Below are 72,089 nucleotides of genomic sequence, written 5' to 3' on the forward strand. Positions count from 1 at the left end.
GGATTGTGGTCTTACATTGTGCCACTGAGCACCACCGATAAGAAGCCATCTTTAGTATTATAGGACAAAGCAGTGCCAGACTGCCTCTCTTTATCAGGTTACGTTTCTACTAGGTTAGGCTATGGCTCCAAGTATGACTTAAACAATAAATACTCAGTGATATTGAGTGACTGGATTGGGGTCATTGTCCTTCCTTTCTTTTTTATGACTACCGCCACATATAGAAGTTTTATGGCAACCTTTAATCTCGTGCTGATCATTTCCATCTTTGGCTGGTGGCGGGCTGAAGAACACCCTCCTTTTATGGCCAAGAGTGCTGTCCTTTATGTTGGTTTTTTCCCTTACTGTAAACAGGGCAAATGGGGGGGAGAGGCTCCTGCTGCAGGTAGTTGTCTAACAGCTACACACAAGGCAATGAGAGGACATTGCTGAGCTTTGGAGACAAATAGAAGATTTTTTATATTAAATTGTTACATGAGACAAAATGAAATAATAAAAAAGGAGATTAAAAAGGTAAATAGCACTGGGAAAGTTTTTATTTTTGTGCATTTTCTGTCACAGGTCAGATATGTCCAATAGATGCAGGTTCCCACCGCTGAGCAATTTTGGAAATAGAAAAACTTAAAAACTTGAATTCAACAACACAAACCAATGTATCACTCTTCAGGAAACCGTCGGACCATGTAAGGTACTACAGTGCCGATTCCCCCCACACTTCCTAAATCATACGGGGGTCTTACTCCCAGAGCAGTAAATGAGACATAACACAGGCGCCCCCTCATTACTGGCACGGCGGGAACGGCTCATACAGGTTCTCCGGCTCCTCGGTATATCCAACTCCATCGTTCGCCCAATACTGGAGAATACGGCGGTGTCCACACAGGAATAACCAGGCCCCAATGATGGGGGAGGGGATTCAGCGATGCACACTCCTTTTGGCGATTTCCTCTTGAATCCGTCTTTTCAGAGCCTCCTTCATTCTGGTCTCCAGTTGGTTCTCTACTGAGATTTTTGTCGCAATCTGCTCAGCGTCATCATCCTGCATCAGATGGAACGTAAAAAAAAATGGAAGGCATGTAAATGCATGGTCGTCGGTGTCGGTGTGCAATAATGTAGCAGTGCTCAGCTCTAGAAGGCAATATATAGAATATTCTATGTGTTTAGAGCAGGAACCGGCAGAGATTACTACATTATCTGGTCTGCAGTTTGACATTATGGTTTGGCTTTTATCCTAGACTCGTTGAAGGGTCGATACTGACTTTTAGGATAGCTACTTACAATAGGTGGCGCTAGAGTTCAAGTCCTCCTCATCTCTGAAGAGGAAATTTACATATTCTTCACACACATGACAAGGTATATTGTAAGGTCAAAACCCAAGACAGAAACAAAATGAAAATATACCCTGCTGTAAGTAAAGCAATGGTGCATAGAAATAACATAGGAAACTTACTAAATACTGGTTTTGATTAAAACAAAAGCTTAAAGGCCATCCCACCAGCGACAAGGTGACCCCAGCTGGGATGGTCCTAACCTCTAGGACTTAGTGCAGGTAAGGATGTGACCTTCCTTTCTTTGAGCACGGCATTACGTTTATATAGCTTCCCATTGGTGGGTGTCTGTAGTAGTGTACCGATCCTGCTCCGCCCTTATTCACATTAACCCCTTAACGACCAGGGGTATTTGCGTTTAGGTTTTTTTGCTCCCCTTCTTCCCAAAGCCATAACTTTTTTATTTCTTTGGTCAAAATGGCCATGTGAGGGCTTGTTTTTTGTGGGGCGAGTTGTACTTTTGAACGACACCATTGGTTTTAACATATCGTGTACTGGAAAACGGGAAAAAAAAAAAATCAAATTGCGGTGAAATTGCAAAAAAAGTGCAATCCCACAGTTGTTTTTTGCTTGGCTTTTTTACTACGTTCACTAAATGCTAAAACTGACCTGCCATTATGATTCTCCAGGTCATTACAAGTTCATAGACACCAAACATGTCTAGGTTATTTTTTTATCTACCATATATACTTGAGTATAAACCGACGCGAGTATAAGCCGACCCCCCTAATTTTGCCACAAAAAACTGGGAAAACTTAATGACTCGAGTATAAGCCTAGAGCGGGAAATGCAGCAGCTACCGGTAAATGTCAAAAGTAAAAATAGATACCAATAAAAGTAAAATTAATTGAGACATCAGTAGGTTAAGTGTTTTTGAATATCCATATTGAATCAGGAGCCCCATACAATCCTGCATAAAGGTTAATAATGGCCCCATAAGATGCTCCATAGACACATTTGCCCAATATAGTGCTGCACAAATGTTGATTATGGCCCCATAAGATGCTCCATACAGACACTTGCCCCATTTTCTGTTGCTGCGATAAAAAAAAAACAAAAAAACAAAAAAAAACACATACTCACCTCTCGTCGCTCAGGTCCCCTGACTTCGTTCCGGCGCCGCTCCATCTTCAGTGTCTTCTCCACTGATGTTCAGGCAGAGGGAGCGCACTAACCACGTCATCGCGCCCTCTGACCTCAGCGTCACTGCAGAAGACGCTGAAGACGGAGCGGCGCCGGAACGTGGAGCAGGTGAATATCGCGCAGCGCTCCCCTGCCGACCCCTGGGTATGACTCGAGTATGAGCCGAGAGGGGGACTTTCAGCCCAAAAAGGGCTGAAAATCTCGGCTTATACTCGAGTATATACGGTAAGTGGTGAAAAAAAATCCAAACTTTAAAAAAAAAAAAAAAACAATTGCGCCATTTTCCGATGCCTGTAGCGTCTCCATTTTTCGAGATGTCGGGTTAGGTGAGGGCTTATGTTTTGCGTGCCAAGCTGAATTTTTAATGATACCATTTTGGTGCAGATACGTTCTTTTGATCGCCTGTTATTGCATTTTAATGCAATATCTTACGGCGACCAAAAAAACATAATTCTAGGGTTTTGACATTTTTTCTCGCTACATTGTTTAGCGATCAGGTTAATTCATTTTTTATTGATAGATCGGGCAATTCTGAATGCGGCGATACCAAATATGTGTATGTTTAATTTTCTTTTTTTTTTTTTGGTTTTATTTTGAATGGGGCAAAAGGTGGTGATTTAAACTTTTTTATATTTTTAAAAACTTTTTAAATTTTTTTACTTTTTGCGTGCTTAAATAGTCTCGAAGCGGCCATAACCTGATAGGCTCTGCTGCATACAGGCGATGATCAGTTCGCTATGAGCGCCGGCCACCGGGCAGCGCTCATAGAAATCCGGCAGTGACAACCATAGAGGTCTGCAGGAGACCTGTAGGTGTCATGCCAACTCAACACGTGACGGGGTCACCAATGGGTGGATTTCCAGAGTGCTTGCCGGAAGCGCATGTTAAATGCCTCTGTCCAAGTTTGACAGTGGCATTTAAAGGATTAACAGCCGCGGGAGGATCGCGATTCCTCCCGCGGCTGTTAGGGGCACATGTCAGCTGTTCAAAACAGCTGACTTGTGCCGGAAAAGATGTGGGCTCAGCGCCGGAACCCACATCAAATGGAGGGTGTCCAACATTGGCGTACTATTACGCCCGATGTCAGAAAGGGGTTAAGGTCATTTTTGCAACATGGTGAGGTTTGAATACGAGAGATTAGGACCATCCTGATTGGAACACCTTGTTGCTGGTGGGATGGCTTTTACATTTTTTTTTTTTTTTTTAAATCAAGAACATTGTTTACAAAGTTCCCTATGTTATATATATGCACTATTACACTTTACTTACAGCAGGGTATGTGCTCATTTTGTTTGTCTTGGGTTTTGTCTGTTTGATGGCCACAGTGTGAACGTGCTCCTACACGTTGCATGTAAACCAACTTACACTCCAGTCCTTTTTTTCGGTTCTGTATATTGGAACGTCACTTAAACTGCTGCTATACCTGATCAGACTGGGGCTCATTTACCAAAGCAATCAAAACCTTTAGACAATGTAAACGTAGAATAGATCATCTTAATCCCTCAAGGGCGCAACCAATTTCACTTTTTTCCTCCTCTTCTTCTAAGAGCCATACATATTTTATTTTTTTTTTCCCCACCAACAACCGTTTGAGGGCTTATTTTTTATTAATTTTTCATTGTAGGTCATGTTCACTTTACTACATAATGTACTGAAAAATGGGGAGAAAAATTCCAAGTGGGGTGAAAAAAGAGCGCAATTCCATCATTGATTTTTTTTTTTAATTTTTATGGAGTTCAATGTGCGTTAAAAAATACCTTTAATAAAAAAATGTAAAAAATAAATCTAATGCAGGGCACTAAAACAAAAAAAAAAAAATTATTTTCCCTCCAGTTAAGGGGGCAGTCTGCCTTTCCCGGCTTCGCTGTGCAGCCCCAGAATGCTGCTGTATGGAGAAAAAAAGAATGAGAAAGGAAATGGAGGGTCTTCTCCACAATGGGGATGATTACCCCTTAGATTTCAGCAATATGATAGTTGATCCTAGAGCTCATGAAGTCGGCCAACAAATTCCTGCTGTCCTTATCTTTTATGGAGGGCAGCATATGGACACACACGGCAATAATATGTATATAGGTCTATAGCAATCCGCACATAATAATCAGTACAGGATAATGCCAGTGGGGAAACTCAAAGTTCATAGGCCCCAACGCAAAATCTCCACCAACATGGATCCTTATTAGTACTGGGTCTTCTCATATGGGCCAGAAGGACCTTGTGGGCCCTCCTCGGCTCTATGGCCCCTGCACCCGCTGTGGTCCCACCCATGGATACTTCATACGACACCCACCTCATATACCACAACAGATGTGACTTCGCCTCCGTCTGCCTCAAACTCCAAGCAGAAGAGTTGATTTGCCGGGTTCTCGGGGTCGGTACTGGAGTCGCTGTCGGTCAGGTCATCATCCGCCCGATCGGTAGTGCGGCCCGGCCTCTCTGAGGGAAGGGATGATACACATTACTGCTAAATTATCAGCTGGTCGCTTCCCAAAACTGTCTGCAGTGATTGGCACCAGAACATAGGGGGCAGTATAGGTTCAAGAAAAATGTCCGAATTTACTAAGAAATGCCCCAAACCTCTGGTCTACTGTAATCGGCACCAAACACGGTCTCATAATGCCAATGTGATAAAACTGGGGCTTTTAAGACAGGCTAGTCTACGTTTGCATCATCTTTATTAATTCAGCCCAAATCTGAGGTGTAAAGTCCAGAAAGAGCGGCCATGTGCGCTCACGAAGAACATTCTAGGACTTGTGTCCCTCATTATTAAGAGGTTTCCCCCTCTTTAGTCACCAACAGCCGCAGCCTTTCTCCCTCCAGCTTATTCCCCCTTCACCACTCCACAGACTTCTATACTCAGTAATCTGATCCCTCACCGCAGACAGATTTGTAGACAGATTTGAGTAGTTTTTAAGAACAGGAAACAAGAAAAAAAAAGCGATTGATAATAAGAAAAAGAACCATACTGCTTAATAAGATATATATTACAAAGTTTTTTATATCTTTACTTGCAATATTGATTTATATATATGTAGATAAAGGGTTGTCCAGTCAGAAGATATTAATGACCTACACCTACGACAAGTCAAAAATATCAGATTGGCACCACTAACGGATCAGCCAGCCGGCAGATGTAACCACATGGGACGGAGCACTGTGTAGCGTCCGCTGCCGAGTGCTGCAGAGCGGCTCCTATAAGAATATAAGCTGCCCTGCGGTACTTGGCGGTGGCTTGTCAGCAAATGTTCATGCGTTAACATCCAGCTTCCATAGACGATTACAGGTGACTGGTGGGGCAGCCGGGTTTGGAACCCCCCACAGATCCAATATTGATGACCTGGTCCAGGGATAAGTCATCAATATCCTCTGACTGGACAATCCCTTTAATGTTTAAAGTAGCAGTTCTCCTGGCTTATCTTACCAATTTCAGTGCAACTCAAAAAAAATGGCTGGGTTATGAGACATGTATCAGATGGACTAGCCCTTTGGTTATGCTATTGCTCGAATTATTATATTATTCGAGCACGTGAAAACACTCGATGAGCCACTGAGCATGCTGAGATAACACCTTATTTGAGCACGATCGCTCGTGACTAGTAGTCACTTTTCAGACCCAGGGTGGAGGGTCACTTTAAATACTGATCACACAGCTTCAGGATGGGCCACTAGTTTGTGAACCCTAAGACCATCACTGATCGTCAGAATTTAGGGTTGGTGGTAACCGGTCCTGTACTGCACTAAAATTGGCCAGTGCTACAATACCTGGCACAGCCAATACCATTCACATGCATAATGCAGTGGGCCAGGCCCCGCTAATCAGGTTTTGATGGTTACCCATTAATGGCTTATACATGTACTGCTGATTAGTGGGGTCCAGGTCCTGGGACCCCCACTAATGGCTGAAAACACAGCTCTGAAGCACCCACCTCTACAAGCAGAAGAGCGCAGCTCCTGCATGAGCACAGGGCGGGTATGGGTCCGTCCATCGCTCCGTGCGTACTCCTGCACAAGCCGGTCTTGTTGCCTGCAGAAGTATTTGCTTCAGAGCAGCGTCCCACTAATCACAACACGGTCATGTATAACATGTCACAAATAATTCCAAATGACAGGTAGACGTTAATACTGAAGGCCCAGAAAACCTCGGAGCGCCCATCTACATACAGCTCTCACCTCGTGGACGGGGGTGGTAGACCTGCAGGTCTGGTTTCCGAGGTCGGGACGGTCCCGGGGTGTGCCTTTTCCTTTGCTTCTCTTTAGCTTGTTTCACCTCCTTATCGTAATCATCTCTCATAAAAGTAAAAAAAAGAAAAAACAACAATCTTATAAAAAATGTACAATAGTCTTGCATGGGTCGGGCAGGGCGAGTAATCAGACATCACATTAACAGAGGGCCAAATACATGGTGTAAGGGATCAGCTCTCTGGTAGGCGCTGGTGCACACACAAGGATTCGGTTCTTTGGTTCAAAACGAACGAGTGGTTTAATACATGTCCATAAACCGTCCAGGTTAACAAAACAAAACAGCATTTTCCAGCACAAAGGGATAACAGTAAATATTCCTTTTAGAGGTACGAGCTCACCCATTCAGACACACACAGCTTGTCAAGATCTGACCAATACCAACAGAGGTGTTTCCACTTCTACTCCAAGACACTGACTGAGGAAGCCCACTTATAGAGCCCACTCCAAATCCTGAAACTGGAGGTAAAGGAACGGCCAGGCCCACCCAACTCTTTGGCTGTTCCTAAAACCCGGACCCATTAAAAAGCACTATACATGTTGGAGCCTATTTCTCTGGGTCCTACATCACCGAATCTTGGCACCTCGTCGACACATACAGTCCTAGCCAAAAGTGTTGCATCCTTAAAAGTTTTCCAGAAAATTAAGTATTTCTCCCACCAAATGATTGCAATTACACATTTTGGTATAGATATGTTTATTTCCTTTGTGTGCATTGGAGCGCAAAAAAAAAAAAAAAAGAGAAAAAAGGCAAGGACATCATTTCACACAATGGGCAGGATAAAATTGTTGACACCCTTCAGAAATTGTGGGTAAACAACTTTGTTTCAAGCATGTGATGCTCATTCAAACTCACCTGTGGCAAGTAACAGGTGTGGGCAATATGAAAATCACATTGTAAACCAGATAAAAAGGGGAGGTTGACTAAAACTTTGCATTGTGTGTCTGTGTGCCACACTAAGCATGGAGAACAGAAATATGAGAACTGTGAGGACTTAAGAATCAAAATTGTTGAACAATATCAACAATCTCATGGTTACAAGTCCATCTGCAGAGATCTTGATATTCCTTTGTGCACGGTGCGCAATATAATTAAGAAGTTTACAACCCATGGCACTGTAGCTAATCTCCCTGGAAGTGGACGGCAAATAAACATTGATGAAAGGTTGCAATACAGGATAGTCTGGATGGTGGGTAAGCAGCCCCAATCAAGTTCTAGAGAAATTCAAGCTGTCCTACAAACTCAGGGGGCATCAGTGTCAGCGCAAACTATCCGTAAACTTTTCAAATAAACGCCATGGCAAGAGATCCAGGAGGTCCCCACTGCTGACACTGCGACATAAAAAAGCTAGTCTGCAGTTTGCCAAAATGCACGTGAGCAAGCCAAAATTATTTTGGGTAAGCGTCTTGTGGACAGATGAGACCAAGGCAGAGCTTTTTTGGTAAAGCACATCATCCTCCTGTTTACTTAAAACAGAATGAGAAAAGAACAATACCTACAGTCAAATATGGTGGAGGTTCAAAGATGTTTTGAAGTGTTTTGCTGCCTCTGTCACTCAGAGCCTTGACTGTGTGCAAGGCATCAAGAACTCTAAAGATTACCAACAGATTCGCAATGTAGTGACCAGTGTTATAAAGCTGGGTTTGCGTCCTAGGTCATGGGTCTTCCAGTAGGACAATGACTCCAAACATACTTCAAGAAGCTCTCAGAAATGGATGGAAACAAAGTGCTGGAGAGATCTGAAGTGACAGCAATGAGTCCAGATCTAAATCCCACTGATCGCCTGTGTTTTTGTTGTTGTTCCAATACACACAAAAATGAACCCCCACTTGCCACAGCCACAGGGCAAGTGGGAAGAGCTGGGCAAAGCGCAAATTTGCATGTAATAGGTGCATCTATTCTGGGGTGGCTGCAGGCTGCTAATTTTAGGCTTGGGGGGGGGGGGGGGGCAAATATCCATGGCCCCTTAGCAGCCTGAGAATACCAGCCCCCAGCTGTCTGCTTTAGCTTGGCTGGTTTTCAAAAATAAGGGGGACTCTATGCCATTTTTTAAAATGATTTATTTAAATAATTAAAAAAAACAGCATGTGGACCCCTCTATACTTGACAACCAGCCATGATAAATGTGACCCCACATTTTGCATTATTATTTATTAATTTATACTGCAGGCTGATGAATACTCCCATCAGCAGTGTCTGCTCTAGCTGTTATTAGCGGCAACAGGCATAGGCTGATAGGAGGAGTAGTCTCATTAGCCGACACCTCTGTGACTGAAGGTACACATCTTACTGCTGGTCACAGCTGCTTACTAGAACTCTCTGACCGGAGGTAATGATCTTTTCACCGATCAGAGCCGGCAGTGCCTACTGTCTCGTACAGGGCCCCCTATACTGCTCTCACACAGGGCCCCCATATACTGCTCTCGCACAGGGGCCCCTATACTGCTCTCGCACAGGGGCCCCTATACTGCTCTCGCACAGGGGCCCCTATACTGCTCTCGCACAGGGGCCCCTATACTGCTCTCGCACAGGGGCCCCTATACTGCTCTCGCACAGGGGCCCCTATACTGCTCTCGCACAGGGGCCCCTATACTGCTCTCGCACAGGGGCCCATATACTGCTCTCGTACAGGGGCCCCTATACTGCTCTCGTACAGGGGCCCCTATACTGCTCTCGTACAGGGGCCCCTATACTGCTCTCGTACAGGGGCCCCTATACTGCTCTTGTACAGGGCCCAAATACTGCTCTTGCACAGGGCCCCTATACTGCTCTCGCACAGGGGCCCCTATACTTCTCTCGCACAGGGGCCCCTATACTGCTCTCGCACAGGGCCCCATATACTGCTCTCGTACAGGGGCCCCTATACTGCTCTTGCACAGGGCCCCTATACTGCTCTCGTACAGGGGCCCCTATACTGCTCTTGTACAGGGCCCAAATACTGCTCTTGCACAGGGCCCCTATACTGCTCTCGCACAGGGCCCCCATATACTGCTCTTGCACAGGGCCCCAATACTGCTCTCGTACAGGGCCCCTATACTGCTCTCGCACAGGGGCCCCTATACTGCTCTCGCACAGGGCCCCTATACTGCTCTCGCACAGGGCCCCTATACTGCTCTCGCACAGGGCCCCCATATACTGCTCTTGCACAGGGCCCCTATACTGCTCTCGTACAGGGGCCCCTATACTGCTCTTGTACAGGGCCCCTATACTGCTCTTGCACAGGGGCCCCTATACTGCTCTTGCACAGGGGCCCCTATACTGCTCTCGCACAGGGCCCCTATACTGCTCTCGCACAGGGCCCCATATACTGCTCTTGTACAGGGCCCCTATACTGCTCTCGCACAGGGGCCCCTATACTGCTCTCGCACAGGGCCCCTATACTGCTCTCGCACAGGGCCCCCATATACTGCTCTTGTACAGGGCCCCTATACTGCTCTTGCACAGGGGCCCCTATACTGCTCTCGCACAGGGCCCCTATACTGCTCTCGCACAGGGCCCCCATATACTGCTCTTGTACAGGGCCCCTATACTGCTCTTGCACAGGGCCCCTATACTGCTCTTGCACAGGGCCCCTATACTGCTCTTGCACAGGGCCCCTATACTGCTCTTGCACAGGGGCCTCTATACTGCTCTCGCACAGGGCCCCCATATACTGCTCTTGTACAGGGCCCCTATACTGCTCTTGTACAGGGCCCCTATACTGCTCTTGCACAGGGCCCCTATACTGCTCTTGTACAGGGCCCCTATACTGCTCTCACACAGGGCCCCTATACTGCTCTTGTACAGGGCCCATATACTGCTCTTGCACAGGGGTCTTTTCTGTCTGATCCCCCCTACCCCAGAGATCAGCAGCGTCCTCACCAGACAGGCGTTGTCATGGTGACACAAGAAGTCATTGTCTTTGTATCTTTTCATTTTCCTTTATGTTTGCGCATGGGATATGGGGATCTGGGGAGCTTAAAAACTGCTAAATATTGCACCTCACTGGAACATCTGTACACTGTGTAGTGAGAGGACTACAACTCCCAGCATGCCCCTCCGCCAATAGCGTAAGCACAATGACACCGAGTCGCTCACCGAGCTTTCTGGTTCCGCCGGATGTGATGAACGAACCCATGATTCATGTCCAGCCGTCCGCCGGGCCCCGCTCTCACCCGCGACTCCGCTTCTTCCTCCATCCCCCTCCGATCACTGGCGGTCGCGGAATCTCCAAATCCCCTTTCTATGCGGTTTAATTCTCCTTCTTGCTGATTGGCTGGCAGAACTCAAAGATGATTGGTGTCCGGGTAAAAAGTTACACAGACGGAACCAATGAGAGACCAGAATTTGACTGCGTGTCAAGCCTCGCTCTAGTTCTGCATCGACCAATCAATGAGCTCTGTACTAAGGGGGCGGGGCGTTTTGTAGATTCGAGGCTCGGTACGCAACGGTGGCGGTGTGAGAAAAATGAACGTGGAGAAACGGCTTAAACGTGAAGCGGAGGAGAACGTGGAGGAAGGGGCTTCGGCGGCTGTAGGTGTGTACACTGGGATTATGATTCGGGCTGTAGATACGTGCTGTTCGCTGGCATCTAGCCGATCTAAATTACATCAACCAATAAGCTATCGGCTTTCATTTTCTATGCTGTTGTGCACATATGCAAGCCGACCTGTGATTGGTTGTTCTGGTCATGTGATAAACAACATGGCTGCTTACACTGCCCCACTCTTTACTGTGGGGGCAACCTGTGTTACTGGTGGGCACCTTACTGCAGACTGTAGGAGCTGAGTAATGAGGCCCCATAACTAAGAGTCTAGACATCATATCTGCTCACTATAAGAAGCTGTGGCGAGAATGGAATTCTTAAAGAAGCCGTCAACCTCCTCCTCCCGTCAAAGGCTGTATCCTCCTAATATATTGCCGTCCTCACATTATACAGCACTGTGCACTTACAATTGCTCATTTTGCCTTTCTACCCAGATAATTCTTCTCTTTTCTCTGCTCTATGTAGAAACAGGAAGTCTCTTGTCCCTGAATTTATCATTTCCCCTCTTCACCTCCCCATTCCAGGGACTTTTGCAGTGACTTATGACTCATGCAGGTAAAATTAACCTCCTGTTTCTACATGGAGCTAAGAAGGATTCAGCTAATCAGTTATTAATCAGGTGATGTCATGGACCTAATGGAAAAGAGAAGGAACTGGGTAGAAGGGAAAATGAGCAATTGTAAAAACACAGTGCTATATAATATGATGAGGGCAGCTTCTGTAAATGGCATCCATTCAGATCAATAAGTGACTATGTAATACTCAGTCATACCAAATACCCCAGAGCAGGACACGTGCTTTAGAGCAGATCCACCATTTTTTATAATAGAAGGGGAACCAGCAGCATGATGGTAAAGATGGAAACAGCTTGTCCTGATGGGACAATTCCTACTCTAGGGAAAAAATTGTGATTAATCCCCCCCTGATCAGTGGTGCTCAGCTATCAAAGCAACCTGGGCTTCCATAACCCCTCAGCAGTGCCACAGGCTGATCGCCTCCATGCCACGCCGCATTGGTGCAGTAATTGATGCAAAAGGAGCCCCGACCAAATATTGAGTGCATTTACTGAACATACATTTCAGTAGGCCAACATTTCTGATTTTAAAATCATTTTTCAAGCTGATGTTATAAAGTATTCTAATTTACTGAGATAATGACTTTTGGGTTTTCATTGGCTGTAAGCCATAATCATCAACATGTGGGTCATTCCATGTCAAGTGAACCAATGATTTTTACCACTATATTTTTAATTCTTTTGAGATTTTGTTATTTGGTAATAGTTTGTCAGAGAATGCAAAATGTGAAGAAGAAAAAAATTCTAGATTTTTTTTTTTTTTTTTTATTGATTTTCAAAGTTCGGAAAAAGTGCGAATTTCGGTGTTGCCTGCCTTTACATTTCTCCCCATAACTCAGGCTAGAAAAGAGATAGAGAAACAAAATAAACACCATTCTACTCAGAACTGTACAGGCTTTCACCAGATATGTCACAATAGTATCTTTGATAATATTTTACCTATGCGAACGCAAGCGCAAAACTTTAAAACGCATTTCCGAAAAAAAACGTTTAATTTAAAAATTTCAAAAACTGCACATGTGCCTGCTATGCTCCTATTCACATCTGTACCAAAATACAAGCTGGGATCGTGATGGGATCATATTTTAAAAAATAAAACTATTACAGAGTCAGTTCAAAAATCTTGATTTCAGATCTGCTCAGCTTGTGGTCTAACAGTGTGAGGTCTGTATTTAGCAAATAATCCATGATTGCTAGATATTACGGTATTATTTATTATGTTACAGAGTATTAGAAGCAGGAGAGGACAGAGGAGAAGCTTTGTTAGGGCTGAGGATGACCAGGGGTAGACGGTGACTACAGAGCAGATGACAGGCCGGCAGCTCGGGCCGTATTCACACCAAATCTTATCACCCAGGCAACTCCTCAAATGGAGGGAGAAAAATATTCTTAACATCCAGTTCATGTGTTGTACAAACCAGGACTACAAAGAGGAGGAGGAGAGTTTGTTATATCGGTTACAGGAAGCAGAACCCATCACAGGGACTCAGCAATACCGGACTGTCATCCCATGTAGTGGAAATAAAGACCGTGACGTCCATGACGTGGTAGAAGGCGGCACAAGATTAGCAATGGATGACACAACTGGCTATGTGACCTGTGAATATGATCGGCGCTGGTGGCCGCTACTGGACTCTCCAAAGATTGTGAAAATGAAGACGTAGAAGTGACTTTTCTGCACCTTCTGGTCCAGCGCCGTCGTTTGTGTATCCAAGAAAATCAGACATTGTAAAAGTGAACAAAAAACAGATATAACTCAGGTGGAGCCGAGCACCATGACAGGCGCACATACTCACACAGAAGGAAACGGCCATTGCTAGTGAGCGCTTATGGACAAGATGACATTTCACCCACTAGAAGGGACACATTGATGATAACAGGCCAGTGTAAAAACCTATTAATTGTTTGATTAGTCTATATTTTATAGAACGAGGATTTAACTACTGGACTATTCTTCTTAAACACTTCAGAAATGACATGTTTAGTGATATAGTAGAAAAAAAATTGTTCCATGTATAAATAGGTGGTAGAAATATTGGTTCTTTTAATCTTGTTTTTAACATATAATTAGGATCAGACTGTATTTAGAAAACCACACTTGAGGATGTGATCACCTTTTATCTTTTGGCTTGTTCAATGCATTCAGGTTGAAAATGCTGAGCAAGTAGTTATGATGATTAAGGGTACTTTCACACTGGCGTTTTTTGTCCTCCGTCGCAATGCGTCGTTTTGGTCAAAAAACGCATCCTGCAAAAGTGCTTGCAGGATGCGTTTTTTCTCCATAGACTAACATTGGCGACGCATTGACACACGTCGCAACTGTCGTGCGACGGTTGCGTCGTGTTGTGGCGGACCGTCGGCAGCAAAAAACGTTGCTTGCAACGTTTTTTGGTACGTTGGAAACGTCTTTTCCGACCGCACATGCGCGGCCGGAACTCCGCCCCCTCCTCCCCGCACCTCACAATGGGGCAGCGGATGCGCTGAAAATCTGCATCCGCTGCACCCGTTGTGCAGCGCAAACAACGCTAGCGTCGGTACGTCGGCGCGACGCACTGCGACGGGCCGAGTACGATGCTAGTGTGAAAGTAGCCTAAGATGCATTTATTCTGGCACTTTGTTTTTTGTGTTTCTTTATTGTTACATATAAATGTTGAATGCAGTAAGTTGTAATTTGAAAAGAAAAAAGGAAGAAACTCACACAAACATAAAATCAGATGATTCAAGGCTTAAAAAAAAAATACAAATGTGATAGATCCCAAGTTGAATCCCTGTACAAATGTAAACAAGGACACAAGTAACACACATGCATGTTTTCACAATTTTAAAACATACGTTTTTTTCAGAATTGCGCATCAAAATTTTTAATTTGATTTCTCCAAAACAAAATATAAAGAAACATAGTCTTGTGACATATCAAATGAAAGCCGGTACCGTTCTGAGAAAAATGATGCCTCTCCCACCTCTATATCTTAATTCTAGCCCGAGATATGATACAAAATGTAAAGCCATACCAGGCCAAAATCCATGCTTTTTCAAAACTTTAAAAATCTGTAAAAAATTAACTGATGAAGAAAAAAATTCTAAACTTTTAATTTGTAATTAACTAAAGTTGTACTTCATAAAAACAAAAAATAAAAAAAATCTAAAGACGTAAGGTAAAAAAAATATTCATATTTGGATCACTTGATATGGAATGACCCATTAACTGAAATAAACACTTGAAATAGATCACTCTGTTTGTAATGACTCTATATAATGAGTTTCATATTTTGTAATGAAGAACTGAAATAAATGAACTTTTTGATGATATTCTAATTTAGTGAGAAGCCCGTTTATCTGACACAATCTTCTAATTAAGTGTCTCAGTACAGACTCCTCAGAGATCATTGTCATTGATTTCTATAACGCTTCCTGTACATGAACAGTAAATCCCTATGTTATATCTTTCAGTTAAAGCCAAGTACATTCGCTATGAGCAGAAGGATCGGCGCAGCAGGCATTGCCCATATCTGGACACCATCAACAGGTCAGTATTAGGCTGCACTCTCACATCCGTGTGCAACGTCTGAGTGCAGTCTGATGATTTTTTTTTTTATTTTATTTTTTTTGTTATTTATTTATTTTGTTTGTCAATTCAGTTTTCTTAGCATAGATTAGATTTATTCCAACATCAGTTGAAATCCTAGATCCGGGAGGCTCGGAGCAGGTCCTATTCTGATCGACCTTGTTTGTCAGAATTGGCCCTTAAAGTCTGAGGATCCTGGAGACACAGATACAAATCAGAAGGTTTCTGATGTCTTGTCAATCTGTTTATCAATTAGAATGATAACGTGTGACCGTCAGGGGGCCTTGGAATCCATCACAGGTTTTCAGTGGAAAAAGAAAACTTATTTGACTAAGATGACACCCGAGAAAAAATTAGTTTTATTTTTCTCATGTAGTAACTCTCGTAGTTGTGTGACTGGTCCCTTACAGTGAGAAGGATGGACTGGTAATGTAGAAGTTTCCGTTCCCACCTTACTCTCTGGCTCTTCTTACAGGAGCGTCTTGGATTTTGACTTTGAGAAGTTGTGCTCTATATCTCTGTCCCACATTAATGCCTACGCCTGCCTGGTGTGCGGGAAGTACTTCCAGGGTAAGTGACCGGCTCCGGCTGATTAGGATCTGACCCAGAGTGTGACCCCCTGAATGTTCTCTCTCCTCCATCCGCAGGTCGGGGGCTGAAGTCTCATGCATACATCCACAGCGTTCAGTTTAGTCACCACGTTTTCCTAAATCTGCACACCCTAATGTTTTATTGTCTGCCCGATAACTACAAAATCATCGACTCCTCCCTGGAAGACATCACGGTACGTGGCTGCAGTGTTGGGAGGATATAAAGGGAGTTTGTCTGTTGGATAGACCCCTTTAATGTGGGGTATCTTACAACTGTTATAGTCCACACCAACATGGAGATAGTGTCCATCCTGGGTTATTGGGGGTCCCTAGCACAATCATCCTTTTCCATTGAGCTCCTTCCTTCCTATGGAGCCCTGAACGGTTTAGAGCAGAGGTCCCCAACGTTTCTGACCTTGAGAGCCACATCCAGCCTTGAGAGAGGGTCGTGAGCCACATTCAGCTCCTGCCCCCCTCACAATAGTGGCAACCAAAGCCCCCATTACAGGCATAATGGTAACCAATAGTGATGAGCGAATATACTCGTTACTCGAGATTTCTCGAGCATGCTCGGGGGTCCTCCGAGTATTTTTTTAGTGCTCGGAGATTTAGTTTTTCTTGCCGCAGCTGAATGATTTACATCTGTTAGCCAGCATAAGTACATGTGGGGGTTGCCTGGTTGCTAGGGAATCCCCACATGTACTTATGCTGGCTAACACATGTAAATCATTCAGCTGCGGCAAGAAAAACTAAATCTCCGAGCACTAAAAAATACTCGGAGGACCCCCCGAATGTGCTCGAGAAATCTCGAGTAACGAGTATATTCGCTGATCACTAGTAATGACCAATCATCCATTACAGTTGAGCCCTAATTACAGGGGAATATGAAAACATCCATAGTTGCCCCAGTTACAGGGAAATACTAAAGCATTCATAGTTGCCCCAATTCCCGGGAATACGAAAGCATCTATTGGAGCCCCAGATACCGGGGAATACAGCCCCCTGCTGTACCCCACATTGCTGATAGAGTTGATCTAACAGGACCCAGCAGTTCTGACTGCCGGAGACCTGATCCGCTCCTTCTTGATTTCAGGCACTGGTGCACCAGGACCAGGTGCTGTAAATTTACAGCGTCTGACCTCCCCATCTCCACCACACCTACCACCAGGGGGTGCCTTAGTTTTAGGAGCCTTACAAATTGAGTAAAATGGATAAATCACAGACAATATCAAGTATCAGCAGGACAGATGGGAAATGTGTGATAACTGGGTCACAAGAACGAGGGTCCCATCTCCCAGGGAGCCATAGTCTGCGTATGTGAGCACCTCTCCATTAATCTATGGAAGCGGAGGTCAGGCACGCGCTCCACCTTAACCTTAGACTACACATTTCAAACTCTGGCCCATGGGCCATATTGGGCCGGCAGTGTGAAGATATTTGGCACACGACGCTGGGCAGGCGCCTGGCTGGCAGCGCAATTTCAACTCTATCTGCCTTCTGGGTTCCAATACCATTGAAAGCAATGATGAAGGATGGAGAGTCAGCTGAAGCTCCCTCCGCCATCATTCTCCCTCTGCTTCTGGCGTCTCAGCGATGTGGGTGTGATGACGTCATTACAACGCACCCACTGTGCTGAGCAGTGCAGAGGATCAGAAGATGCACTGTAGAGACCGGAGCATCAGGGAGACGTGAGAATTCTTTTTTCTATGTGAGGCCACTGGGTTGTGGGGCCACTATACTGTATGGAGGACTATGCAAGGCCCATTATACTGTATGGAGGACTATTTTGGGCCATTATACTGTATGGAGGACTATGCAGGGGCCACTATACTGTATGGAAGGAAATGCAGGGCCCAGTATACTGTATTGAGGACTATGGGACTATGTAGGGCCACTATACTTTATGGAGGACTATGTAGGGCCACTATACTGTATGGAGGACTATGTGGGGCCACTATACTGTATGGAGGACTATGCAGGGTCCATTATACTGTATGGAAGACTGTTTGTGGTCATTATACTGTATGGAGGACTTTTTGGGGTCTGTTTTACTGTGTGGAGATTACAGTTGGGGAATCATATTGTGATGGGGTGTCCATACTTTGCCGAGGGGGGGGGGGGTAGGTACAAAAGGGTCATCATACCTTACGTGTAGAGGAACTCGCTGTGGGGATATGATACTGTGTTTTTTATCATCTTGCTTTATTTGCATTATTAAAGTTTTTTTTATCCTTTGTTATTACAGATTTACGGTAAATTAGGCCGTGGGCCAAATGCTTTTTGCTGCTTTTGCATAACATTCTATTATTCCAATATGCTAAGATCTATTAATTAAAATGTACTTTGTTCGTGGGACAAGCCTTTAAGTTTGTTTCCATATGAAAAGGTTCATTGTTATATTTCATAAAGAAAACCTTCCTCAATTGTAGATATTTTCTTAATAAATATCAAGATTGGTCCACGACTTGGTCCCTCTGTGTATTTAAATATGCAAGTGCTTTGCTTCTCCATTTACACTGGAATTGGGGACCCTTGTTCTTGTGCTCATTGGTGGTCACAAAGATTAGACCCCAGTGATCGTACATTTATTACCTATCCTCCCTCATGCTACCATTTTAACGCGACTGAGCAGAAGTGACCTTTGTAGCCAAAATCCATGGGTCCCACTCCTCCATGATCTGTGCATCACTTTTTCCTTTCTTCCTCAGTACGTATTGAAGCCAACATTCACCAAAGCTCAAATCAATCATCTGGACAAACAAGCCAAGTTGTCCCGGGCGTACGATGGCACCACCTACCTGCCGGGCATCGTGGGCCTCAACAACATCAAAGCTAATGACTACGCCAATGCCGTACTGCAGGTGAGTCTGTGAAATCCTGACTGATGAACTTGTTAGGGCATGCTGGGAGTTGTAGTTATGAAAGAGCAGGAGAACCAACGCCTGGTGTCAGGATCAGTGACTGACATGCGATAAAGGAGAACCGGCTGTCACAGTTGGTATATTATCAGCTTCCACGTTTCTTGATGCTTTGTTTTCATTATATGTTGTGTATATCTATTCTAGGCATTGTCCAATGTTCCCCCGCTGAGAAACTACTTTTTGGAGGAAGAGAACTACCGTGAAATTCAGCGCCCTCCAGGGGACATAATGTTCCTCTTGGTGCAGAGGTTCGGAGAGCTGATGCGTAAATTGTGGAACCCCAGAAACTTTAAGGCGCATGTGTCCCCACATGAGATGCTGCAGGCCGTCGTTCTCTGCAGCAAGAAGAATTTTCAGATCACTAAGCAGGGTGAGTCCGTAGCGCTTGCGTCGGCGGCTGTGAGTCTGTAGCGCTTGCGTCGGCGGCTGTGAGTCCGTAGCGCTTGCGTCGGCGGCTGTGAGTCCGTAGCGCTTGCGTCGGCGGCTGTGAGTCCGTAGCGCTTGCGTCGGCGGCTGTGAGTCCGTAGCGCTTGCGTCGGCGGCTGTGAGTCCGTAGCGCTTGCGTCGGCGGCTGTGAGTCCGTAGCGCTTGCGTCGGCGGCTGTGAGTCCGTAGCGCTTGCGTCGGCGGCTGTGAGTCCGTAGCGCTTGCGTCGGCGGCTGTGAGTCCGTAGCGCTTGCGTCGGCGGCTGTGAGTCCGTAGCGCTTGCGTCGGCGGCTGTGAGTCCGTAGCGCTTGCGTCGGCGGCTGTGAGTCCGTAGCGCTTGCGTCGGCGGCTGTGAGTCCGTAGCGCTTGCGTCGGCGGCTGTGAGTCCGTAGCGCTTGCGTCGGCGGCTGTGAGTCCGTAGCGCTTGCGTCGGCGGCTGTGAGTCCGAAGCGCCTGCGTCGGCGGCTTCTTGTTTGTCCAGATACATTTTAGTTTGACCATGTAGCACATTTTTCTATTCTCTGCGTGACCTGAACCTTCAGCTGTTGCAAGAAATTGGTTTCTATGTTACTAGTAATTATGAAGTCTTCTCAGAGAAGTTGTCCATTCAATTGATTTATGGCAGGGAAAATGCTACATAGAATTGAGCTCGGCCTCCTCTCTCTCTTTCTGCTCATACCTTCAAGTTACGTCATCCCCAGGTTAGATTGTTTTTGACGTTTAATCGCTACGTTGGCCGCTGGGTGCCTGGGCTACGTGGGCCGCTGGGCTACGTGGGCCGCAACACTTTTGAGGACACCAGCCGTAGGTGTTTATTATCCTTGCACTGTGTGAACACTGCTCAGCACCCTAACACGCTCCTGTCCTCTGCATAGAACATACCACGATGGCTCTGACTGGTCCCGGGCCGCGTAGCCTTTAGTGTATAGCATTTGTGATCGGAGCCTTACAGATCCCTTTACTTATTGTTTGTGTGTTTTCTAGGTGATGGCGTCGACTTTCTTTCTTGGTTCTTAAATGCTTTGAACTCTGCTCTCGGCGGCACCAAAAAAAAGAGAAGTAAGTAAATGCTCCTCATACAGTTGGGAAGGGAGTGTAATTTGGCTGAACACATCCCAGGATCTAGGTGGACAATTTTTTTGTGGCTTTTAGTTATTAACCCCTTCATGAAGGGTCCAATTTCTCCCCTTCTTCCCAGAGCCAAATCTTTTATTTTTCTCTCCATATAGACATATGAGGGCTTGTTTTTTTGCGGGATGAGTTGTACTTTTGAATGACACCATTAATTTTATCACAGTGTACTGGAAAATGGGAAAAAATGTTCCAGGTGGGGAGAATTTTTGAAAAATCCCACCCAAATTCTGACATTTTTTGGGGGGAATTTTTTTTACAGTGTACAGTTTGTAGTAAAAAATGTCCTGGCAATATGAATCAGTACAATTACAGTCATACCAAACATGTCCAGTTTTTTTTAATCATTTTAGTAATGTTAACCCCTTAGGGACTTAAATCTGTAATCGTCTGATCGGCCACAGGCTGGGTGTCAAAGGAGCTCTGTAATAACAAGCACAGTGGTCTTCAGCAGACCCCCCGGCTGTCATATCAACCAATTGGCAACCTGCAATCGCGTCCCGTTGGGCTTGTGGAATGACGCACCCCGATGTGCCGCTTTCACAGTTAGACAGCATTTAACAGGTTGACAGTCACGGGATCCACTCCACCCATGATTGTTAGAGGCCGTTCCTGACTGTAACACACAGCCATGATCTGCCGGTTATGGGGCGTGCTCTCCCTGTGCCTGCTTAACAGAAGCAGCGGCTGCAGGGAGAAATTTTAAGTCATATCCTCCCTGCAGCCACTTGTTTCCAGTTATCGGGGCGGTGCGGCGAGCTGGTAGTCGCTGCTCTCAATACAGTGAGTGCACTGTTATCACTCCCCAGCACATCGATTGACGTTCTACTTTGTAGCCTGTCTGACTGTGTGCAGTGCCAGCTGTCAGTCAATATACCGGGGAGAGATTATAGTGCTCTTGCTGTATAGAAGGCGGCTGCAGGGAGGATATTATATCATTTTCTCCTGGTAGCCGAGGGATTTTAAAGCCACTCACATACAGAGTAACCCTATATCTGCAGGAAAATGCTCTTCTGCGACATGACTGGTTCCCTTTAATTAAATATGAAGGGTCTTCTTATCTGACTAGTGAAAAAAAATTAAATAAGAATGGCTCTTATTGTCCATTCCCGGCCTAAAGGGACCATCTGGTGATCCATATCGGTCGTCATAGGTGCTCCTGGTACTGTACAAGTATCTGATATTTTCGGACAACTTTGCCCAACACCTAATCTCAACTGTAGAGAGAACGAAACCACATATTGATTTGTTGTTGTACTGAATCTTGTAAAAAAAAAATGTTTTCTTAAGATATGGGAGAAATGTGCATTGTTCAATGTGATCCTCATTTTCCAAAGTAGTATTTTATGACCTGCGTGATGGTGGACGCTTCCTACATCTAATATCTGATGATGGCTGCTGGCAGGGATCGTCAGACTCTGTGACTTATTCCTCCTCACATTGCACCCCCCGCTGTGGGGGTCTCGGATCATGCTCGCGTCCACCATCACTTCCCCTTACATGCATATTACCCCGGTGATTAGGACTCTTGTCGGGAGACTTCATGCTGGCATCCATCCCCTGCCCAGTGAGACGCAGACATTTTTTTTCACACTACGTGGCCCTTCAAGTCCGCTGGTTATTTTACAAATGAGCGATTGAGCCGAGGAGGACGTTTTCCTCTTTATCTCAGATACGAACTGGTGTTTGTCGTCCTATGACGAGTATGTACGCTAGTCATGTGCTGAGTACAGGGGCAACAACACGACATAAACATTTTTTTTAAAGGGTTAATCTAATCTTCGTAGATGGCTAGTGCTTGTAAAAACGTGCACTTTTGCAATTTACTGCATGTCAAAATTTGTAACCATTCTGAAGATATTAACTGTTTTCTTTTTTTGTTTTAAGCTCATTGCCTAGGAAACCGACCATCGCTGCTGCCCAGCTTGAAAGCACTGCTCTGTAGCTAGCCAGGATTAGGAAGTAACTGTGCACTCCAAAGATCCTGTCCAACTTCAGTACTTACAAGCTCAATGGAAAAGAATTTGTAAGCACTGTGCATGTTCTGCTGTCTGGCAACGGTGGTCGGTCTCCTAGGCAACTAACTGTAAACAAAAGTGTTAATATCTCGACAACGGCTAACAATTTTGACAAGCAGTAAATTGAAGAAAAGCTTCTATTTACAAGTCTTATCTGACAATACCCATGTATGAAGATGGGTCTACACCTTTAAATTAGTCCCAAGACAAAACTGTGGACTTTGGAAGAAAGCTGCCATGCTTTCCTAGCATCTCTCCACGACCTAGAAGGCAATGATGGTTTAGTTTTACATTTCTTTAAACTTGCGCAATTCTGCATATATTTCTAATTTCTGCAGCCATTGTAACAGACGTATTCCAGGGATCGATGCGGATATTCACCAAGAAGCTGCCACATCCTGATCTGGTAAGACACCCGGATACAACATCGAAGATGGAGATTAGTGTCCCTTTAAGAAAATATAAAAATGTTCTACAGGAGAACAATTTTTTCTGTGGATATTGACTTTCCTTTTTCCAAAACACTCAATAAACAAAAAATAGATTGTTTTTTGCCCATTTGGACATAGGACTTTTTCCATCTTGCATAATTACACCACTGTCTGATAAATTAAAGGGGTTTTCCAGCCCAAACTAGTGACCATTTATCCAGTTGTGATAACTATTAGATCCATGAACCCCTACGATCACCAGAATGCCCCCTTATTCCATTAGCTGCATGACAGTTATAGAGATGGTTAATGGAGCTGCAGGGAGCGAGGATGTCAGTGTGGTGGTCCCCTGCTGCAGACCCTCTCCCTGTGTGCCAGAATGACTAGCAGCAGCTCTCCTACTGGCACATAAGAGTCATTCATATGTGAGATTGATGGCCATGTCGATCAATGGCTTCCTTGCAGTACTGCAGTTACCCTGCAGGGGAGCTGTCTGGGAAAATCAGCTGTTTACTGGAGGAATGTGTGACCATCATCTGCTCCATAACTGGCGTCTTCTGCCCACAGCCCGCCGAGGAAAAGGAGGCGCTACTGGAAAACGAGGAGTACCAGGAGAAAACGTTGGAGTCGCCCTTTATGTACCTGACTCTGGACCTTCCCACTGCCCCTCTCTACAAGGACGAGAAGGAGCAGCTCATCATCCCCCAAGTGCCGCTCTTCAGTATCCTGGCCAAGTTTAATGGCATCACAGAAAAGGTATAAAGCAACAAATGGCACCTTACTCTATTGTCTGTAGGCGGCCAATCAGCTGGAGGAACAGAGGTCATCATTACACCCACACCCGGCTTTCACAATACTGGTCGCTTAAAGGGGGCCATATAGGTTATGAGAAAAACATTAAAAAGTAAGAGGAGATGCGATTCTAAGACTTTTCTCCATTATATGTCATTAGTAAATCCGAGAATTTCCCTCAGAATTACAGGGATGTAGGTTTTACTTTCATTTTAACGGACTACAAAATCTAGTGAGATTCTGTTCCCTGGGAGATACCAACTGTGAGGGGGGGGAGGTGATTGTTCACAGCACCAGAATGGTAAATGGGGTCCTGTGCTCAGATCTGGTAGCAATTAGGCTGTTTTGCTGTTTTTTTTGGTCCATAGAATATAATGGGGGGGGGGGGGAAGCAATTTGTGATTTTTTTTTTATTTATTTTTTTATATATAAAGGTATGAGAAAATAGATAAGGTGAATTATTATTTCACTACTCCATCACAATGTGAAGCAAACCAGAAAAAATGTTCTCCATTCAGGAGCATGATGCACAGTATTGTTGTTGATCGCCCATATAGTAAGATGTCCCTTTCTAAAGAGGTAGAGCTGCTTCTAAAGAGGAGGACATAACTGCTTATAAAGGGTTAATCTGCAAAGTATGGAGTCTGGGTTAATCGGAGTATCTCACTACATAGACACACAGAGGGCTGTGACAAAATTCCTTTCTAGCCTTCTCTTCCTTCAGCTCCATAATACACAGGAATCCATCTTACATTGCCCCTGTATAATAAATATAGGTGTGAAGTAAGACACATCTTCCCTGTATTTCCATACTGCACACCGCCACGTGAGTGATATCCTCCAGCTCAGTCGGAACAGTGAGCAGAGAGCCCAATTTAAGCCTTTCTTAAAGGGCCAGTGCCATTATCAACAACTTAGAAATATATATATATATGTATGTATGTGTATGTGTATATATATATATATATATATATATATATATATATATACCTGGCTAGTCACATATTAATCCATTGTGTCTTTACAGGAGTACAAGACCTACAAGGAGAACTTCCTGAAGCGTTTCCAGCTGACCAAGCTGCCTCCGTACCTGATATTCTGTATAAAGCGTTTTACCAAGAACAACTTTTTTGTGGAGAAAAACCCCACTATAGTGAATTTCCCCATCACGTGAGTATCTCCCACCGTACGGTGACCACAGTGCGGTATTATGGCGCTGGATGACTGAGCGGGGCCGTGTATTAATAATGGCGGCTCACTAATGATGGGTGATTGCTTATTCATTGCACGGTGACAGGTGGAGTCTGATCCATCGCCACGGACCACGTTGGAGCTTTTGTGTGTATATTTTACCACGAGGAACATCGCCATTGAATCACTACAGATTTATGTGAAAAGGATGTTTCTGGGTTTTGGTGATTCCCAATGTTGGATTTTTCCCCCTTTATTTGTGTTCCTAGGAACGTGGATCTACGGGAGTATCTGGCGGACGAATGTCAGACTCAGCACAAGAACACCACATATGATCTTATAGCCAACATAGTGCATGATGGGAAACCCAATGAAGGCTCATACCGGATCCACGTTCTCCACCATGTGCGTATACTGTCATTTTCACAGTGTCATGTTGTCACCATTTGCTAAGAACACGCCTTATTAGCACCACGTCTTGTGCAACCAAGGTTGTCATGGAGGTCACCACAACAGTACAGTATTGCAAATTAAACTTCCATAGAAAAACATTAAATGGAATCGGTCAGCAGGATTTTGTTATGTAATCTGAGAGCAGCACGATATAGGGGCAGAGACCCTGATTCCAGAGATATACTGCTTAGTTTACTGGGTGCAACAGTTGTGATAGAATCACTGTTTTCTCTGCTGCAGATCTCAGAATGTTGAGTCCTGTATAACCCCGTCCACACCGCTGATTGGTAACTTAGTGTGCAATCAGTGGTGGGGGTGTGCTTGGACCAGGACGCACGAGACATCTAGTCCTGTAGTGATAATGTCCTGCTGATAAAACACTTGATTGTATTGAAGCAGTAAAACACAGCCTAATGAGTGATACATTTCTGGAATCAGGGTCTCTGCTCCAAAATCATGCTGCTCTCATTGAATAGCAAAAAAAAAAGACCGGCTGACAGATTCCCTTTAAGAAAAAAATTGGTGAAATGGTGAAAAAAAAAAAAAAAATTCTAGTATAGCTTTTTTTTGTTTTGTTTTTTTTTGTTCAGTGAAAATGACTTCATAACGCGATGATTGGGGTCAGCACAATTATATATATTAGTGGTTTTAAAATATTTTTAAAAAATTAGCTTGTGTTGCCATATACTGAGACCCATGACTGTTCTTTTTCTGTCAACGGACCTATGTGAGAAATTACTTTTTTGTGTGCCGGTCAGATGATTTTAATGGTATCATTTTGGGCTGCGTGCAACTATTTGATTACACTTTTTGGGGAAGACAAAATCCATTTTGTCATTTTGACACTTTTTATTTTTTGTAGTTTTATGCCGTTTATCATAAAGGTTATTTTGTATTTTTTGCTACCCAATGAACAGTTTTCTTGTGCGATTGCCCCTCGGCCCTTTATCCACCTTTGTAGCGGCAGCTTTAATTAAAGGGAATCAGGCGGTGATTCAGTATCTGGGTAATTGATTCCGTCCTCTGCATTTAGGGCACCGGGAAATGGTACGAGCTGCAGGACTTGCAAGTCACAGACATCCTGCCGCAGATGATCACCCTGTCGGAGGCCTACATCCAGGTACGTGCGCGGTCACACCGAAGTCGTACTTCAGAAGTGGAGAGGTCTCGTGTCTGAGTGATTTCTCCAGAATGTGGCTCCGCTATCTGGAGAGACTCGAGGAATCGGCACTTCAGGCCACTCCAGAATATATACCAAGAATTGAGCAATAGTTCTTTGCAAAGTGGAAAATGCCTTTCGCCTTGTATTGCAGCCGTCTCATTTACAGATTGCGTCCTCTGATGGAAATCCTAAATGTGGCACTTCTGGGGAGTAAAGGCATGTAAAGGGATAGTCGCATGTTACCACTAATTAAAAATAAAAAATATCAGCGTTCATTGCTCATTGCATAGATCACGGACCATCCTTAGTGTCCAGTTAGAAGTGCGCCATCGCATGCTGTAAAGGGGTTGGTCCGGGCCTTGGGGTACAAGTCTGCAGTCACTCTGCGAGTTAAGCTTATGAAACCTCACATCGCGCATACTGTACACTGTAAGGATTCTCCAGTGCTGGCATTGAAAGCAGGTTGGTTCGTGACTGCAAGTAAGTGATTTACATACATGCAGTCATGTGCCGACTAGACGTGCACAGCCTCCCTTAATGCAAGTGTATTGGGCAAGTCTAGTTGGAATGTTACCATAAGTATGCCAGTCACATGCATGATTGAACGCCCACTATCTGCATCGGAGAATCCCCATAGCACATAGTGCATGCCCTGTGAGAACCTGAAGTCACTCTGAGTTGTACCCAAAGGCTGGACAACCCCTTTAAATCGTTGAAATGCACCAAAACCTATGTACAAATCCGTATCTGAAATCCGTAATCTTCAGCACTCTCCTGTTGTCAAACTACAACTCCCAGCTTCCCGTGATGGCCATAGGCTGCCAGGGAACGGTGTAAGTTGTAGTTTTCCAGCAGCTGCAGCGCCGAAGGTTGTAAGTCCCTGTCCTCTCTTCATCAGATGGCCATCGTAGACTATTAGACGGCTCCTTGGTTATGAGCAGTCATTTCTCATCTACAGATCTGGAAGCGACGAGAAGACGGTGAACAGAACCAGGACGGAGCATGAAGCGCGCACATCTACCGTACAACTATGGAGGTGTAAGGAGAGAGGCGCAGAGGTATCCTGGCAGCCAGACCCCCGTCCCCTACTCACCCGCCTCTCCTCTGCTGCCGTGGCTTTAAAGAAAGAAGTGAACCAGTTTTCCGTGCTGGATCCTGCCCTCCTCCTCTACCTGGAATCCCAGAATATTCAATGTGTGTTCCCAATGCAGGTGACAATGGCGGACCTACCCAAGACCCCCGGGATGTCTCTGCACCTGCGTACCTTGCTGTTGAGCAAAGACTGGACCGTTTTCAGGACGCTTCTTAGTTTCCCGTCATGTGGCTGAAATATTATTTATCAAGGAATCGAAAATATTCCCTAATGAGTAATTACAGGGGGAAACGCCTGAATTCGGAGGGGGTGCGCTGCCCTTATTGTCCCACCGTAGAGGAACCGACGTGATCCCGTGCACAGTGTGACTGTATATATTTGTGTCTAGGAGGAGACATGTTCACATTATATTTTTTGCTGTTTTGAACATTAAACCTGTTTTCTTCCAGACTTTTTTTGCTTCTTTCCCTCCAGTTCAGGAGTCATCCTGAGGTTTCGTTGATTCTATGTGCAGCCATAATAGTCGTACATCGTCCGGTAATACAGGGAGACTGACACTCGCACTTGTTTCTAGCATTGAACTGTTAACGGGAGACTATCAGCACAAAATGACTGTTCAAACCAAGCACACACTCCCTATTAACTCTAGCCTGACCTGCTTAAGAGAATACTGCTGCACAATTGGGTTATGTCCGATGTGCTGAAGCTCTAAAACCTGACAGGGACGCTAAATCTACTATGGATGATCTAGAAACGGTACAGCAGCACTAGTTAGTTGGCCACATATCCCTAAAATGGAAAGTCACATAATGGGTGATCTACAGGCCCAATATGAATTGTCCTCCTTATAGCTGTTCTTTCTGTTGTATTTTAGGTTTGTGAATAACAAGAAATGGGATCATGATTCTCACGCAGAGACCGTAGAGCTACATGGGACAGGTCAGGATTAGTGCTGGGATAAAGTGTTATCTGAGCATGCTCGGATGCTAAGTGTCTTCGGCGTGCTCGAAAAGTATGTTCGAGTTCCCTTGGCTGCATGTCTCACTGCTGTTCGACAGTCGCAACACATGCGGGGATTACCTGTTTGTTAGGGAATCGCTACATATGTTGTGACTGTTCAACAGCAGCGAGACATGCAGCCGCGGGGACTCGAACATATTTTCCGAGCACGCCGAAGACACTCGGTTAGCACCCATAAGGATAACACCTTATCAGAGCATGTTCCATCTTTACTAGTGAGGATGCCTATCATCCATGGTGGGGGATGCTTGGTGTTATACTCACACATAGATGAGGCTTCTGTAGTGTGCTGCTATGTGTCGTGCACATATTGGTAACACCCATACTATTAGATCAGGTGGGTTTCCGAGCCCCTACCAAGTGCACTACACACAGCACTAACAATTCAGAAAAGGGGGGAGGGGGAAGGGTTGAAGCTTGACACGCCGAGACCTACATCTGAGAGCCGTTGCAAATGAATGTAACTGGTGGGTGCCGTACCTGCTGGTGATTTTCAGCTGAAGTAGAAGAAAGGAGAAATGGGAATATCCAGCACGTCCATCCAGTGTAAGTAAAATAACCAAATGTTCTAATAAATTTTGGTTATTTTACTTACACTGGATGGACGTGCTGGATATTCCCATTTCTCCTTTCTTCTACACACAGCACTAATATTACAAGGATAGATTGTATCCTGTAAAATTGAGAAAACTGGTAGCTACATTGTTATATTGGCTCTATAGTCAGGAAATGTTAGGAAAGAGGCGTGAAATATGCAGGATTTTTATTCATCTTTTGTAGTACTGCAAAAATCGGAGTCTGGGTTTAAACCTCTGGCTGCTGTGATCCGGTATCCTGACCCGAACTTGACAGTCTCATATGTGAAGATGGTTCAGAGACCACGACACACAGAAGTGTGCAGCTGCAGTATCTGTCTGTGAGAGAGGAAGGCGTCTGACTTAAAGGGGACCTGTCACCTGCAGATAAATAGAGTCACAATGCTGATCGGCCACCTTACAGAGAGGTCGGCTGCTGAGAGAAAGTGAACTTATTTCCTCCTGGGAGCCACCTGCTTTCAGTCATGGGGGTGTGCACGGAGAGGCTACATCGGTGGCATAACTATGGGCCTCTGTATAAAGTTTGGACCTGGGTGACAACGTGCATGTTGGTCAGATGTATGGGCCCTGGTAGTATTCTAGATCAGGGATCCCCAACTCCAGTCCTCAAGGCCCACCAACAGCTCCTTAGTCTTGCCCAGGTGATAATTGAATCACTTGTGCAATGCAAAGGAAGTCCTGAAAACATGATCTGTTGGTGGGCCTTGAGGACTGGAGTTGGAACATTGTTCTAGATCCTATAATAACGTGTTCGCCCCCCATGTTATAATATCCTTTGTTCTGGCTCCTTCCTGTAATAATGTCCCCCCATCTTGGGCCCCTTCTTGTTTATAGTGCCCCTTCCTGTTATAATGTCTCGATCCTGGGCCCCTTCCTATAATAATGCCCCTCATCCTGGGCCCCTTCCTGTTATAATGCCCCTATCCTGGGCCCCTTCCTGGTATAATGGCCCCCATTATGGGCCCTGTCCTGTAATAATGTTCCTCATTTTGGGCCCCTTCCTGGTATAATGACCCCTATCCTGGGCCCCTTTCTGGTATAATGCCCCTATTCTGGGCCCGTTTCTGGTATAATGCCCCTATCCTGGGCCCCTTTCTGGTATAATGCCCCTATCCTGGGCCCCTTTCTGGTATAATGTCCCTATTCTGGGCCCCTTTCTGGTATAATGCCCCTATCCTGTGCCCCTTTCTGGTATAATGCCCCTATCCTGTGCCCCTTCCTGTAATAATGTCCATCACACTGGGCCCCTTTCTGGTATAATGTCCCCCATCCTGCGCCACTTCCATTCATCTCCAGCACATTTTAAAAACAAAATTCTTACAATTCTGTTTTGTCCCTGTGGCTGCACTTTCAGTAAGGTGGCCGGGCAGCCATATCTGCTGGTGAATAGTGTTTTCTGAGGTGATCGGTTCCCTTTAAGACCCCTTACACATTAGAATAAGCGGAATAGGCCGACTAATATGTATGGAGACCTCTCGCCTTTACCAGGACAGGGGATGTCGGGGGAGGGAAAGATCCAGACATTAGCATTTCAGTGACTGAGCAGTCTCTGAGAACACAAGAGTGCCCGGCTAAGCCTCCTGTGTATGGGAGAGATGGCCGTCCGTCCAGGGAACGATCGTTTGGCCATAAGTCAGATGATGGTGCAGGAGAAGAGAGGTAAGGTTGGGACGATTCACTGGTAGCTCCTCCAGCCGGACAGGACTGCGATACATCAAGGCTGTGGAAGTTACATGGACCAACAATTTTCATGTAAACCTATTAAAAAATAAATTTTACCTAAAATAAAAAAAAAATAATAATAATGTCCCAAACCCATGACCGGATTACGATGAAGACATAGGAGAGGAGAGTGATTTTATTGAAGAGATAGCCGTTTATTGAGTTATGATGGGTAGACCCATTCTCACAAAGGGTTGGGTACAAATGATAGGAAAGCAGGATGGACTTCAGTGCCAAACATGTGCCAGACAGTGCCCGATGGCCTGGAAAATAAAACCGAGACTTATTACAATATCAAGACAATTAGCGTTTGTGTGCAGGCCGGTCTATCTTGGTGCCAGTTCACCCATCCACATCGGCCCTTTATAACCCACAGGCTCCTCAGGACTAAGGCGAAGTCATCACGGGCCTTGAATTTCTCACACCAGCCGGACGTGACCAGCTCCATGTGCTTGTCTGCATAGTGGCGGGTACAGGAGCGTTCTGCATTTACATGCATTAGTCCGATCCATAAATCGGACCAGACTGGCTCGTGTGGTGGTTTCCTCACGTGGACCTCCTTTGTGAGCTCAGCCCACATGCACTAACAGTTAGGCCAACGTTGGTCCATGTATGGTCCATTGTTCACACAGACCAGAAACCTTTGTAATCTTTACCTTTGTCCAAATTTAGAAGTTCATCAGACCACAGTTTGTGTACGGACTGTGGTATACGGACTGGCTGTGGGTCTCCAGACCTAAACTTGGCCTCATAAATGCCTCAGGCCGTTGAGTTTGGAATGGGGAGACCCTCAGCTCGTCTGTGTACATAGATATCTGAGTTTGACTGAAAACTGGTGGCTAATAGTGATGAGCGAGCGTGCCCGTGTCGACAGCTGTTTGTTAGACAATCCCTGCATGTGTTGCGGCTTTAGAACAGCCACGAGACATGCAGCCGCGGGGACTAGAACATATTTTTCGAGCAGGCCGAAAATACTCAAGCATGCTCGCTCATCACTAGTTGCTAACCTTAGGGCCTATCTACAGGACCATTGTTGGGGTATGTCCTGGTATTTGATGGGTCCTCGGTAAGGCTAGGTTCACATTGCGTTAGGGCAATCCGTTTAGCGCTAGCGGATTGCGCTAACGCAATGTTTATTTAGGAGCCGCGTTCAGGGGTCGCGTTAACGTCCCCGCTCTCGCAGATCCCCGATCTGCGAGAGCGGGGAACGGACCTCGGGCGCGCCGCGGACGCTGCAAGAAGAACGGCACATCACTAGCGCGAGCCGAAAAAGGCACGCGCTAGTGATGCGCTGCAGGCGAAATTTACATTGCTGTCAATGGGTGCGCTAACGGACTCGTTGCACGGCGTTAATTGCGACATTTTCGCCGTGCAACGCTGTCCGTTAGCGATCACCCACTAACGCAATGTGAACCTAGCCTAAGTGTCTGCTGCACAACACTAGTGCTGTAAACCGGAGTAGAACTGACATCTGGATATTCCAGACAGAAATCGGCAGCAAATTTTTCATGTGAATAAGCCCTTATGGTTCCCATGAAGATGGGTTCTGTCTGGGACAATGAAGATGATGATGTTGCTTTGAACAATCTTGGTCTTTCCTCAGCCTCGGTCATCACGTACCTTACATTCTCTTGCATTGTCCAGGCTTTGGCACCAGTATGAGGGTCCAGCTACGCATGGAGCATTCACCATAATGGTCGTAGAAGGAGCTGGACAGGCGCCCAGTGTCTATAGGCACGAGATAAGGTTTGTATAATATATACTACAACAATACAATTTAACCCACTCCATTCCCAGTCAGTCTGTAACTTCAGCCCCTTTTGGTTAGTATGGCTTAAAGAGAATCTATCACCAGATTTTTGCTACCCCATCTTAGAGCAGCATGACATTGTGGTATAGACCCTAATTCCAGCAATGTGTCACTTACTGGGCTGCTTGCTGAAGTTTTGATAAAATCCCTGTTTTATCTGATGCAGATCTACCAGTTCTCTGAATGAGAAGTTGTGTATAACCCCGCCCACACCGCTGATTGGCTGCTTTCTGTGTACACTGTGCATAGGCAGAAAGCTGCCAATCAGTGGTGGGGGTGTGATTATTTAGATTCCATGAATAAAGAAGACTACATGGCAGCAGGCTTACTAGTGCTCTTGTGATAATCACCTGCTGATAAAACAGTGATTTTATCAAAGCTACAGCAAGCAGCCCAGTAAGTGACACATCCCTGGAATCAGGGTGTGAGACTTTACATTATAATGCTCTCAGATTAAATAGCAAAAAACTGGTGACATATTTCTTTTAAGTAATGTAATTTGCAGTATTATTTAAGTGTTACAAACCTGGCAGGTGATCTTGTGGTCCCAAGGTTTCTGGAGAAGATCTGATAGTTCTGTCTGGTGTTCTTGGATGAATGCGTAACACTGAGAACATAGAAAAAAAAACATCATTTACAGTGAAGGAACTCTATGGTAAACATATAGGTAATTATTCCATTTATGTTTTGCATTGAAATATGACCACTAGGTGGCAGCATTTTGATGAATTTCAGTAAAAAATATCCTATGCTATCCGATATAAGAGAGGATTGATCAGTATTGGTTTTGCTGTCGACACTGCTATTCATCCGGGGGCCATCCAATTAAATGCCCCTAATGAAAAGTTGGCTAAGCCCCCGCTAATAAAATACAAGGAAATGAAAGAAGCTTCCATCTGCCTAGGCTCAGAGTTTTCTATAACTTCTATTCACGTTATTATGGTGCTTTCCTGGGTAAACCACCTTAGCTATGGATTGTGGTGTCCTTCACATGGAGTCACATCACAGCGGACACCCAGACATTGATTTGTATGAATACAGGGTTAATGCACATGGAAAATCTATAGCATAATACAGAACTAGCTGATTAATGAGAATATTAAGACATTTTGTGGAAATTTTCCACATGTAAATTGATCTGAAGATGTCAGTTTCGGGTCAGGAGATGTGCAGCCGGTTCGTGCATTGTGATCCGACATCAGACTGATTATCACCGACATCTGAGACGACCCTAAGGTGCTGTAGAGGCCTAGTCCACCAGGGTGCCTGTAGTTACAGCACAGTGACCATCAACCAGACAGAAAGAAGAGGCTACCAGAACAGGAAGCCATCAAAAGTGGCTCAGTGGGAAGCTGGGAGAGGCCCAAACGGGATCGTAGTTGGGAACCACGATGGAGAAACTATTGGTGGTCCTGACACTGCTGTGGACTGGACAAGGTCGCCTTCATACCAGAGGTGGATTACAAGTTGCCAACCTAGTGTGGAAGATTTAGAGAAGGAAGTTTAACTCTTGCCTCATGGAAGCATCTGGAAAGGCAACTGCGGTGAAGAAGGTTGTAATGACGGAAACTAATGACCCAGAAATCGTCTTGAAAAAAGAAATGTAAAGTGTCGCCATGTACAGTCACCTCTTTGACAACTCTGTCAAATCAAAGTGGCCATGTTATACCCGTTATGTCTGTTCAGCTTTTACCTCAGTGAAGGTGGTTCTGCTGTTATCCATGATGGCCTCTCCTTCTTCCTTGCTCATCCCCTCCACCACACTACATCGCAGGCTGCTGCCACCGGCCCTCAAGGAAGCAGTGCCGATAGTGTGACAATATCTTCCCTCACGTGTTTCACTGGTGTTCGGGGTTTACAAATCACACTCGGCCGAATGAAATCCTACAGCCCCATGCCGTGTCTCAGACACAGACTTTTCCTGCCCAGCTTTACATATAGCAGAGCTCATGTGCATGGCTCTCTCCAGCCAGGTGTATGGAGAAAGCAAAGTAAATATCTCTGTAAAGAAAACTCCACTCTAAACTACCATGAATCATGAATTTTGGGAGTCCATTTTTTTTACAATCCTACAAAACAGCTGCGAAATACTCCGAAGCCTTAGCCATGTTCGCACATATAAATGCTGTGCTCTGTGCAGTGCATGGATTTGTGCAGAAAACTAATGGTCACTGTGAGTTTAAAGACTCTTTGCCTTTTTTTGGTACTTTAAGCTTTCATGGGGAGCCTGAAAGAGGCATGTAAAGGTGCAGTCAGACGGCCGTATAAATCGGACCGCAATGCTCGGTCTGACCGGCGGCTCATCCGTCCCGAGTGTGACAGCTGCAAAAAAATATATGAAGTGATCACGCTCTGGTCGGAAGAGCCGCTGGCCAGTCCGAGCATTGTGGTCCAATTTATATGGCCGTCTGACTGTGCCCTAAAAAGGGTAATTATTAGTGATGAGCGAGTGTACTCGTTGCTCCCGAGCACGCTCGGGTGACCTCCGAGTATTTATGACTGTTTGGAGATTTAGTTTTCATCGCCTCAGCTGAACGATTTATGGCTACTAGCCAGGCTGAGTACATGTGGGGGTTGCCTGGTTGCTACGGAATCCCCACATGTACTCAGGCTGGCTAGTAGCTGTAAATCATTCAGCTGCCGCGATGAAAACTAAATCTCCGAGCAGTGATAAATACTCGGAGGTCACCCGAACGTGCTCGGGAAAACCCGAGCAACGAGTACACTCGCTCATCACTAGTAATTATCTTTATAGGTGCAGAATTCTTGGGTTTTTGCACAAAAAAATCCATGAAAAACACGTCATTTCAAATCCGCATCAAAAAAGGGTAAAGCAAAGCAAAAAAAAACATTAAAAAATGCAATAATCAGAGCAGATTTCTACTGTGGATTTTGGTGCAGACAACGGAAAAAATGTAGAGAAGTGGGAAGCTGGTCCTAGAATCTAACCTAAGAGTCTTGCATGCATGTCTGGTCACCTCGTCTTTGCCCGATACAATTACCAGGTGGATAGTAGGGAAGGAGGTGCTTGAATTTGTATCACGGGGGCCCTTCTTATAATCTGGCCCTATAACCTGCATCTGCAGCTCCTTTAGTCACACCGCTGCCTTCTTACCTCCTTCCAGTCCTTTGCGGAGGTGCACACCCTGGAGAGAGCCACACTGATTCCTTCCTGAGTCATGTTGGCACCATGCGTACTCTTCACAATGGAGGTGATGGCCAGACAAGTGTCGCAGGTGAGATCAGATTCCATCACTGGCATCACCGCGGGATAATTATCTAATTAAAAGAAATAAGGATCTGTAGGTTACATACTTTAAATTGGCATTTACAGGGGGAAGCTCATCAGATCTTATAGAATATAGAAATGTCTGGAAAGCACTCACCTGCCCCACAGTTTTCTTCCGAAACACACATGAATAACAGTCCGCACACCAGTTTTGGTCCCAGTTTTCCCAATATGGTGTCCAGTATAATAACTACATACTTCTCTACCAAGCACTGGCACACCCCACTCAGCTTCATTGGCAGTGCGAGGCATAGCTGTGAGGCACCCTTTGCAATGGCTTCCTGTATATATGAGATATCTATCAGCAGGCGGGTATATATACAGTAGTGCTCTTCTATTCATGGCCACATATATGCAGTATATTCGGTACAGGGAATACTGAATTTACCTTTGGGATCGCTGCTTCGAATTTCTGCACAAATGATTTACACATCCAGCAAAGTGGCATGGGGATCGGCCATTCCGCCTTCGTGTCCTGCGAATCATCAATACGGATTAGCAAATTAAATAATACACAAAATAATCAAAATACCAAAGGGCACGAGGACCGGTGGCCATCGGCGGTGGGTGTAGCCTACATCAGGTTTATAAGGGTCTATGATTGCTCCAGACACAGCCCCAAGACCTCCTCTTACCTGTGTCGCCTTGGCGTGCATGGTCTGTATAGTCTGCTGGATGAGCGGCAAGATAATCTCCAGCGATGGTTTGAAGAGAAGATCTGGATCCCAGTGGAGGGATTCATCAGAATGGCATACTCTTAGTTTAGTGCAGATTGAGGTCGGATTCTGTAAGACAATGGATGACTTAAATAAGATATTTTCGGTACTGGATTTACACTACCGGGGACTATGGCACAGTTTGCCTTCTTAAGCCCCGTACATTTTAGATAGCTGTTGGCCGACCAACGGTTCGGTCAATCTTTCAGCTGACAGCTATCTTGCCCGGCTTTCCTATACACTGGAACACTCGCTAAGCCGTGGCCAATCATCTCTTGTGGCGGCTTATCTCTTTGGGACCAAAAGGATCAGCAGTCTAAAATTGGACATGCTGGATATTTACAATCATCCATCAGGGAGGCCCCGTACACATTAAAATGTCAGCCAAACTCATCAATATTGGTGGGTTTGTCCGACGTCAATTTATTTTGTATGAGGTCAACTGGAATATAAATTAGCGTGCATGCAGCGTGTAGGCCCATGTTCACACCGGCCAATAAACAAATAAAACCCAAGACAAAATAAGCAAACACCCTGCAGTAAATAAATAGCAATAGGGCATGAAAATAATATAGAGTGCTTAGTTAACAAAATTTTGATTAAAAAAAGTACCGTAAAAGCAATACCACCACGTCAAGGTGACCCTATTTGGGATGGTCCTAACCTCTAATAATAGAACCTTTCCATTTGTCAAGTGACGTGCATGTGGATAAGGTCTGGCGAGGACTGAAACTCGGCTAATGGACACCTATTTGTGTAAATAAGGGTGTGGACTCCCTTTTCCTTGAGCTGGACATTACCTTCATATAGTTCCGCATGACTTGGTGTCCATTAGCCGGGGCATGTCAACCACATATCGAACATTTTCATTAATAGAGTACAAGGCATGTGGTGTCCTCTGCAGCCTTCCAGCAGGGCCATCTAGAGGCAGTGCCTACTATGCCTATAGGTAGGTCTGGCCCTGTGTATCATGAATGATGATGATATATGGATTATGGGGTGTTGCATTAAGCAGCTGGTTACTTACAAACTGCTTTTCCAGAACTGTTAATAAGACCTCTTCATACTCGTCCACCATCTTAATGCATTCTGTCTGAAATGGAGGGATTCTGGAACATTGCTCATGTAGAAAATTTTTGATAAAGGCCTGCAAGCAGAAGACATTGCATAAGATTAGAGGAGCTACTTGGACTGGTGTATTTAATGTCAGGCATAGTAACGTAGTGGGAAACATAACTTGTCTCTCTCCCTTTAACTCAATCAATGTCATACTGGAATTCAGATAAACGAGTGCGTCTAACATCCAGACTTACAATTGTTTATTAATGGCAACTACTATCCTCCCGAACCTGCAGTTCCCACTACAATTATGCATTTTTTCCCTGATTCAGACCTCCATTGTTAGAGCAGCCATTACACCAAATTAAAAGTTTCTGGGATTGAATTTACATTTGGTGATAATAAGAAGTACCCAGGCTTGGGATTTCCACTAATCTCCAAAGCTTGACTGAGTGTCTGTTTATTTTATACCCTTCATGAATATAGGTGTTCTGTACATAAATTTAGGCGATTCATTCCTAGTAGTAAATAGACGGATATACAGCTACCTAATAAGTAAAAGACACTCTCTGTGCTATTGGTTTAGTCACTCCCCTCAACAGTTCTTTGTTTCAGTCTGTCCTAGTGAGAGCTACCACACCCTGCAACATTTTGCCGGCCTGAAGACATTAAGGGGAATCTGTCAGTAGGATCAATCTTCCTTAGCTGTCTGTGTGGGCATGTAGGTCATAGAAAGTTGAATAAAATGATACCTTGATCTGATGTCTTATTCCAGAGTAATCCACATTTTTCTTAATATGTAAATGAGCTGTTAAGATCTATGGGCCAGACATAGATAATCTGCCTCCAGAGATTATTTTACATGAAAGGCGGTTTTCCTAGTGTTACCAGAATTAATCAGGTGTTGCTACATGTCTCCTGACATGTAGTTCAGGAGATCAGACTGACAGTCATTACATGTCTCACACTGGTAACTCTCCCTTTCATTTACAATAATCTCTGGAGGCAGATTCTCAGTGAGATCTATGTCCGGCCCATGGATCTTAACAGCTCATTTACATATTAACAAAAACGTGGATTTCTCTGGAACAAGATATAGGATCACAGACATCAAAATATCATTTTATTTTACTTTCTATGATCTGCATGTTCATATATTGCAGATGGCTTAGTAGGGGTGATCCTACTGACAGATTTCCTTTAAACCTTTCCTTACTCTATAATCCTCAATAAATGTATTGTCCTAAGTGATCTGAAACGCTCAGTCTCACAGCACATGTTTACTGTTTGATCCATACATGCGCTATGAGCAACTCCTTGTCACTTTTTCATATATAGGAGCAGGAGAAAATCAATATCAATGTAAGCATACATGGTATTATGGAATTGTTGGCAACCACTGATGAGAATAACTAAGAAACATGTCTGAAAATGTACCAGCCACTTAATGGAGGCGATCCATCTATTAGATTTATGGTGCCTTTAGACTGGTGGGACCCTCGTTTATATCAAGAATGGGGTCCTGTTAGGCGATATTTGGACCTGGATCTGTCTGACATTTATAGCAAAGCTTATGGATATGACATAAATCTACCAGGATAACCCCTTGAGATGTTTTTTATTGGTTAGATTCCCTCAAAAGCTTATATGATTGGATCAGCATGGATTTCAACAAGCTCTATCTAATATATGGTGGTCCGATCGGTCAATATAGACCATACCTGGATTGGGGATGACTTCGCCATGTTAATGAGGATGGTGACAATCTGCTTACACTGCAAGCACAGGACAACCTGTTTGGAGGAAGAGACAAATCATTGAATAGTAGGATGGTCCGTTACCTGGTCATTTATATAATGGCTCATAACCTGGCTGTTATAGAGGTGCGGCTGTGATTGGGCCAATTTGGGAGGAGGGCCCGCCGATGCCAGCACCTAAGCTGCAATTGAGTCCAAGGACACACATTCAGCTGAATTGTCTTGTGGATGGTGACATTATTACAGGAAGGGGCCCAGGATGGGGGTTATTATTATAAGATGGGGCTCAGGATGGTGACATTATTACAGTAAGGGGCCCAGGATGGGGGACATTATTACAGGATGGGGCTCAGGATGGTGACATTATAACAGGAAGGGGCCCAGGATGGGGGACATTATTACAGGATGGTATATAGCATAATCAGTAGAGCACAGCACCTCATGGGAAAAGCAGGGTCAACATTACCCATGTAAAGAGCGCATGTCTCAGCCAAGGAGTCCTTCTTGGTATGTAGTCCAATGTATAAAGATATAAAAGACAGCGCCTCACACGTTGGTGAAATAGATCACAATTTATTCTGCCTTCTGTGGCGACGTTTCGATCCCAAAAATCTTTTTCAAGCACAGCACAATACAGTCTTAATCCCCCTTAAGGCAGAATAAATTGTGATCTATTTCAGCAATGTGTGAGGCGCTGTCTTTTATATCTTTATATATTATTACAGGATGGGGCTCAGGATGGTGACATTATTACAGGAAGGGGCCCAGGATGGGGGTTATTATTATAAGATGGGGCTCAGGATGGTGACATTATTACAGGAAGGGGCCCAGGATGGGGGACATTATTACAGGATGGGGCTCAGGATGGTGACTTTATTACAGGAAGGGGCCCAGGATGTGGGACATTATTACAAGAAGGGGCCTGGGATGGAGAACATTATTACAGGAAGGGGCCGGGGATGGAGAACATTATTATAGGAAGAGGTCAGGATGGCGTTGGCGGACATTACTACAGGAAGGGACCCAGGATGGGAGACATTATTACTGGATGGGGCCCATAATGAGGGACATTATACCAGGATGGGGCCTATATATTAAACTCTGTAATAATAATTACTAATATAAATAATAATAAGAACAATCATAAAATGGATGTGAAATAACACAGCATCAAATCGGTCCCCTGAATGGATGAAAATATAGGCATAGCACTAAAAGGTACAATATCACTTAAATCAAATGTAGTATATGGGGGGAAGGTTCGAACTACAAGCCCAGGCACATCGCTGCTAACATTGAGGGCTTTTTGCAGAACCAGAATTTAGGTGCAATTGGCACAGAGTAATGATAAAGATCTGCATCGTGGCTTCCATTCATAGCAAAGGCAAGAATGCTGTGCTGGATCTACTAAACAATGGATCTCAGCACATATTGTATTATGATGGTTCCCATCGGGTCTGTTGGGGCTTCTAACATTATTTAGCACTAGTTTTGCCTCTGAGGGCAGTGTGAACAGACCTGTACAACACATTTTTTTTATCACTCAAATGCCTGATCGCTCTCCTTCCAAAGTTGTATTGCCGTACCACCAGAACTAAGCTACAATTACATGTAAAAGTTTGGGCGCCCCTGGTCAAAATTACTGTTATGGTGAACAGTTAAGCAAGTTGAAGATGAAATGATCTCAGAGAGGCCTAAAGTTATAGAAGACACATTTCCTTTGCACTTTAGGCAAAACAAAAAAAATAAATTGTATAGTAATTTTTTACATTTCAAAAATTTCAAAAAGGAAAATGCAAAAGTTTGGGCACCCTTGTAGATTTGTGTGCTCAGATAACTTTGACCAAGGTTTCGGACCTAAATTAGTCTGTTAGGGTTATGGCTTGTTCATTATCATCATTAGGAAAGGCCAATTGAAGCAAATTTGCCAGCTTTATATAAACCCAGAATCCTCTAACCTTGTGCCAAAAAATAGCAGCCATGGGTTTTTCTAAGCAACTGCGTAGCACTCTGAAAATGAAAATGGTGGAGGCCCACAAAGCAGAAGACGACCATAAGAAGACAGCAAAGCATTTTCAAGTTTCCTTTTCCTCAATTCGAAATGTAATTAAGAAATGACAGCTAAGAGGAACAGTGGAGGTCAAGATAAGGTCTGGAAGCCCAAGAAAAATTTCATGAGAGCTGCTCGTAGGATTGCTAGAGAGGCAAATCAGAAACCCTGCTTGACTGCAAAAGACCTTCAGAAATATTTAGCAGACTCTGGAGTTGTGGTAAATTGTTCTACTGTTCAGAGACACCTACACAGATATGGCCTTCATGGAAGAGTCATAAGAAGAAAGCCTCTCCTGCATCCTCACCATAAAATTCAGGGTCAGAAGTATGCAAAAGAACATCTAAAACAAGCCTTATGCATTTTGGAAACAAATCCTGTCGAACGATGAGGTTAAAATAGAAATCTTTGGCCACAATGATCAAAGGTACAGTATGTGTGGACAAAAAGGGCACAGAATTTCAGGAAAAGAACATCTCAACAACCATTAAGCATGGGGGTGGATCAATCATGCTTTGGGGATTTGTTGCAGCTAATGGCAAGGGGAGCATTTCACGAGTAGAGGGAAGAATGGATTCAATGAAATTTCAACAAATTCTTGATGCAAACATAACACCATCTGTAAAATAGCTGAAGTTGAAGAAAGGATGTCTTCTACAAACGGATAATGATTCTAAACACACATCAAAATCCACAATAGACGACCTCAAAAGGACCAAGCTGATTGTTTTACAATGGCCCTCACAGTCCCCTGATCTGAACATCATTGAAAATCTATCGCTAGACCTCAAAATAGCAGCACATGCAAGACGCCCCAGAAATCTCACAGAAGTGGAAGAATTTTCCAAGGAAGAATGGATGAAAATCACTTGAACAAGAACTGAAAGACCTTTGTCTGGCTACAAACAGCGTTTAACAAGCTGTGATACTTTCAAAATGGGTGCTACTAGGTACTAACCATTCAGGGTGCACACACTTTTGCAACAGTCCATTTTCCTTTTTGTAATTTGTAAAATGTAAAAGATGAAAATATATACTTTTTTTGGCTGAAGATGCAAAGGAAATGTGTCATCTTTAGGCCTTTTAGAAATAGTTTCATCTTCAACTTGCTTAACTGTTCGCAGTAACAGTAATTTTAACCAGGGGTGCCCAAACTTTTACATGCCACTGTACCTTGATGATATTGCGGAAAAATTGAATGCACCATGTCTTTATTCAGCTAGAGATGGTCTGTGGCTTTTTGAGTAAAGTTACTTTATCACACATGGATACAAAGCATCTTTTTCACATGCAGATCATCATATGCAATAAAGAACAAATGATCTCACGTCTTCTTCAATAATCTAAATACAGTGTGACTGCCCGTATCACATGAAATGATTGTCACGTGAATCCATTGATGAGCTCAGATCTTACGTCGTCTTCCTTCCATACATTCTGTTTACAATGTTCCACGGCTCCACAATGTACCGCTGTGTCCAGATCCCGGCACCAATACTCTGGACCCTGGGCGCATTCCTCCTTCACCAGGACTTTGCCAGACACAGCTGTGGAAAGAGAGAAGACACCTTAAGGCCACGTTCACATGTTCAGTATTCGGTCAGTATTTTACATCAGTATTTGTAAGCCAAAATCAGGAGTAGAACAATTAGAGGAAAAGTATAATAGAAACATATGCACCACTTCTGCATTTATCACCCACTCCTGGTTTTGGCTTATAAATACTGATGTAAAATACTGACCAAATACTGACCATGTGAACGTGGCCTAAGAGTCATGTTACATCAAGAGAACCAGATTTATCACTAACACACTTTGACGTATGATAGAATTTATCTTCTAAATGACCCACATGCAGAGCTTGCTTATCCATAAGACATGAGCGTAACATAAAAGATCACTAAAATTTGAAGAATACAAAATAAAAATACCAGTGGAATTCCTGTCTTCATTTCCTGCATCTTATCTTGTTATAAACAAAGAAATCTTCTCAATCATGTCCCACTCATCCTTCTCCTCTTTTTCTGTTGTAGGGAGTGTGATATTGATATGTTTTATGCCTTTAATATGTTTATTTAATGTGATACTGCTACACTATTTGGTGTATTATCACTACTGTGTTTTTTTGGTACTACTACACTAATAACATGTATTACCATTAATGTTCTGATTGTTAATATGTTTTGCACATTTACTGCATGTTAGGGAAAGTGAGCACCTTGGGTGGTCACTAGTTGAAGGTTTAGTGCTAAGGGGAGTAGTACCTCAAATTCGCCTGTAGATGGGGGCATTGGAGGGTTAGCCTTATAGCTTAGAGGTAGTTAGGATAGGAAATAGTTAACATGGGTGGGGCATGGTGGGATAAGATAGTGAGGTCTTCCCAGTTTTAGTTAGTTGGGGTAGGGTAGCCCGTGTAGTCACTAGGGCTGTCTAGCCCAGGGCGACACGGTGCCACGTAACATTTTAGAAGAACGGGCCCAGCATTTAGCATCCAGGGGCCAGAGCACAGAAGAGAGTACGGCAGCAGCAGAGCTAGCCCACACAGAGTGACTGGGTCTGTAGCACTGAGGAAGAAGGCTAAGCAGAACGGGGGCAAGTAATCCAACATGTGGCAGATTTTTGCGTGGGCCGCTATTCTTAGGACCGGGGCGATACGGCAGAGAATACCACCACAAGAAGCAGAAATTCTGGGCATTGAGGACACCGAGGGACCGGAAGATACAGTCCGACCCGGGGACAGGCTTAGCGGCAGAGAGAAGAGGCAAGGGAAAGCGTTGCCAATTGCTGTGATTGATTGTGCCCTGGATGATGCTGTGCTGAGCAAAAGAGTTGAAGTTAAAGTAAAGCCGGACTGTGACTCTTTTTTTGTGGAACCGTCTGCAGAGGAAATAACCCCGTGCCGGGAGAACCCAGATGGGGTAGAGGAGCAGTACCGAGGTACTCAGAAGGGAAGGGACCAGCAGGTAATACAGGGATTACTGTCGGCCATGACTACAGCCCTGGCCCCATCCTACACTGTGTGTGGCTGTGAGACAACTGGTTGCAGCAAGAGCCTCCCCCCTCTGCCCTGTCTACTGCAGGACAAAAATTACTGAGAAGTGTGGCGCCCCAGGGTCCTGGTCGTCACAGTAGCATTGCTTTCCTCACGGGGAGAGTGATGTTACGCTTGAAGGTAAGAAGGGATAACTGCAACCAGGTACCACAAACATGCAACACATTCACACTCCAGGCCACCAGGGGGAGCTTTTGATCCTACTTACTAGATGACTCCCCAAATATATAAGGTAGTTTTGGAGGGAATGTTGGGGAGTTCCTGCCAGAGACACAGAGGGAAAGGAGAGTTCAGTCTTGCCAGGAAGCAGACTGGATCAGTCTGAGGCAGAGGAAGGTTTTACGGAGCGGTGTAGCCGCAGTGCAGCAGTTCCTGGAAAGAGACATTTAGAAGGCCGAATTGATTGCAGCGAACGTGCAGGAGAGCAAAGCACAGGAGAAGATATCAGGGGGAGACCAGCCCGAGCAGGGTGCCTCCTTCTGAGGCGCAGAGACCGGTAGCCGGAACACCGAGGTTGTAAGGACCTCTATGACTTACATCAGGGACCGGCAGGACAGCCAAACTTTAAGATACCTGTCTGACCTAACACCCAGGAAGCACAGTGGCACCCCTCAGAGGCCGGGGCATGTTAGAGTCCCTATAAACAGCCTCAAGCCTCCAGTCATATGGGCTATGTCCTATCCTATCCGGGGGACAGAGAGAGAGATAACATCTGTGAGGACCTTATGTGAAGCTTTAAGCAGTAAGGGACTACAACACCACGGCGCTAGAGGAAGGCTTTTGATTTCCACCTGGGTAAGGGGACTCCCAACTTGCCTTCAAGCCGACCAGACCCTGTCTGCCCTGTGATCTGGTGCTCTGGACTGTGGATGCTGAAGTCTTCAGTAAACCAAGGTAAAAAGACTGCAACCTTGTGTCCTCGTTCTTTACTGCACTCCTCACCATCTTCCATCTACTCCACGGGAGCCCTGGGGAAACACTTCACCTGTGTGAAATGATACCATCTAGCTGCCATTACATCACCCCAGAGGACCCCTTAAAGCAGCATCGGTCCCCATTGACCAAACACCACAGGTGGCGTCACGAACATAAACTTTATTCTCTTTAAAGACCTTTCCCTTTTACATGGGCGCCCATGGCCACAGACCGGGTCGCAGCCACCGTGACATCCCCCTGTGAACACCGGACCTGGTACCGAGTACCCCACGGCCCAGGCGGGGCGACTCAGATCCCTTCCTGTTTCTTTCTGCCACGTCTCAAAAATGGAACTGATCGTCAAATTAACCCCTGGTCCCTGCAGGATTTTTACAATTCTGTTTCATCAGAAAATACTGCAGACTAAGGAACAGAGATGGCAGCTACATTTCTTGTTTAATTTTAATATTCATTTCTAGGTTTAGTATGTGCTTTCTCTAATTCTGTACCCTTTATGCCTTGGCGTTTGCATGCCCCAGTTCAGTTGTGATTAGCATGTGCATGAATTTGCTTGTGTGACTATGAGCTCCAAAGCTAAGTATAAAATAAAGGAGGCCCAGAAAGCCTTCAGAATTAAACTTGAAAATAAACTGTCCCACAATAATATCAGGGAGGTTTGGTCAGGAATTAAATTACTGACTGGGCTTAAGGTAAGGTCTGATCACGGGGGAGGAAAACTGCACAAGGCTAATGAGATGAACGAGTATTTCAATAGGTTTAGCAGTACATGTGCACTGCCAACTGGAAGTGGAGGGGAATTGGGTGCAAATTCTGCAACATCGATATTGGAGGAGGAGCAGACTAATTATAGAGTATCCGAAAATGATGTGAGGAGGCAGTTTAAGTCACTTAACATTGGTAAAGCTGCTGGACCTGATGGACTCAGCTCACGTGTCCTTAAAGTTTGTGCAGACCAGCTGTGTACTGTCTTTACACTCCTATTTAATGGAAGTCTACAAACACAGAGGGTACCTGTGTTATGAAAAACTTCCTGTCTGGTGCCGGTACCCAAGACTTCTTCTCCTGCAACCCTAAATGACTATCGTCCTGTAGCCTTAACATCTCACGCTATGAAGGCCTTGGAAAGATTAGTGCTTGCTCACTTAAGACCAAGGGTTAACGCTTTTATCGATCCCCTTCAGTTTGCTTACCGACATAGATTGGGGGTGGATGATGCTATTCTTTCTCTGTTACATAGTGTACATTCATTTCTGGAGACTGACGGATCCATGGTGCGAGCGATGTTCTTTGATTTCTCGAGTGCATTTAATTCCCTGCAGCCACTTTTACTACACAAAAAGATGACTGATATGAAGGTGGAGGTGGGGATGAGAAATTGGATAACTGACTACCTATCAGATCGGCCACAGTTTGTACAGATGGGAGCAGTTGTGTCAAGCAGATTACTGAGCAGTGTAGGTGCCCCCCAGGGAACGGTGCTTGCACCCTTTCTATTCACACTGTATACATCGGACTTTCAGTATAAATCTGATCTTTGCCACCTTCAAAAATTTTCGGATGACTCCGTGGTTGTGGGATGTATTAGGGGAGATCGGGGGGATGAGGAATATAGAAGGGTGGTGTCGAATTTCTTGGATTGGTGCAATGGTAACTATCTACAACTAAATGTTAAGAAAACCAAGGAGTTGGTGGCCAACTATAGCAGGATAAAGATGGAATGCTTACCGATCACTATTGCTGGTCAGGAGGTAGAGCAGGTGGAGAGTTACAAATATTTGGGGGTCCATTTGGATAGCAAACTGGACTGGAGATGCCACTCAGAGACTGTCTACAAGAAGGGGATGAGCAGATTGTATTTCCTAAGGAAACTGAGGTCTTTTAATGTGTGCAGCAAAATGTTAGAAATGTTCTACCAGTCTGTGGTGGCAAGTGCCATCTTTTTTGCAATCATATGCTGGGGTAGTAGTGTGCGGGCCTCTGATGCTAATAGGCTGAATAAGATTATCAAAAAGGCAAGCTCTGCTGTCGGCTGCAATCTGGACTCTTTTGAGGAGGTAGTGGAGAGAAGAACTCTGAAAAAGTGTATGGCAATCATGAACAATAATGTACATCCACTATATGAGCTATTCATGAGACAGAAGAGCACCTTCAGTAACCGGCTAATACTTCTGAGGTGTAAGAAGGAAAAATTTAGGAAATCGTTTGTGCCAACTGCTATGGGGATGTACAACAATAACATTAGGGTTAAATCATCAAGGGGATTGTCTACTTTATTTCTTCTACTTTTCAGTTCACCCGCTGTGTTTGTCCTATTCTAATGTATAATGTCCTTCTGTCAACAAACTGTCATGTCAATTAAGTAATTCATTTTATGATTCTTATGATGTAAGTTGTGCTGCTGTGATACCATAATTTCCCACAGGATCAATAAAGTGTATCGTATCGTATCGTAATGGAGGGGACATGGTAAAGGCTGCCCCACACCCACTAACATTAAGGGGATCATTACCAAACTGGGGAGGTTGAGATTCACCCTACTGAGATCTGATCTTATTTTCCGGCACTGGGTGCCTTTCCCCAGGTAAACAGTATACTCAGTCCTTCTATATATTCAATGTCATCTTGGTCACTCCTTACATTTAGTTCATCTGCAGGGTTGATTATCACCACACTGATGACTGGAAGTAAGCAGCTGCAGGGAGAGTATAACTTCCTTTTCTACCAGTAGCTGCTGCTCCAGGAATACTGCCAGATTGCTCCAGGAATACTGCCAGATTGCTCCAGGAATACTGCCAGATTTGACTATTTACCTGCAGATTATCACTATATCGGCAGGTAAAATAGCATTTTTGGGGCTGACTGGTTCCATTTAAGTGTTCCCGGTTACTAGAGTTTTGTTATCCCGGAAACTAGTCTGATTGCCGTATGGAGTCGGGAAGGAATTTTTCCCGTATTATGGAGCTATTAGTGTCTACCCCCTGGGATTTTTGCCTTCCTCTGGATCAACGTGATAGGAAATAGGGAAACCCAAGAATGGGCTCTCGTTGGAAAAAAATCCCAAGGAGACCAATGAGGTACAATATAACTCCAAACTAAAATCACACATTTATTCAAAACATATTAAAATATAGTTTACATACGCAATAATAAAAAGCAACAATTCCTCATAATTGTCAGCACAGTGGTGTCAAGACCAATCAATATGTATTAGGGATCATCTAAATATAAATTTGTATGTGTTGTAGGATAGGTTTCTAAGCATGGGATGGGACACACTGTGAAATGTAAATCATGTATATATGTACTCAGTGAATGATATACACATAAGAATAATAAATATCAAATTTCACATACATGATTATAAACATATCACCGATAGTTGTCTCAAAATAATCCCATATATACCATAACATGTCTCGATGTTGATGAAGGAAGTAAGGCACCACAGCAAAATCCTGTAACTCCCAATGACAATAATAAATGAGGTAGATATATAAAGTGCTAGTGCATGGAACCTCCGTATTATAATGCTAAGTTTTCATGGCATTATAGTGAAGATAAATCACTAAATTAAGAAAGGGGAGATAAAGACATATGAAGAAACCTTACTTTACAATGGTGCAGACCCATATGTCCTGAGCCCCGACGCGCGTTTCATTCACCCTGCTTCCTGAGGAAAATGACTATTGACATTGTAATATTGCGGTGATATGCATGTGATGTTTGATATTTAATATTCTTATGTGTATATCATTCACAGAATACATATGCATGATTTATACTTCACAGTGTGTCCCATCCCATAATTAGAAACCTATCCAACAACACATAGGAGTTTATATTTACATGATCCCTAATATATATTGATTGGTCTTGACACCTCTGTGCGCTGACAATTGTGAGGAATTGTGGCTTTTTTATTATTGCGTATGTCAACTATATTTTAATCTATTTTGACTAAATGTGTGATTTTAGTTTGGAGTTGAATTGCACCTCATTGGTCTCCTTGGGATTTGTTTTCCCCTCGGGAGCCCATTCCTTGGTTTCTCATTTGATTGAGTGCATCCATATTATTATGATTAAATGGATCTATATAAGGATTGATGTTGACACATTTTAAGCTATAGGTTTAACTCTATGGACTCAAGTCTACCTTCAACCTTAAAACTATGAAACCCCTCACTATGCTGCTGAATCTGGTTCAACAGACTTATGGAGGCTTGTGACTTCTTTTTAACAATTTCCTTAGCTTGGTATAAAGTCTTAAATAGATATTCCAAACTTCTATGATAGTAGATTTTTGCTGGAAACGGTGGAGATGCAGTACCGGTGGAGCACTGCATATACTCCAGTGCTACACCAGAGTTCTAAGAATTGATTCATCAGGACTACAAGATCCCAGCTACTTTCAGCTGCATCACATCTAATGTAGTGTACTTAATTATTTGTACCAAATGTCCAACTGGGGGTCTGTATGTAGGGGAGACAGGGCAAAAACTTAGAACAAGGATGAATTCTCATCGCCACACAATAAAAGAAAAAAGAATGAATCTACCTGTGGCCAAACATTTTTGTCTCCCTGATCACAGCGCCATGGACATGAAATGACTTGTATTAAAAGGTAACTTCAAATCTCAGAGAGACAGAAGAGTCAGGGAGTATAAACTCATGACAACCTTTGACAGTCTCACTGCAGGAATGAATGTGTCTCATGGATTTATGTCTTTTTACATCAATTAAGGAATTTGCTCCTCAGACCTTGTGGGGGCATCACAACACAGAACCAGACCCCAATCAGAGGACAATAAAACATCCACACTCCTTATCTATGAACTATTCCAATATTTATGGCCACAACTGTTTATCCCTCTCCCATAATGATAGTTTTATATTAGTCTTAGCTTGACAAATGCTGTACGTGGGTAACATTACAAGCTGATAACTAGAAGGGAAACTGACGTGTCTTAGTCCTAATTCTAAATTGTCACCTACAGATAACAAATGGAAATTCAGTAGATATTTATTCAAGAAAGTTAGAAAAAAGTTCCAAAAACTTTCAGAAAACTCATAATGGCACTATGAAATCCAACAGGATTATGGGCTGATGGTGAAGATATGGACATAGAAAATGTGCCCAATAGTCAAGAGATACAGTCAAAGCTGGGACATAGTAGAAAAAAAATACACGATCTTTCCATGCAGTGAATTATCTAATGTCTTGTCCAAGGTAGAGATTCATCTGTGGATGTGAAATCTGGAGAAATAGGTAAGCTGATACTTCTCAAGGTCAGAGATGGAGAAGACAAGAGTGATCAAACAGTCAGACCTTCACCTTGAAGCTAATACAAGGACCAGTGTGAAGAGATGCTCTATGTTGGTTATTCTATGAGAAGATCTAGATCATGCTTAGAAAACACGAAGGAAAAGGAGATGATCCTCAAAATAAACACAGACTTATCATGAGAACCATGAATATTACATAGAGAAACCTGAACCCCACAGAGAAGACCAGACATGTGGAGAATCACAAAGCATTTGGTTGAAAATTATTACAATATTGATTGACAGCAGAGACAGGTCTCTCAACTTTGCCTTCATGGAGACAATCCTTACGAATCCTATCTAATATTCTCACAGCAAGTCTACCAACTCCATCCCTCCACCTTCTATAATCCAGAGAAACCACTCACCTGCGATCAGACACAGAAGACATACCAGGCTCATTCGTGGTCCTTCCATGATTACTGTAATGGGCAGAGTCCCTTACCTGCTGACCCTATATACCTGCACAGGAGAGGTGAGAGGAGGAAATGGCACTCCCAGAATAAACGCACCACTCCTACTGTTCTTAGAGATTAGGGCTATCTATCACCTATCTATCTATCATCTATCTATCTATCTATCTATCTATCTATCTATCTATCTATCAGCCATCTATCTATCTATCTATCTATCTATCTATCAATAGATAGATGGATGGATAGATAGACAGATAGATAATAGATAGATGGATGGATGATCTATCACTCTATCTATTATCTATGTATCATCTATCTATCTATCTATCTATCTATCTATCTGTCTGTCTATCTATCTATCTATCTATCTATCTATCACCTATCTATCATCTATCTATCTATCTATCTATCTATCTATCTATCTATCTATCACCTATCTATCATCTATCTATCTATCTATCTATCTATCTATCTATCTATCTATCTATCAGCCATCTATCTATCTATCTATCTATCTATCTATCTATCTATCAATAGATAGATGGATGGATAGATAGACAGATAGATAATAGATAGATGGATGGATGATCTATCACTCTATCTATTATCTATGTATCATCTATCTATCTATCTATCTATCTATCTGTCTGTCTGTCTGTCTATCTATCTATCTATCTATCTATTATCTATCTATCAATCTATCTATATATTATTCTATTATCTATCTATCTATTATCTATCTATCTATCTATCTATCTATCTATCTATCTATTATCTATCTATCTATCTATCTATCTATCTATCTATCTATGTGCTATCTATATATCTATATCTATTATCTATCTATCATTTATCTATATCTATCTATCTATCTATTATCTAACTATCTATGTATTATCTATCTATCGATCTATTATCTATCATTGATCTATTATCTATCTATCTATCTATCTATCTATTATCTATCTATGTATTATCTATCTATCGATCTATTATCTTTCTATCTATCGATCTATTATCTATCTATCATCTGTCTACTATCTATCTATTATCTATCTATCATCTATCTATCTATATATCTATCATCTATTTATTATCTATCTATCCATCTATTTATCTATCATATATCTATCTATTATCTATCTCATATTTATCTATCAAATTGGACATTATTTCTATATATTAAGCATCAGGCTTCCTTTAATAAATAAATGATGGGGTGCAGACAACTGAGGGCAGCGAGCACTATTGTTAATTTGGGTGAACATAGTTTTAGAGAAACAATTATAAATCATTTATTTTCTATTGCTAATATAGCACCAACATATTCTGCAGTGCCGTGCAGATTCTGTCATCAGCCTCACAATCAATTCTCCCTATGTCAGAAACACTAGAGCAAATTTCATAAAAAGCCATTTATGCTGCCAGTGGCACATATTCTGGGCATTTCACTGTGATCTCGGCAGAGAGTGGCATCTCCACAGTAACGTGGGCGAGGAAAGTAAAGGCCCAAATATGTAGTGATGCAAAGTTGGCAGAACCCACAGATGTCAGCAGGAATAGTGGACTATTTTATGAGAATGACGATTTCTCAACTCTCCCAATCCTTTAGATCTCATACAATATATGTTGCCGTCACCAAAAGTGTCCAGCAGAAGCTTACTTCACTCCCCTATGGAAAGCATGGGCACCTTAAGACTTTGGGGGTTAGAGAGAGGAGGAGCAGTAAAATCTGGCAAAACCAAATTCTAGCTAGCCGTCACCTGACGCATTTCACATCCTCTAGCACCTCTCTGCTGGGTCCACTTTGGCATTTCACACAGTGACATATCCCTCTGTCATCAGCACACAACACTATGTGACGTCCTCCGCCATCATCTCAAGCACTCTCAGATTTAGAAATAAGTCCTCTCTAATGAAGTGGCCGGCAAACATCTCACGGCAAACCTTCCCGCATTACAGAAGAGTTAACCCTTAATGCCATTCAAGGTCTGGCATACATTACATACATTAAACACACACGTGCACCAATAAGATAACTTTATGGTGAATCTCTACAATTTTCATTGGCGCCATGTAGTAATTACGGTAAAACAAACTGCAATTGCCAACATTAGTTTTGGTCTCTTTAGTTCCACCGTGATCCAAGCCAAAAATGCCAAATGTGCGAACAGGATTTGTGTAAACGTTCAAGTTTGCTAAAAGCATTTTGCTTTTTTTTCACTATAAAAATCGCTAATCACTTATCTAACCTATTAAAATAGTTAAAAAAATACACACATATGGTATCTCTGCATTCATAAAAGTCTGATCAAAATATAAAATGAATTAGCTGGTAAACGACATTACAAGAAAAAAAAATCAACATTCCAAAAATTTATTTTGTGGTCAATATTCCTCCCTAAAAATGCAATAAAAACAGATCAAATCCCGGTATAGAGCCAAAAATGGGATCAGTAAAAATCTATCATCAGCTCATCAGGCAAAAAACAAGGCCTCACTTAGCTCAATCAATGAAAAAAACAAAAATTTTGTGGGTCTCAGAAAATGGTAACATAAATCTCAACATTTGTTAATACAAATTTCTGTTTTTTTTTGTACTTTTAAATAACAAATAATTAGTATTGCTGTAATTGTACTGACCTGTCAAGAACCAGAGTAACTTTTACCACAAAATGTATACTGTAAAAACGAAACAAAAAAGTATGGCGGAATTGCATTTTTTTCCCCTAATTTCACCACACTGATTTTTAGCATGTTTTCAGTACAGATAAAACTGTAACTAGTCATATAGCTATGTGTCAGGAAAAATAAAAACGTTACGGTTTTTGGCAGAAGTTAAAGAAAAAAGTACAAAAAATTAAAACTGGCTGCAATGGGCAAGGGTTAAGCAGCCTCTCCCGCTGCTGCAGCTTCTTGGTCCACCACACCGGTCTTCGTTCTTTGGTTTTTCCGATGCTGAGGTCTATGTGACTACAGGTCCTTCTCAAAAAATTAGCATATAGTGTTAAATTTCATTATTTACCATAATGTAATGATTACAATTAAACTTTCATATATTATAGATTCATTATCCACCAACTGAAATTTGTCAGGTCTTTTATTGTTTTAATACTGATGATTTTGGCATACAACTCCTGAAAACCCCAAAAACCTGTCTCAATAAATTAGCATATCAAGAAAAGGTTCTCTAAACGACCTATTACCCTAATCTTCTGAATCAACTAATTAACTCTAAACACATGCTAAAGATACCTGAGGCTTTTAAAAACTCCCTGCCTGGTTCATTACTCAAAACCCCCATCATGGGTAAGACTAGCGACCTGACAGATGTCAAGAAGGCCATCATTGACACCCTCAAGCAAGAGGGTAAGACCCAGAAAGAAATTTCTCAACAAATAGGCTGTTCCCAGAGTGCTGTATCAAGGCACCTCAATGGTAAGTCTGTTGGAAGGAAACAATGTGGCAGAAAACGCTGTACAACGAGAAGAGGTGACCGGACCCTGAGGAAGATTGTGGAGAAGGACCGATTCCAGACCTTGGGGAACCTGAGGAAGCAGTGGACTGAGTCTGGTGTGGAAACATCCAGAGCCACCGTGCACAGGCGTGTGCAGGAAATGGGCTACAGGTGCTGCATTCCCCAGGTAAAGCCACTTTTAAACCATAAACAGCGGCAGAAGCGCCTGACCTGGGCTACAGAGAAGCAGCACTGGACTGTTGCTAAGTGGTCCCAAGTACTTTTTTCTGATGAAAGCAAATTTTGCATGTCATTCGGAAATCAAGGTGCCAGAGTCTGGAGGAAGACTGGGGAGAAGGAAATGCCAAAATGCCTGAAGTCCAGTGTCAAGTACCCACAGTCAGTGATGGTGTGGGGTGCCATGTCAGCTGCTGGTGTTGGTCCACTGTGTTTCATCAAGGGCAGGGTCAATGCAGCTAGCTATCAGGAGATTTTGGAGCACTTCATGCTTCCATCGGCTGAAATGCTTTATGGAGATGAAGATTTCATTTTTCAGCACGACCTGGCACCTGCTCACAGTGCCAAAACCACTGGTAAATGGTTTACTGACCATGGTATTACTGTGCTCAATTGGCCTGCCAACTCTCCTGACCTGAACCCCATAGAGAATCTGTGGGATATTGTGAAGAGAAAGTTGAGAGACACAAGACCCAACACTCTGGATGAGCTTAAGGCCGCTATTGAAGCATCCTGGGCCTCCATAACATCTCAGCAGTGTCACAGGCTGATTGCCTCCATGCCACGCCGCATTGAAGCAGTCATTTCTGCCAAAGGATTCCTAACCAAGTATTGAGTGCATAACTGAACATTATTATTTGATGGTTTTTTTGTTTGGTATTAAAAAACACTTTTATTTGATTGGTCGGGTGAAATATGCTAATTTATTGAGACAGGTTTTTTGGGTTATCAGGAGTTGTATGCCAAAATCATCAGTATTAAAACAATAAAAGACCTGACAAATTTCAGTTGGTGGATAATGAATCTATAATATATGAAAGTTTAATTGTAATCATTACATTATGGTAAATAATGAAATTTAACACTATATGCTAATTTTTTGAGAAGGACCTGTATATGAGTCTGTAGTCATGTGTGGGAGAGGTACTCATTTTTATGGATATGTTTGAATTTATTCCAATTGAATCCCAAAAAATTGACATTTACCAAAATTTGAAATTTTGAGGAAATTTGAAACAAATTTAATTAATCAAATTGCTCAGGGTGGGACTGGTGGGCCCAAGAGAGAGAAAAAGGGGAAAAAAAGTTTTTAGGGTCATAGGCCCTTTAAAAGCGCTGGCAGGGGAGCGTGCATACAGACCTGACCCATCACGACCATTAGGGCTGGCGTCACAACCCACCACATCTGGGCAACTGCCGGAGCCCTGGATGAACAGTGGGGGCCCATTCGCTGTCGGGAACACCATTATGCTATGGGGCCTGTGGGTTGGGGGAGCCCAGTGCTTGCGCTGGCACTGGGTCACCCCCCCAAATACTCAACTCTCCTTGTTCCCCGCAGCTCCAGTGTCTTCTGACTCTGTGATGTCTCAGGGCAGATGGCGCAATGACAATGCTCTGCTGAGCACTGCAGAGATTCAGAAGACTGAACTCAAGACAATTTCTCCACTGTCGTTCCATGCTCTTACTCCCAAGGACATAGCGACCCCAGGTGCTGCAGGGCCCCACCGTCGAGGAGGAACATCTTCAGGTACCTCTCCTGTCTGCGACCTGATTCTGGAGACCGCGGTCATGAACTAGCCCCTTGGTCCATCTTCTTTGAGCAACTGAACCCTTCTTGTAGGCTTGGCCCATTTTCGGAGGGAGCGGGAATTCATATAGACCAGTCGCTTCCTCCATGACGAACCCAAAGCCCCATCTGTGGTCACAGTACCTCATGACCCCCTGGGTCATCTGTTGGACAAGCTCCTCTCCGTCAGGACTTTCCAGCTGGGCTCAGACCCATTGCTCTCTCTTCTTCATAGCCTGGATCACCCCACATTTCATTCCTCTTGTGAGATGAGAGATGTATCTTCAGGGCTTAGAACTACCTCCAAGTCTGGGGAAGGCACCTCCGAGGTTGAAGGAAAGACCGCCAGGGTTGGAGGAGGAATCTCCTGGGTGTGGTGCTAACAGGACACTGGGCCAACAGGACTTTGAGGCGTTCAGCCAGTCCATGTTTCAGAGCCTAAAGATCGAGTGACCTGTTCCTTCAAGACACCTGGCTTCACCTCTGGCTGCATCAAGTCCATAAGCCTCCACCACTCACTGTGTTCCCACACTTCCTGATTAGGTAAGCCAATCTAGGCCCCGATGCGGTCTATCCACGTTCTTGTATCCACTATTTCTGCTCTTGGCAGGGTTCGCCGACGCAACCCACAAATAGCGGTGTCTCTTCCACTTCTTGAGGCCTGTCATGGCCCTGCCTTTCACAGGGTGGAGTCCACCCTGACTCACCATTTCCTAAATATCACTGCCCGTTTCCTCAAGCCACACCTTCCACCTCACTCAGATCTTCTCCTTCCACCTCACTCTGCGACTACGGCCACTCCCAGCTGGTGCTTTTGGTTGTGGTATTCCCCAGGGAAGGCATGCATGTTGAAAGATTTGGCTCCACTTCGCGCCTTTTTGCCTCTGTCACACCTACGATGGGAGAGCTCTGTTGCATTTGGTGCCACTCACCGCCATCTTGCTGTTATTGTTTGGCGTCATCTTCCTCATAAGTCTTCTTTGCACTGAACAGTCCTCGCAGATGCAAGACTTGATCCTGCCGACTACACCAAGTGTAGCATGGCGTGGGACGGTAGCCGGGGGCGAGGCTCTTGTCTCCTCCTTTTATTCCTCGGCATGCTACATGAAAGTGTGGGTCCTGGCAGGGTTTTGCTATTCATGCTGTGAGGGCCGTACACCTGCACAAGCTGCCTGTAGTCGCTGGTGTTAGTTGGCCAGCACCATCAGTGTCACAGTTCAAAAAAGGATTTGCCTTTTTTGCTTGACTGTATAGGAGTTGGTGACTCTAAGGTTCAGCACCTGTTCACACTTGATCTATGTTTGGATGTGACGGTCAGTTTTTTCAAATGTATTGTCTAACCTTCTGACCGAGCACTCCGCCTCCTAGTCACAGGTGTCTTGATTGCAGCAGGTCTAGTACCCCTCCACAGAGAAAGAGAATGTTAGTCTCATGAGAGGTTTTCATAGGTACCCATTCACATGGAGACATTGATTCTCAGTGAGGAAGGAAAGTGTAGGACCTGATATAAGAGAGATGCCGTAAAGTGGCTACCAGGTACACATAAAATTGGCCTTTTTTATACGCTAAACACTCTCATTTTTCATATTTTTAGTGCAGTAATGCAGTTAAATTTCTGTGTTTCATGTTTGCATGTGTTAGCGCTGCAGTGTGCTGCCTTTTTTGCTTGACTGTATAGGAGTTGGTGACTCTAAGGTTCAGCACCTGTTCACACTTGATCTATGTTTGGATGTGACGGTCAGTTTTTTCAAATGTATTGTCTAACCTTCTGACCGAGCACTCCGCCTCCTAGTCACAGGTGTCTTGATTGCAGCAGGTCTAGTACCCCTCCACAGAGAAAGAGAATGTTAGTCTCATGAGAGGTTTTCATAGGTACCCATTCACATGGAGACGTTGATTCTCAGCGAGGAAGGAAAGCGTAGGACCTGATATAAGAGAGATGCCGTAAAGTGGCTATCAGGTACACATAAAATTGGCCTTTTTTATGTGCTAAACGCTCTCATTTTTCATATTTTTAGTGCAGTAATGCAGTTAAATTTCTGTGTTTCATGTTTGCATGTGTTAGCGCTGCAGTGTGCTGCCTTTTTTGCTTGACAGTTCAAAAAAGGAGACTTCCATTAAAAAATAAAGTCTTTGCTGAACAGTTACTTGGTAAAGGTTATGTACAAGGGATAGTGGGTGCAAAGTCTTATGGACATTTCTCTTACATTATTTTCATTCACACAGTATCCTTCTTCTGTAGTTTACTCCAGGGCCGGTGAAGCACACTGTTTTGCCCTACTTTGTTACAACCCAGCTTGTCATACAGTCCTGTTCAGCAAGTCCCTCTACTCTTGCAGCGGTTCTGCGTCCTATTTCTTCCACTACTGGAGCCCTGGTCTACCAATCGGGACCCCCATTAATCCCACAAATTCAGTGCTGTTTTTGCCTGTTATCTTTGGCATTTTGCAAGCTTGTGGTTCTCATGACTTGTCGTACTATCCAAGAACCCTTTTCCGGTATGTCACTCCATCTCGCCGGTGTCTTCAGGATCTCGCTATTCTCCTGTCCTTTAGTCTCTTTTTCTTGTAGCGCAACCCAACAACAGCACTGCTCACATTACACTTCCCACTCGCACTTGAACTAGCACTAACAATAGAGAGCAGTCACTTACACTAACACTAAGCCCCACCCGCTATGGGCTAGTCCCAGAATTAACTCCTAACATACCCTAATATCACTAAATAAACTACAGTCAATGCTCGGGTGGTCTCCGAGTATTTCAGTGTGCTCGGGGATTTAGTTTATGTTGATGCAGCTGCATGAATTGCGACTGCTAGACAGCTTGAATACATGTGGGGATTGCCTAACAAACAGTTAGCAGCCGCAAACCATGCAGCTGCGACGACATAAACTAAATCCCCGAGCACTCCAAAATACTCGGTGACCACCCGAGCATGCTTGGGAAAACACGAGCAACGAGTATATTCGCTCATCACTAGTACCTACCTTATGCGCTAAGCCATAAACTGTACATCCCTATATTTCCTATATCACTATGCATAACCATATTACGATACATTACAACACAACTCACATGACAACATATACAAAGACACAGGACACTATTGAAACACAACGCGATTGGTGTTTTCAGGGGTAGGAAGACAACAGTCATTGTCAACCACCCTTACAAGAGCACTGATTACATATTTACATGCATCAATTTACATTTTCTATCCCAAATCACTAGACAATTTTGTTCCTTCCTCTGTTATGCCCCCAAAGCAGTAAGCCCCTTTTAAATGAAATTATTTATAATAGTTTATAAGTTTTTGCATGACATTCTAAAAATAAACAATAGACAGAAACCAGACAGACCCTAAATAAAGTAAAGGGATCCTCTACCTCCATTTAAAACAGGAAAGCACAGGATGCTATTTCCATTTATATGTTCTAAATGGAACAGACAATTGGAAAAAATAACTCGCTGTGTGAACACAACATAAAAACGTTTTCTTTCTCCTTTGAATCTCATGAGGGTTACTAAATACTGCCAACAAATTACTTTTGTGCAATGTTATGTTCCTTATAGCCGGTAATAAAATAACATTTAGTCTTACAAAACGCAGTCATTTGATACTTCCATCAAGCACAGAGAGCATAAGTGTATCATGGGAATGACTTATGTGGCTTCTTCACAGTAGTGTCGGAAAGAGTCCAAGGTAAACCTACCCAGACGAGAGGATTATTCATATAATGAGAAGTGACACAGGTGCTGGCTCAACATGCAGGAGTCATGTGAAGTGTCAGCTCTTGTGCAACAAATATCACTTCATGATTGCATTGCGACAGACGCTTTTATAACAGCTCTGACTTAAGTTCCAGAGATATAGATTGCTAACTATTATAAATCTCTTAGTACAGAGCAACTATATATTATATAATTCTACTCTCCTAGATGCAATGCAAAGTACTATTGTGGTATCCCAGTACTTGTTCTACTGCTGTTGAGTGAAACAGTTGTGGTGTGGCAGTAGATTTGTGCCAGTGTGCCCTGTGGGCTCTGTGAGTTAATGCATTGTATGTGCGTACACTGAGGACTGATTATTGTGAAGGTGCTTTGAACAATTTGCTGCCATCTACTTGCTGATGTACGAGTATTAATGATAAGCGACCATGCTCACGTGCTAACTGAGTATCTGTGGTGTGCTCAAAAAATATATTCGAGTCCCCGTGGCCTCATGGCTGTTAGCTGCAAGACATGCATTGACTGCCTGTTTGTTAGGCCATATTTTTCGAGCACGCCAAAGACACTCGGTTAGCACCAGAGGAACCTTTTCCGAGCACGTTCGCTCATAACTAATGAGTTTGAAAGTTAGGTATCCAGTCTCCTCACCACGAACTACCAAAGAAATGGCTAGGAGGAGTCTCCCAGTACACATTTCCTGTAAGCTGGTACAAACCAGTTCAGTCCCATCTAGTTCAAGGAAAGGAAGAGCTACTACTACCCGAATCTAATTCCAGTCCACGCTGAGGGGACATCTTTCTTCACATAGTCCCCTTCACAAAGTAGTGAAGCCTCATGAAGTCAGGGGAGGTAAGGCTTGACAAGTGCTTTTCTGCACACTAGTTTCTTTTTGCGCCTCCAGCCGGAATCAGTGTAACATGTCTGTCATGCCACAAACTTTGTCTACTTTTCCCGCTGCAAGAAAGAAACGTAGAACCTAAAATTGTACTACTAGTGTGTCGCCATGCGGAGCCAACCCATGAAGGTCGCTTCTTCAGTGAAGCATTACCTGGGCTGTGCTTTCCTGTAACAATTCCTCCACTAACAAGTGAAGTGAACTGCAGATTAGTCGGCCTGAGAAGCCCCAATCCTGCCGCTTCACAAGGAAATGAAACCACCTTCCATGCACAAAATACTAAATGTATCCTACGCTGTGAACTATAGTAACCTGTTATTTCCTTCAGTAAAGAAGCGTTATGTTTGCAAGTTCACACGTGTATCTGGTTTTTCTGACTGCACTAACATCAGGGATGTGCCAACACCTGCACCCAGACATTGCCTCTACAGGAGCACCCCCGGGGATCCTATACTGTCATCCTGTCAAAGAGGCACAATGCAGAGGCAGTCAGGGATGATTATAATTCTATTTACTGTATATACAGTGAATTGAAGTAACTCTAAACAATCAGTGTTAGTACTAGGCATATTAACAATCAAATGAAGGTAACAATAAACTTGAAAAGGCAAAGGAAGTCTTTATGTAACGTTAATGTTTTGTTCCCAGAAGGGTTCCCAGCCGTGGGAGCCACCACGTAAGTTCTCTTTCTGTAAATCTGGCCCTAGTGGGGGCCAAAGGTTTTCCTGTTGGGCCGCCAATCTCTCTCTGACGTACTCTATTAAAGCCCTCTGAGCCTCCAACCCACCAACTTGCACCCTCCCGACCTGAGACCCTAAGCCCAGCCGACCACGGTACCATGAAAGATAGCTGGAAGTGACGGCCCTGCTCACACGCACTGTCCTTCAACAGTCTCAGGCACGTCCCGCCTGTTGCCGTCTCCTCAAGGATCTTCTCAGCTTGACAGCCAACAGAAGTCTCTTAGGATTGGAATGGATTGGGCTAGGCCTCAGCTCTTGATAGGCAACATCTGGTCTCTTGAGCTTTATTGGTGTGGAGCACGAATCATGGTCCACTCCCCACCCATGCAGGCTGAACTCGGAGTCCTCCTGTGCGGAATCTGGGCCTTGTCCGGCGATGGCCAACACCTTGCTGGTGTAGACTTTCCACTGAGGCCTGTTTCTCTGGTGCCAAATCTGCCTGTGGTTTGGCATGCAGGGCTTTTAAAACAAGGAAGTCCTTCCTGATCAGATCCAGCAGACGAAGTCGCTCCCCTTGCAAATCTTCCAGCACAATGTAGTTCCACTTTATTTCACCTGACCAGAAGATGGCAGTCTCTCTTCATTAATTGCACATCCTGCAAGGGCTCTTCAGGGATTTCACTGCATCTTATTACATTCCTCCCCCCTTTTTGCTTGCCATTTAGAATCCTTTCGAGTTCAAAGGTAGCCTGAGTTCAGCAAAGAGATGAGCGCATTCCTTGGTTTTCTGTTGTATCAGGGACTAGGCAAATTCATCCTGCACATACCAGTTAGGGGTAATCCCGGCATTGGCCCGCTCAGTCCTCTGGAACTCTTCCTGTAGAGGTGCTTCTGGGGTAATTGGAGACTCAGCCACCAGAAGTTGTAAGTCGATTCCTGGTTCGTTTTTTGTCCCATTTGAGGGCGACATTGGCATCTCTTGTGAACTCATGGGCCCCACAAGCAATTCTTCCTCTTCCTCTAAGATTCCCTTTTGTGGGACCTCGGCCACTTCGGTTGAGGGCTCGACTTTGGCACGGTCTTCTGCTTCGAAAGAGCAGGATCACAACATATCCCAATGTAATACCCAAGGTACCACGGCTGTTATGATCCTAATGGCAGAGGATCTCAGGAGTACCAGCTAAGTCTGCAAACACAAAAAACCAGCTCATAGGGAAGTGGTAACTAGGCTGACCGTATACCTGATCCTGACACAAACAACTAGCAGCAGCCGGGGAACGTACCTACGTTGGTTCTAGACATCTCGCGCCAGCCGGAGAACTAACTAACCCTTTCAGAGAAAATAAGACCTCTCTTGCCTCAAGAGAAAAGACCCCAAGTAAATACAAGCACCCCACAAATAATAACGGTGAGGTAAGAAGAAATGACAAACGTAAGAATGAACTAGATTTAGCAAAGAGAGGCCCACTGACTAATAGCAGAAAATAGAAAGATGACTTATACGGTCAGCAAAAAAACCCTACAAAATATCCACGCTGAATATCCAAGAACCCCCGCACCGACTAACGGTGTGGGGGGAGGATAACAGCCTCCCTTGAGCTTCCAGCAAAATAGCAATCACATTTACACCAAGCTGGAACAAAATAAGGAAAATTCAAATGCACAAAAATAAGAAAGCAGGACTTAGCTTATCTTGCAAAATCAGGAGACCAGGAGGCAGGAGAAAACAGACATGGTCTGATAACAACGAATCCAGGCACAATACTGAGAATCCAGGAAGGTTATATAGGCACACCCAAGACCAAACGAAGCAGGTGGGTGCCAACCTGGGGAAAGCCACTCAAAGTGCCATACCGCTAATGACCACAAGAGGGAGCACAGAAATATAGTTCACAACACACGGCATCATCTCCCTCAGGCTTGACCTCATAGACAGAGTTATTTGGGTGGAGCTTCATCACTACTTTGAAAGGCACCACCTCCCAATGGTAATGCAGCTTATTCCTGGGTCAGTTGGCCTGCACTAACACATGGTCTCCTGGCTGAAGTTGTCCACCTGACAGAGTGGATCAACTTGAATGTTTCACTTCCCAAAACTGCTTTACAACCAACTTCCTTACCATCTGAAGTCTCTGTCGGTGCTCTCGGACCGAGGCATTTGGACTAGTGTCCAGACAGGGGTCCTCTGAATCTAGTTCCAGTTCAGTGATTTATCATCTGCTTCACTCAAATAGTGGCATGTAAGGAATGTACTGTAGCTGGTAGTCGCATGGACTCTGATATTGTAGACCTACACCAAATTGGACACAAATTCAGGCCACCTCATCTTCTTGTCCTCCTCCAGAGTCTGCAACATTTGTAACAGGTTTCGGTTGAAGTGCAACATCCCAGGTAACCGGTTGTTACAGTGATGTTGCCTTCCTTTCGGGGAGGGTGATATCATGCTTGGAGGCAAGGAGGATTCCCTTTATCAGGTAAAGCACCTACATGCAACACATTCTGAATCCAGGCCAGAAGGGGGAGCTCTTAACCTGGATTCAGGGGAGCTTCCCCAGCTTTAAGTATTCTGGTCTGGAGGAGGAGTTGGACGGTTGGTCCAGGAAGACCAGAGAGTACAGTCTGGAGCAGACAGTGAGGAGAGAGGAAGGAGAGCAGAGAGAGTTGAGCCATGCAGCCAGGACTGTGCTGCAGCTCCAGGAAAGGAGGAGAACCTGAAGGGTTGGATTGTAGTGAGCATCAGAAGAAAAAAGAAGCAACAGGAGAAGGAAAGGGGTTCAGAGGGGAACTGTGGCCGGGCACCCTCAGAGCCGAAGCGCAGGCACCCACAGGTGCAGGAGCCCTAGGCTGTGTTGTACTCCAGGTCGCATGGCAGAACCAGAGGGCATAGCACTTTATGTAATTTGCCCACACCCACACCTGAAGGTGCAGCAGTACACTAGGAGCCCAGGTCATGATAGAGACCCTATAAAAAGGTTCACACTGCTCATCATAGAGGTAACTGTCCCAGGACAGGAGAGAGAGGACTTTGCCAGCAGCTACAGGCAGCAGGGACCTCGCATACGAGCATGAGTAGGAAGGCTTACGGACGTCACCTGGGAGAGGGATCCCCATTGCCTCCAGGCCAGCCGGACAACATAACTACCTGTTCCTGGTACCCTGGACTGCGGCTGCTTACAACTTCAGTTAACAAGGTAAAGACGTTACAACTCTGTGTCCTCCATTTATTTGCCGGCATACACCATCCCTGCCCAGCACGCCGGGAGCCCTGGGGACCCCATTTCACCTGTGGGAAGCGTCACCATCTTTGCTGCAGTAACACCACACCAGAGGACCCCTTTAAGCAGCATCGGTCCCTTCTCACCGAGAACCACAGATGATATCACAAACACAAACTTTAATACAAATCCCTTTAAAAGACCTTTCCCCTTTAATTGGGCACCCAGGGCCACGGACCGGGTCTCAGCCACCGTGACATCCCCTTTATGTGCGACCAGACTCGATACCGAGTGCCCCACGGCCCTGGTGGGTGACTCAGAAGAATTCACAGGCCCCATTCCCTTGATATGGCATAGTTCTAGACTTATTGATTCTGTAGGTAAGATACAGCTCATCCATAACTCGCCCCTGAAAACAGGCCCCTTGGTCGCATTGAATTTGCTTTGGGCACCCATATATGCAGATGAAGTCCTGACAGTTGGCTCTGGCTGCAGCTTTGGCTGTCTGATCCCAAGTGGGGGTCACCACCGCAAACTTGGTGAAGTGATCCGTTATCATCAAACAGTACCCATAGCCATTGTGTGAAGTTCCGATCATCAGATAGTCGATAACACTGGCGACATCTTCAGCAAACACCTTCAACTTCTTGTTGCAACTGGGGCCAGTACACCAGTCACTGCAACCACTGAAAGGTCTTCTCTACATCGAAGTCCACACTCGTCTCATTGGCTTCTTTAGCTAGCTGTACGACCAGTGCTTCTGCGAACACTGCCTGCGAAGTGACATCGAACTCCCAAGGAAGTTGAATCCTTCGACAAAGCAGGCCATCTTTCAGGAAGAGCCTATCCTACTGTCCCAAGATCTGTATGGTACTTGGGCATGAAGCGGTACTAGACTTCTGATCCGGCCTTTGTCCCAGAACAACCCATTTCCACAGCTTTGCCGGATAGGCCTGTTGCAGGTGGATCCTTTCATCCCCAGAACGACCCAGGATTTGGGTGGGTCTGGACTCTTCTCTGGACTCCTGGGGGTTACTACAGCCGTCGTAAACTGTCTAAAATCTGGAATCTTGTGACCTTCAAGCTCTTCATCTACAAGTGCTTCTCACTAAATTAGAAGATCTTCAAAAAGTTAATTTATTTGAGTTCTTCAATACAAAATGTGAAACTCATATATTATATAAAGTCATGATAAACAGAGTGATCAATTTCAAGTGTTTATTTCTGTTTATGTTAATGATTATGTCTTATAGCCAATTAAAACCCAAAAGTTATTATCTCAGTAAATTAGAATACTTTATAACAGGGGTCAGGAACCTTTTTGGCTAAGAGAGCCGTAAACGCCACATATTTTGAAATATAATTCCGCGAGAGCCGTACAATATGTTTAAAGGGCCATTGACAGATCAATCGCTCCAATGTTCACTTAGTACAGCAAGGAATGCTCCTCCCTGCTGTATAAAGCCACAACTGGACTGAAACAATGGTAATTAGCAGTAAAAAAATTAAATAAATAACTTACATTGTGAGCTTGCGATGCATGACATCAGTCCAGCAGTCTGGCTTCTTCTTTTTCCTGCGCATGACTGGAAGCTGGCATTCTTCCCACCTGATGTTGAGAGAATGCCAGCTTTGAGGCATTCGCAGAAGAAAGAAGCTGGAATGTTGGACATGTCACACAACGCATTGTCAGTTATGTCAATTATCTATTTTATTATTTTACAGCGAATTATTGTTTAGGTCCAGCGGTGGCTTAGTGCACCTTCAAAGCAGCAGCACAGCCAGGGGTTTCTGGAACGTCCAAGGGAGACACAAGGGAGGAGGCAGATGCCGCTTCACTAGGGGACGCAGGTGCGTGCTTGCAGATGGCGCGGCTATGCAGGGAGTTATGGGAAATGTAGTCCATGCTCCCTGCCGCTCACCACTGCCGCCAATGCTTATCAGGCCATCAAAGAACTACCAATATCAGCGTGCACCGCGGCCTGATGGAGCGCGGTGCATGCATCCTTCCCAGGGGCGTAGCTAGAGCTTTTGCCGCCCGGGGCTGTTCCCGAGTTTGGCGCCCCCCCCCCCCCCCCCCTAGAACGTATGCGATTTTCACACTTAGTCATGTGCCCACAAGCTCCTCTCCCTTAAGCTCCCAATGTTCAGTGAAAAACTGAGAGAAGCAGAAGAGAAGCTCGTTGTTACAGGACCATGAGTATGAAAATCGCATATGAGTGACGTGTCCATGTGTCGACGACTGGAACCTGCAGAGGTGAATCCTGACATCGCAGCTTCTGAATTCTCACAACTCATGCACTGCACACTTTTAGGATTCTCCCTGGCCGGTGGACAGTCATGTCAGCACAAGCATGCGATTTGTATACTTCCGACCACATTCCGACTAGACGTGCCTGGCCTCGCTCAGTTCATTTTCATAGAGTGAGGCCACACATGTCTAGTCAGCACGTGACCGCATGTATGTAAATCGCCAGCACCAGAGAATCCTGACAGTGTGCAGTGCGCACTGTGAGAACTCAGAAGTCTGCAGTCACAAAGAATGACTGCAGACTCATTACAAACCTGGACATCCCCTTTAATGCTCCTAACATAAATAAAAACATGAGAGTTAGTCAGTATCACAAATAACATTTACATCCAGGTACCTTATAGATGACGTCGCCTCTGGAGCCGTTCTTCTTTTCTTCATCTTGTCCAGATCCCATGATGAGTTTTCTCATCCACAGCCGTCTCTGCAGACTTCCATCTTCTCCATTCTTTTGCAGAAAGTCTCCACATGACGCCCTTAAAGATACAAGTGTCATTATAATGCTCCTGAATAAAAAATTTCCCCGCACTATATTGTCTGCATAAAACATGACCCCCACACTGTCTGTCTTATGGTACTTGCTCTTCACACTGACCTCCCCTTTCTATACCGGACCCCTCTTCACACTGACCTCTCACACTGTGTCCCCCCTATAGGGCCCAGTATTTATACTGTACTTGGAGCGCCCCCACACCGCCGCAGGGCCGAGGGGTACCCGGAGCCGGGCCTCTGAGTCTCAGTTCTGGGGTTGTCACGGTGGCTAGACCCGGTCCGTGGCCCTGTCTGTCAGTGGGGGACGTCCGGTGCAATAAGTCGTGTTGTAACGGTGCAGTTGTGGGGTGCAGGTCGCGGTAAATAACGAGGACACCAGGTTGCAGTCTCTTTACCTCTTTACTGGAGATCTCTGAGTCCTCAGTCCAGAATACGGTTCACCAGGCTGCGCAAGTCCGGCCGGTCCAATGGCACCTCCAGAGTTCACTTCACAGGTGGAAATCGGTGCCTTCCTTCTTAGCGCTATGTGTTGTAGTCCTTCCCTGCTGTGCTTACGGAAAGTACCCCACAACTGTTGTGTCTGTTTCTTAAGTTCCCTCACAACTCGATTAAATGATGTTCTTCTAATCGTCCGTCCCTTCCTGATGTTGCAGTTAGAACGGCACCCGTTTGTCGGGTAGGCCTGGAGTTCTTCCGGGACCCTAGAGACGCCCCTCTCCCGCAATTGCCTCCCAAGACTTCATAGGTGATATGTGTTAGACAGCCCGCCTTAAACTGACTGTCCTGCCGCTGTTTAGAGTATTGCTTGAAGCTGAATGTTATAATACTCCCTCGGCGTTCCGGCCACCGGTAGTGCGCCTCAGTAGGGTGTTGCTCCGGTCTTACAGCACGACCCCTACTGGAATTCTCCTATTGCTTGATCTCGTTTCTCACTCAGCACAATCTATCTCGCTTCTAGTCCTTTCTTGGGCACCGCCGCTTCCCGGAGCTGGCGCGGACCCGTTACGTTCTTTCCAATGCCAAGCCTCTGTCAGGATCCCACCCCTGACAGAGACCCTACTGTCTCTTCCTCCACAACACCCTCTGCCACTAGGTGTTGCTTCGTCCAATCCAGTCAGCTTTCTGATCTAACTTCCTGCCTGACCCCCAGTTTACCCACTATGGTGGGGAGTGGCCTAATGAATAGAACCCTTAGCTCCCCCCGGAGGCCCGGCTGTGAAATGTATTGGTGTCTGTGATACCTGATCAGATGAACTCCTTCAGTGCCATCGGACGCACCATGGCTCCCCATAGTGGCGGAGCCACAGTACTACAACGACCAGGACTCTGGGGCGCTGCACTCCCCCCTGGTTAAACACAGTACTCCGGGACTGGGAAGAAAACAACAATACAAGTTAGCAAAAAGACATACAATTTTGTTGAGTGCAATAACAATAAGTATACTTGAACAGGCTTCCCTTTATGGGAGGTAAGGACACTTGAACGTTACAAACATGGCAAAAATATCATAGCAACATGCTATAATTAACTCTTCTTACCCAACCGGGTATTCTACTAAGTGCAAACATTATTGAACAATAATTTAACATTGCCTTTAAGGATATACACTCTTAATCCACTAAAGACCTTCCTATAATCACATTATAAGGCATTTTAACTTTTTCATTCTCCTACTTTGGATCTGCACGACCGCCTGTCCTATCGGCACCAGACCTACTGCCTCTCCTTTCTGTTACAGGACCGCCCCGTTCAGCCAGGGCCTACTGCCTTTCAACTACTATACACAGTATAGAACATAACTTTTCTTTCAGTTTGAGAACACCGAGCCGGCTCTACTTGGCTCCTATAAGGACTCACCCACTAACCCCTACGGGTTCACTTTCTGTCCTTAGTATCATATTACTAACTTTCGATGGGGAACGCAGGGTTTACCTTCTATCCCCCCCCCCCTTTTCTTATCAACATTATCAACTATCTTCTTTTCACAACATGAAACTTTCTCATTACTTCTTTTTACTTCTTCTTTCAGAGAACATTATCAGCATTCCTTTACAATTAACCAATGGCATACATATAACTTTTACATGTAAATATTATCATCATTTTCTTTCATTGACATTATTGCTATCGGTCTTAAAGCAATATCACCATTTACGTGCAACAAATGAACATCCCCTTTAAGAGAGGACCAAATCTCGGTGAGGTAGCACATCTTCTCAAGCTACCAGTCCATACTCATCAAAGGTTCCAGTGCGGTATCTTCGAAAAGAGTCCTTGTTTAAGTAAAACCAGTAGGGAGCGCCTTTAATAAGGTGCAAACTATTTACAAAAGAGTTCGGATCATGCACAGTTCATGATTCAGCAGTTTTTTTAAAACTTGTGCAAAACTTGTGGTAACAAAAACAAACACACAATAGGGATCCCGGGTCCATAGTAGGATCCCCTTAAGAGTTTACCCTGAACGGGTTTAGCAGCAACATACAAGCAATAAAACAGTAACTATTTACAGATTCATGGTATCGAGGTTTATTCTTCCAAGTCTGGGGGCGGTCTCCGTGAGTACTGCCCTCCTCCCGCCACCACATAAAGGGCATCTGCACCCTGGATAGGGGTCTGGGTACTCACGGTCCTCCTCGGAGTGATGGTCCGCAGACACTTGGCACACAGGGAGATCGGGGGAATGGCCGCAGGTCTTGGGGAATCATCAGAGGGTGGTAGTGTCACTTCCGGCTTGTATTTACGTACATGCAAGGCATACCACCCTTTATCCCCCCAGTGGCGGGTATACTTAACTCGGTCTCCTGGATAGAGATCCCGGCCTGGGTGTCCCTCAATGAGATGTGCCTCTACATCCCGCCGGTTTACAAACACTTCCAAGGCAAGACCGGGCTCCTTAATAAAGCCCCAACCTCCCTGCATCCGGAAGGTGTTGACCACGCCATATCGCTGCGGACCCCAATTCTCCTCAGTAGCCTGCCTGACTTGGGCTTTCTTCTGAAGATCTTTCTCCCGCTCAGCCTGACGTCGGAGCTCCTTCTTGCGGGCCCACTCCTCTTCTTGCTGCCGCAGCCGCTGGCGGTATTCCCTCTGGCGGATGACCTCGACACTCTCCCCCTCCTCCTGGGCATCCCCTGGGAACCCCATCAGATTGGTAGTGGCCGCGCGGGTCCATTTGAAGGTTACCCATTCTCCCTGGAGCTGCGTGGGTTGTTTAATGGGCTGTAGGGGGCGATCGGCCGTCTGCAGAGTTTCCCAGGGCCTCTCGCATTCAATGCGGCTACACACCCGTCCGGGTGGTCGTGGTGGGGGCGAGTCTACATCCACCAATAGGGGCTCCTCAATCGCCACGCCCGGGTCGGCGCCGTTACCTGCTCCCGCCGCATCTCCGGTGTCGGTCTCCTCTGTAGTCGATGGTGAGAGCGATGCCTGTTGCGGCTCCTCGCCAGAGATGGTTGCTCGCTGGCACAGACTCCGGAACTGCCGGCACAGCTCCTCCACTTCCGCCCCGAGGATTTCCTGATTAGTGATGCAGCCTGGTAAAGACTCCGCCGGCTCCCATTGGTAGAACCTGGCACAGGTCTCTTCTCCCTCTCCGGGATGGCTTCCGCACTCCATGCTGCCAATCGGATTCTTCCTCGTGGTCTCCAGCAGTTCTTGCCCCTCCCCGTCCGGAGGGCGGCCTTTCTCTCCTCCACCATCCCACACCAGGAGGCGGGCCCTTCTCCTTGATGGGCACATTCTCTGGACATAGTAATAACGGTGAGGGGCGGGCTCCATTTTCGCGCCACTCTTCCAAGCTACGCCCACGAGGACACGCCCCATGCTCCCTGCGCGCCACATAGTGTTATAATGGCGGCGATTTTGGCGGGGAAAGTCGGGACACAGTCTTTGCAACATAATACAGTCCAAGCACAGTAAATCACAGTTCCAAGGCACACATGACCTGATTTTTCAGGCTTAAGTAGATCCTGTTCGTGACGCCAAGTTTTGGAGCGCCCCCACACCGCCGCAGGGCCGAGGGGTACCCGGAGCCGGGCCTCTGAGTCTCAGTTCTGGGGTTGTCACGGTGGCTAGACCCGGTCCGTGGCCCTGTCTGTCAGTGGGGGACGTCCGGTGCAATAAGTCGTGTTGTAACGGTGCAGTTGTGGGGTGCAGGTCGCGGTAAATAACGAGGACACCAG

The 72,089-nt window shown here is 44.7% G+C and overlaps 3 protein-coding genes across 3 annotated transcripts; 1 reads left to right on the forward strand and 2 right to left on the reverse strand.

Moving 5' to 3' along the window:
• Nucleotides 1-518: 518 nt before the first annotated feature.
• On the reverse strand, nucleotides 519-10,919 carry C5H2orf68 (chromosome 5 C2orf68 homolog). Its single transcript, XM_077262670.1, has 4 exons — nucleotides 10,786-10,919; nucleotides 6,639-6,754; nucleotides 4,759-4,904; nucleotides 519-1,039 (listed from the first exon to the last, which is right to left on the reverse strand). Exons 1-4 carry the CDS (start codon nucleotides 10,884-10,886, stop codon nucleotides 917-919), a joined length of 486 nt encoding a protein of 161 aa, XP_077118785.1. The 5' UTR covers nucleotides 10,887-10,919; the 3' UTR covers nucleotides 519-916.
• On the forward strand, nucleotides 10,914-28,029 carry USP39 (ubiquitin specific peptidase 39). The gene is made up of 13 exons (XM_077262669.1): nucleotides 10,914-11,224; nucleotides 15,258-15,333; nucleotides 15,848-15,942; nucleotides 16,020-16,156; nucleotides 18,671-18,823; nucleotides 19,028-19,253; nucleotides 20,293-20,367; nucleotides 22,796-22,863; nucleotides 23,456-23,644; nucleotides 24,708-24,850; nucleotides 25,141-25,276; nucleotides 26,358-26,444; nucleotides 27,445-28,029. Exons 1-13 carry the CDS (start codon nucleotides 11,155-11,157, stop codon nucleotides 27,490-27,492), a joined length of 1,503 nt encoding a protein of 500 aa, XP_077118784.1. The 5' UTR covers nucleotides 10,914-11,154; the 3' UTR covers nucleotides 27,493-28,029.
• Nucleotides 28,030-31,079: 3,050 nt separating this feature from the next.
• Nucleotides 31,080-51,367, reverse strand: SFTPB (surfactant protein B). Its single transcript, XM_077260815.1, has 11 exons — nucleotides 51,277-51,367; nucleotides 43,015-43,145; nucleotides 39,513-39,584; nucleotides 37,760-37,879; nucleotides 36,652-36,801; nucleotides 36,405-36,491; nucleotides 36,114-36,297; nucleotides 35,843-36,006; nucleotides 33,254-33,334; nucleotides 32,538-32,645; nucleotides 31,080-31,180 (listed from the first exon to the last, which is right to left on the reverse strand). Exons 1-11 carry the CDS (start codon nucleotides 51,323-51,325, stop codon nucleotides 31,145-31,147), a joined length of 1,182 nt encoding a protein of 393 aa, XP_077116930.1. The 5' UTR covers nucleotides 51,326-51,367; the 3' UTR covers nucleotides 31,080-31,144.
• Nucleotides 51,368-72,089: the final 20,722 nt, after the last annotated feature.

Source organism: Ranitomeya variabilis, chromosome 5 (assembly GCF_051348905.1).
Source record: "Ranitomeya variabilis isolate aRanVar5 chromosome 5, aRanVar5.hap1, whole genome shotgun sequence".
Lineage (NCBI taxonomy): Eukaryota > Metazoa > Chordata > Amphibia > Anura > Dendrobatidae > Ranitomeya > Ranitomeya variabilis.

Excerpts from the sequence above, each read along its gene's own strand:
- C5H2orf68 (XM_077262670.1), bottom strand. The coding sequence starts at position 10,886 with ATGGAGGAAGAAGCGGAGTCGCGGGTGAGAGCGGGGCCCGGCGGACGG. Across the intron at positions 6,755-10,785 it reads CGGCGGAACCAGAAAGCTCG|AGATGATTACGATAAGGAGG; the intron begins GTGAGCGACTCG and ends TACTTTTATGAG. Across the intron at positions 1,040-4,758 it reads CATCTGTTGTGGTATATGAG|GATGATGACGCTGAGCAGAT; the intron begins GTGGGTGTCGTA and ends CATCTGATGCAG.
- USP39 (XM_077262669.1), top strand. The coding sequence starts at position 11,155 with ATGAACGTGGAGAAACGGCTTAAACGTGAAGCGGAGGAGAACGTGGAG. Across the intron at positions 23,645-24,707 it reads TTAATGGCATCACAGAAAAG|GAGTACAAGACCTACAAGGA; the intron begins GTATAAAGCAAC and ends GTGTCTTTACAG. Across the intron at positions 25,277-26,357 it reads GGATCCACGTTCTCCACCAT|GGCACCGGGAAATGGTACGA; the intron begins GTGCGTATACTG and ends CTCTGCATTTAG.
- SFTPB (XM_077260815.1), bottom strand. The coding sequence starts at position 51,325 with ATGGAAGGACCACGAATGAGCCTGGTATGTCTTCTGTGTCTGATCGCA. Across the intron at positions 37,880-39,512 it reads CGAAGTCATCCCCAATCCAG|GCCTTTATCAAAAATTTTCT; the intron begins GTATGGTCTATA and ends TTCTGCTTGCAG. Across the intron at positions 32,646-33,253 it reads ACCACAAGATCACCTGCCAG|ACACTGGGCGCCTGTCCAGC; the intron begins GTTTGTAACACT and ends TCGTGCCTATAG.